The sequence below is a fragment of the Camellia sinensis genome, chromosome 3 (assembly GCF_055761805.1).
Source record: "Camellia sinensis isolate YWXY chromosome 3, ASM5576180v1, whole genome shotgun sequence".
In the NCBI taxonomy this organism is placed as follows: domain Eukaryota; kingdom Viridiplantae; phylum Streptophyta; class Magnoliopsida; order Ericales; family Theaceae; genus Camellia; species Camellia sinensis.
Window position 1 is genome coordinate 107,311,013 of NC_138963.1, and position 72,089 is coordinate 107,383,101.

Sequence of the window (72,089 nt, forward strand, 5' to 3'; positions counted from 1 at the left end):
TGTCCTGCTATAACAAAGAGAAAACAGAGTAGAGATAGGGTATTCTTAAGAGTTTGTTTACATAATTTATCCCTCATTATCATTTGAACAGCTCAAATGAGTAGTAAATTTGATTCGCAAACGACCAATGGATGCAATTTCATTGCATGATGGCTTATGAATCAAGTGTGCAAGTTTGATGAATGCAACAAAACAAGACTCTCAAAACCACCTCCCTATTATGAAAGATTAAGGGAAATAGTTGACAATAAATCGTGAACCGTTTTCATCACTAATGAGTATGAAATGACTCATGACTCAAGGGTTCAATTAACGTTTGGTTGAACCCAAACAAAATTATTATCTTGCTCTTTTTTATTCACCAATTTTATTACTCCATTTTAATTACCTCTCAATTCTTTAATCAATTAAGTCCGCAAGTGAATTTAAGTCCTCTAATGGAAAGAGAGCTCAAACCAAGTGTTGCTTTGGGCATGAAAGAGACATCATACCATTGGTAATGAACCCCCAAATGGATTAAACCATTAAGCATGACACCTCAATCTCATGTTTAAAAATAATTTGAAACCACTTTCAAAGCAAAGAAAAAGCCAAGAAATGAGGGATGTTGCAGAGGTGATTAAAGGTGATAACAAGTAAGAAAAATACTAAATAAATGCAATCAACCCAAATAAGGTTGTGTCTAAGGCCTAAAACACCAAACTTATGAGGACAATTACACTATAAGCATGCAATATAAGGCTCAAATGCAATGAATAATTAAAAACAGTTCTAAAATAGTGCTAAATAAGTCCTAAAACATGCTGAAATTAAGATAAAAATAGCTAGGACAATAAGCTAAAACATAGATCATACTAGACTAGTAAGCAAAACACAAGAAGGGGAGGTTAACCCCTCTAATTTTGGATTTCAAACCAAGATTTTAGCTACTAAAAATCAGTGTTTAAAGCTCAAGAAAAGCTAGTGTAAAGGTGGGAAACACAAGAGTAAAGGCCTTGAGAGTAAGGTGTAAAGGGTGAACCACCCCTCAACCTTTATTGGCCATAAAACCCAAATTTTAGCCCAAAAATACAGAGTTTGTACAACCCAAAAACAAATGAAAAATAGTAAGAAAAAGAGTAAATAAAGCAAGTAGAGAAGCAAAGCTTTTATACCTCTTAAAGAGGAGAACCAATTCTAGGCAACAAATCAAGACAAACAAACCCTCAAGAGCTCAAATAAGGCTCAAAGGTACCTCAGCTTAAAGATGAAGAGGTTTGGTTTAGTGTATAGAGGCAAAAGCTTGTAAAAAGCTAAGAAATTTCAAGAAAGAGAGAAAATTATAGAGAGAGAGAGACTAAAAAAATCCAACCTTAAAAATAAAAGGGAATGCCTCCTATATATAGAAAACCAAGCAACTCCTTCAGAAATATCTATACATACATATGTAGGAAGGTGCATGCATCTGTACCAACAGCTGGCACAGCTGGTAGAAAAATATCTGCAAAACACATTGGTGGCTGGCAAGCCACATCAGTGGCCGGCAACCAAAAGCAATGGCCGGCAGCCCATAGTAGTGACCAGTAAGCCACAAGAGGTTGCAGGCTTGAAAATCCAAGGTTTTGATCCAAAAACAAGGCAATAGGAATGTAGGGTTTGAAAGGCTCAAATCTGTGGCATTCTGCTGAGGACTTCGAGCACTTGACAAGCATATACACTCATTATTGAGTGTGCAAGCGATGACATCCAAGTCATAAAGGCGGTCAAAAATAGGGTATCTACACATCTATTCACCCATAACACCAAATTAAAGCAACAGTAATAATAGTGAAGTTGAAATAAAATATATATATAAAAAAAAACATAACAACACAACTAGTCCATAAAAACCATACTAAGCAAAATAGTTGGCATCCCATTTTCCCCTAACACAACAAATCCAAGGAGTCATAGTCCTTTTGAAGCATTCAATGCTGCAAGCCACCTGATCACATTCTCATCATCAAGCATGCACATCAGTATCTCCCGGTAATACACCTTCTCTAACGTAATGCAAGCAAAATGAAATACAAGGGTACTAATAAAGTCGGGTATAGCCACAATCCTCTGCACACATGACTCAATGCCATACTTTTGAGATGCACCAGTTAGTGCCTCACCGTGAGATGCTTTTGTGACCAAACACCTCAGACAGATGGTTGAAAATGTCCACAAGCACTAATGCTCCACTCGAGATTTTTTTTGACTTTCCACTTATATTATCCCCTTTCTTCCTCTTTGCCCCCCGGTCTGCTTCATCAATGTGGACGATGGGGAGTTTAGAGGTGAGTCAAACATCAGTCTGTAAGGCTTAGTAAATGGCCGCAACTTAGGAGAGTCAACTAAATCGGATTCACTATTGCCAACATCTGCAACCTTCTCATTGGGGGTCCAATGATGTTTCCTAGTCGCAATTGCACCTGTGAAGACTTCACACATCAAATCTTTATGCGCCAATGGTTTGGTCTTGAATTTGTAGGCTATCTTGTTTGTCTGCAAACGAAAAATGAAAAAAAAAAAAAAAAAAAACCAACAAAAAAAAAAAATAATGACATTAATAACAATAAAGAATCAATTAACAATTTAATAACAATTAAATGTTTTAGTGAAAGTAAATTAATTTATTATGTATAATTAAGGCCAAGTTTGGCAACTCTCAAAAAAGCTAAAAAGTCAAAAAATTTACTCAAAAAGTTAAAAAGTTATCACTATTCACTAAAAGTCAAACATTACAGCTGCACAACTCCTAATCCTAATTTTCCTCTACACACTAATTTATACAATTTTTTAATACACATTTTTTCATAAAAAGTCAAAAAGTTAACCCAAACATCCATATTTTTTTCCTCAATTTTTTAGTCCAAAAAGACAAAAAGTACACTTATTTAGGACACCCCAAACAACCCCTAAATTTAACTTGTTACATACTGATTTCAGCTTTTTCCACCACTCTTCTGACATTGTGAACAACCCGGTTGCCGTGTCAAACCTAATACCGGTGACACCCCTTACTACTATCCATCAATTTGTTCCAAGCCTGTCATTCATTTTTTAAACTAAGGTACTTGTTCTTGATCTGTTTCATTTCATGACGCCTACCAATGCACTTAGCGAATTTCAGTGCAATTTCCCTATACCCTACTACGGTGATGGTTGTACCTACTCTACGTCCCGCTAAAGTTTTGTCCCTTACACACTTTAAGAAGATTTCTGTGGATGCCCTGTCCCATGTTGCTTTATGTGCATGTTTCAAATCATCAACAAATCCTTTTATGCCTGATTGTCCAACCTCTTTATTTTTAGACGGTATACCAGGGGACGAACGTATTGCTGTCATTCGACTACTGTGAGAGCAGGTATTTTATACATTAGTAGGCATTAGACGAATAAATTTTGACAATCAACTCCAAATGAATACGTTATGCAAAAGAAAATTGAAACAACATGTAACAACACTACTATGATAATTAGTAACAACAGGTAGTGTTTACATGACGCGATGACAATCTATGTACTTTTTAAACAAACATCTTTCATACAAGGTTCATAAGTACGCACTTTAGTAACAAAGTTTACATATGCAATAATAATATGATAACCATGATGAACAACACACAAATAACTTTTTTCATTACACGCAAAGTACTAACAATTTGCACGAAATCAACCGTAACTGCAAGACTTCGCTTCTGGATGAGTCATGGCCAGGGCTCTGTCTCCCTAATTCGTTACACCAACCAATCTTATTAACACATTGCTGATGAGTAAGAAACGTAACACTGATTAATTATGGAATTACAATTTTCAAACATATGGAGTGAGAAATAATCATTTGTTAATACTCATCATGGACCGGAGGCAAACATAATATGTACGACCAGGATTTTTTTGAGATCCAGATACCTTCACAAAATAATGGCTATAGCCACAAGCACAAATTTGCCATGGCCATGTTGATGTGATAGTGGACATAGAGAAAGCCATCCGCTATTTCGGAACATGGTACAACGCTGGAGAGAAAAAGGGCAACAATGATATGAAAACTTGTATACAAATTCACCATGTTGTTCGTAGAAATACTCGTGGAAACGATGCATGTTTTACTCTTATAAATAATTTCAATTATATAATGGCAATAGCCAAGAGCCTATTAAGCCTAAGAAGATTAGAACTTAATCCATTAGTTGCGACTTCTAAGAATTGTGTTACAACTTATAAGATGACACAGTGCATAAACTTTCTGGTTACAATTTGCATACTTCTCCAAACCGTGGCTCCACATACTTAGAAGAAGTCATCCATTTCACATCTTCATAACAATGCAGTAGTCCAAAAATAACAATACATTTATCACGAAAACATTTCAGTGAAATGCACATGTTTACCATTACATACATCAGACAATTCAGTGGGTATTAAGGATTTCAGGGTTACATAAATGAAATCAACATTAGCCATCAAGTGTAATGAATTAGTTATTAAATTGTAAGTATTTATTTTTTAAAAATGAACACTTACTTACTAATGTATACAGATTTATTAATGACGGAACATGGGACGGTTTAGGGTCCCTTTGAACTTGTTCCCAGCAAGGTGTTGGCGTTGCTTAGTACAATTCAAATCATACAAGTAACAATTGTAGAAAAGCAAATATGTAAAAGGAAAAAAAATTGAGTTATACAGATATGTACCTCGTAATAGAATTCATTGATATGATACCATTTTATGCAATTTAGCTGGAAACTCAAAAGGTGTTCATTCAAGGTTATGCAAAAAATTCTAGTACAGTCGTTACATAAACAAAATCACAACAGCAAATAATCACAGGTGACATGCAATCTTGGCATTCATAACCAACTATGAAGCCAACGTAGCAGTCAGTAAACAAAAGAAATTTAGACTCTCACAATTAACAGACTCTCCCCATATTGACTTAGGGAGTAAGCTTGAATAACTTAAATCCTCATTTTATATATAAATAGTAGTTTTGTAAACATTTTCTTAATAATTTCTATATTTATTAATGACTGTGTTTAATAATTTCTATAAATATTAACAAATTTATTACTGTATCTTAATATAATTAAGATACATGTGAAAATATTTTCTTAATATTTGTTAATTACAAACAGATTGTCAAAAAAAAAAAAAAAAAGTGGGAAAAAACTTCAACAACAAATTAATTTAACCAAAAATGTATATTAATTTTAATATTTTTTTAAAACTATTCATTTATTGTGTACTGATAAGAAAATTATTAAATAACAAGAAGCAAAATCTGTTTGAAGAACAGATTTTCAAAAAAAAAAAAAAAAAGTATAAATACTCAACAGATTATGAAAAAAAAAAAACCATGGCAGAAGCATCCATGTTTGAGGGATAACAACAGATTCTCTGGGTTTTGCCGAAAAAGTGGAAAAAAACTTGAACAACAAATTAATTTCATAAAAAATGTATATTGATTTTAATATTTTTTCAAACTATTAATTTATATTTTGTACTCATAAGAAAATTATTAAATTGTAAAAGGCAAATCTGTTTGAAGAACAAATTTTTTTTTAAAAAAATTAGTGTTTGGTTTGAGTTTTTTTTATTAAGTTTTTTGAAAACTGAGTTTTTTGATTTTCATGTTTTTTTGTTTTTAGTGAATATTTTTAAAATTTTAAACATTTTTTTTTTACTTTTTTAGATGCACCTTACTTAAATGTATCTAGAAAGTAAAAAATTTGTGAAAAAGTATTTAAAAAAATTAATAAATACATAAAAATACAAAAATGTACTAAATTCTCGTATTGTTTTGTATTTTTGGTATTTAGTGAATTTTTAAAAGGTTTTTTTCACAAATTTTTTACTTTTTAAGTATATTTATGTTAGGTATGTCTAAAAAGTAAAAAAAAAAAAAATTTACTTAAAATATTTTAAAAAATTCAGTAAAAACAAAAAAATATAAAAAATAAGAAAGTAAAATTTTCTAAAAAGTAATTTTAGAAAAATGGAACCGAGCAAAGTGATATAACTGCACAACAGATTTTGAAAACACCTAAAAAAAAAGAGAGGGTAAAAGCATCCAAGTTTGAGGGATAACTGCAGATTTCTGGGTTGTCTTGCGCAAAAAGTCGGAAACAAGTTGAACAACTAATTAATTTAACAAAAATTGTATATTAAATTTAATATTTTTGAAAACTGTTAATTTATATTTTGTACTCAAAAGAAAATTATTAAATTGTAAGAAGCATCCATGTTTGAGGGATGACAACAGATTGGCTGGGTTGTTTTGCCCAAAAAGTAGTAAAAAAGTTGAACAACTAATTTTAGCTCGACTTTTCGTGCTCTTTTCGGAAGATAAGAAGCCTTACAGTTCGGACTCTACCTGTGGTTCTGAATCTGATTTCACAAATGCAATGACTGCTTTACTAGATTTCAGAGTCGCCACGTAAAATTTTTTGAGAAATTTAGAAAATTCAAGACTCATGCCAAAGGCCATTAGTCCGGAATCGCCCAAGTTGTCTCGGCTCGGGAACTTAGGTACGAGAGGGGAAGATCGTGAATTGAACACCCCACTCGCCGGATCAAAGATCGGCATCTACTAATCATGATGTGAATCTTATTTGTATTATACGTTCTTGTTCCGATTGTTAGTCTAATTTTACTACATGATGCGCACATAAGTATAGATTAATTTGTAAAAATTAAAACATTTGATTCATATTTGCTTTGAAAATTATTTCAGATATGTACTACTTGAAAAAATGATCTCATAAAAAACAATACTCAATTTATTCCAATTCAAGCAATTTAGCCTTCATCCACAAGCATTTCAAACAGTTTATCACTTAAGCATTTAGCCTTATGGTGAACATGCTAGACATGACAACAATCACACTCATGCAGTTATGCTAAAGCGAATAAAAGATCACCTAGTACTCCAAGCCCCCAAAAAAATGACAAGTTAGAATAATACATGATCCTAATTATGCAATATGACTAATGTAACACATACAATATGCAATTACTAGGCTCGGCAACTAACATGGCATATAAATTAATTTGATAGCATGCGGTCTAAGCATGTATTCAAAGAATGATTAACTAACAATGCAAGTTAAAATGATGCGCTGAGCCTCGGTGCATGCAAGACAATGGACGCAAGGTATGAGAGATGCTAAACGAAACGTGATGTTTCTAAACTAACCATCATAAGCAGGTAAATAAAAAGAGAGAGACGTGGGGTTGGAAGACATATACGTTATTACAACATTTGCGCCCTCACGCAGGAGGATCCGAATAAACGAACTAGCTAAGCTAATTATTATGAATTACAAACCGAATGAAATAATCAACTAAACTAGCTAATTAATTATTACAACAAATTAACTAACTAATTGAACTAACTAATTAATTAGTTACAAATCAAAACGAACTAATTAATTACATGAATACAACATGAAAGAAGTGCTAAGCTAGCTATTCTAATTACTCCGCCTTGGGAAACGAGGAATGCTCATGCATGCATGGATTTCCACCCAAAAAAGGCTACTGTCCTGCTACTAGATGCCTCTGTTGCACAGTAGAACATTTTCAATGTTTTTTTATCTCAGAATTAGCTCTGTTTTGCTAGAAAAGTACACTGCTTGGTTTTGCAAAGGTGGACGGCAAGCCAAAAGTGGTGGCCGGCCAGCCACAAAGGTAACCTGCTATCTACAAAAAGATGGCCTGCCGGCCAGAAAAAGTAGCCAGCCGGCCACTGGAGTCTCGTCCTTCCTGCGGCAACATAGGACAAACAGAGCAAAAATAGGGTATTTTCAAGGGATGTTTGTACGTTTTACCCCTCCTTATCATCAGACAGCTCAAAGGAGTAGTAAACTTGATTCGCAAGCCATCAATCCAAGCAATTTCATTGCATGACAGCCTATGAACCAAAGGGTACACTTTTAATAAATGCTTAAATAAGGACTCTCAAACCTTCTCCCTGTCATAAATGATCAAGGGAAATGGTTGATAATGACTCTTGAACCGTTTTCATCACTAATGAGTGTGAAACGACTCAAGACTCAAGGGTTTAATTAACGTTTGATTGATCCCAAACCAAGTTATTATCTTGCACCATTTTAGTCCAAGTTTTATTATTCCATTTTGATTACCTTTCCATTCTTTAATTCATTAAGTCCAAAAGTGAAGATTAAGTCCTCTAAAGGAGGGAAGTGTCATACCAGGGCTAGTTTAAGGCATGAGAGAGACGTCATGCCATTGATAATGAGCCCCTGAAAGGGATTAAACCATTACGCACGATAACCTCTATCTCAAGCTTGCAAGAACAATCGGTTTGAAACAACTCTCAAAGAAAATAAAAAAGCAATGAAATGAGGAATGTTGCAGAGATGATTAGAGGTGATCACAAGTAAGAAAAGTAAGAAATAAATGCTATTAACTTAAATAGGTTGGTGGCTAAGGCCTAAAACACCAAACCTATGAGGACAACTAAACTACAAGCATGCAAAACAAAGCATAAATGTAATGAACACCTAAAACAGTCTTAAAACATGCAAAAGAAGTGCTGAAATTAAAACAAAAAAAGCTAAAATAGTAAGCTACAACATGGAGCTATGTAAGTTAGTGAACAAGACACAAGGAGGGGACACTAACCCCTCCAATTTTGGACTTCAAAACATATTTTTAGCCACTGAAATAACTCTGAAATTCAGTATTTAAAATCTCAAAAAAAGATATTGTAAAAGTGGGAAACACAAGGGTAAAGGCTAGAGAAGCAATGTGAAAAGAAAGATGAACCGCCCCTCCACCCTTTAAGGCCTTACACCACAAGTTTTAGCCCAAAAATATAAAGTTTATACAGCCCAAAAACAATAGGAAAATAGTATGAAAAGAAGCAACTAAAACATTGAAACAAGCTAAGCCTTATACCTGTTGAAGAGAAGAATAATTTTAAGCAACAATTCAACACATACACACCCTCAAGAGCTCAAAGTAGACTCAAAGTACCTTAGCTCAAAGATGGCAAGGTTTGGTTAAGAGTGTATAAGTAAAAGCTCAAGAAATTTCAAGAAAGAGAGAAAATTAATTTTGCTCTAATTTTTTTAAACCTCAAAAATAGAAGGGGAGGTCTTCTATTTATAGAAAAACATATCACTCCCTCAGAAACATCCATCTATACACATATAGGTAGATGCAAACATCTGTGCAAACAGTTGGCACAACTGACAGAAAATATCTACAAAACACACTTGTGGCCGACAAGACACAAGGGTGGTCGGCAGCCCACAAAAATGGGACTGCAGGTCCCAGGCTTTTCAGGTTTGAAAGGTTGGGGTTTTGGTGCAAAAACAAAGCACAAGGTTTGCAGGGTTTTGAGGCTCAGAGCTATGGTATTCCACTGAGGACTTTCAAGCACTTGACAAACATATATATTCATCATTGGGTGTGCAAATGATGGTGCCCAAGTCGTAAGGGTGGTCAAAAATGGGATATCTATAGTTGCCCCTCTTTGGCAGAACTCGAAGTCATGAAATAACGTGAGTGAATGTCAAAGCCCAAATACGATCCATTTTGACGAGGTCGTAAGACTTGGGCAAAACAAACAAGACATAAAGTAAATGGTTGCGCTCGTAAGCTGTCTACGTATCCCTTTGCAAGGAATCAAACTAGTATAGCTCAGGGGCAAGAAGTAAATCACATGCAGGAAAAAATCTTATAATCATGCAATGAAACAAAACAATGCAACATAAATTAAAGCAAAACGAATCAAGCCATGTCCCATACGGAAAGACGCGAATAAATCAACACGTCTCATGCAATCGAGACAACAAAAGTGCAAACCAAACTACGTCACACATAGAAGGGATATAAGAAAATATAAGCCAAGCAATGTCTCATATAGGGAGAACAAAAAAGGTTCTAAACCCAAATTGCGCCTTGCGTAGAGAGGGTGAAAAGATGGTACTCCAGGCGCACCGAATGAAAACAATCCCAACGCGTCTCACGCGAGAGGAGGAAAAGGTAGTGTGAACACCAGGAACACCTGATGTTTTTAACAAAGGAAAACAATCCTAATGCGTCACAAGCGAGAGGAGAAAGAGTGGTGTGAACACCAGGGAACACCCGATGTTTTTAACCAAGGAAAATAGTCCTAACGCGTCACACGTGAGAGGAGGAGGAGTGGTGTGAACAAATAGGCGCACCTGTTGTTTTTAATCAATTCAAACAATCACAACGCGTTCCACGCGAGAGGAGGGAAGGTGGCGTGAACAAACAGGCGCACCTGCTATTTTTAACCGATTTGAACAATCCTAAAACGTTGCACACGAGATGAGGAAATTTGGTGTGAACAAACAGGGGCACCTGCTATTTTTAATCGATTTGAACAGTCCTAACACGTCGCACGCGAGAGGAGGAAAAGTGGTGTGAACAAACAGGTGCACCTGCTATTTTTAACTAATTTGAACAATCCTAATGCGTCGCACATGAGAGGAGGAGGGGTGGTGTGAGCAAACAGGCACACCTGCTGTTTTTAACCGATTTGAACAATCCTAACGCATTGCACGCGAGATAAGGAGAGGTGGTGTGAACAAACAGGTGCACCTATTGTTTTTAACCGATTTGAACAATCCTAACATGTCGCACACGAGAGAAGGAGGGGTGGTGTGAACAAACAGGCGCATCTGCTGTTTTTAACTAATTTGAACAATCCTAACGCGTTGCACACAAGAGAAGGAAAGGTGGTGTGAAAAAACAGGCGCACCTGCTATTTTTAACCGATTTAAACAAGTCAACAAAGGAACAATCAAGCAGTCAGAACTTAAACAAGATTATTTCTCCCCTGGGAAGGTTTCGGCGTCGGAAAACGGAACCCACGGAGATAATAAAACAAGGTATGAAGTGAACAAATGCGATAGATACACAAAGTGAGCATGATGACAACTCAACATAATGATAATGCATGTTCCATGCAAGATAAACAATAGATGTACGATGTTGAAAGCATACTCAATACGCATACTCAATGCATGAATCACGAACGATGTAGGGCATGCGTGCAACACAAGTGTATGTGAAAACGCATATTCGATGCAACAGAAGAGAACAAATACATAATTTGACAGAACGAGCAAAAATAATATTCAGTGACAACCTCTGACTTACCTCTCGAAGATGTTGCAACATGCTCAAAAAAGGATACACCGCATTCATCTTGGTAAGTGGGACATATTCACACACCAGAACACAGCCATCTGAATCCAAAACAAGAACCTTCCATACACTACGCGGGAAAACAGGAGCACAAAACAGTACTAGGCCACAAATGAAGACCACTGGCCACCTGGGAAGGCTACCGGCCACTTATTAGTCACCAATAAAGCTTGCCAGCCACCCGTGCTTTCCTCGAGGCAGTTTCGACCTTTCATGCATGGGTCTTTAAATATACACTTCCATACTTCGTTTCCTCACACCCTTGTCCGAAAATCCTCCCTCTCTCTCTCTAGGTGCTTCCTCTCTAGATTTGCGCTTTATATGCATTTTCTAACACCTCACGCAAACTTTTTTCGTAAAACCCTCTTGATTCTCTACGTTTTGAACCGAACATAATTTGATTTTGTCACTTTTTCCTGCATTTTCACCACTTTAGGCTTGTTCCCCTTGAGTTTCTCTCGGGTTTTGTGAACTTTCTTGGGTTTTAACTTTTTCTCCCATCGTCTCTCTCTCCTAGGGTTGACTTTTTCAAGTTTTTCCTCTTTTCTCTATTTTTCTTCATTTTTCACCCACTTTTCACCTACTTTTCTAGATGGCAAACGATATTCCACACGATGGCGCTCCACTCGAGGTTCCACCTCCACCATCACCTATTGTTGAGGTTGAGGAGCTAACAGCGAAAGGTATTGCAGCTGACCTGGAAGTAGAGTTCGCTCTGAGACTCGAGCTCGAGCCATTACCACTGGGGATTCAGCCCTTCGATCCAGAGACATATCATCCCCACACACATATGTTACTGCCCTGAGGCATCAGGCATTTCAGCAACTTTGCACGTAGCATGCCAGAGGACCTTCTGCTGAGGGAGCTAGACTCCCATCTTTCTTACGGCACCACAGAGGTAAAAACTCTATTTTCATGTATTTCTACCTTCTCTTGAATTACATTTCTTGCATTGCCTTTATTCTGAATGTTCATTTATCACTGTCCTTCATCTGATTCATTCTTCTTTGTCACAGGGAGACTCTCGTGCCTATAGAGGGTATGGAGCGGCGACGGCCAGGGACTAATACTATGAGCTCCTCGCAGGGGTCCGTGATATTGTCGACGAGGCTGGCTTTGGCCTTTTCTACTCCAGACTTTCATGCCTTATAACGAGCCGGCCCCTTCTCGGAGCGTTGGTGGAGAGGTAGTAGGACACCACCGATTCTTTCCACTTCTCTTCCGCTGGAGAGATGACGATGACTCCCTACGACTTCTCCACGCTGACAAGCTTAGGAGTAGGAGGTGATCCAATCCCCTTCGACACGGACATGGATGAGTGTGAGGCATCTTGGATCTTCCTACTTGGAGCGCGCCCACCTGTATCCAGACCAGCGGTGGTGCGGTATAGCTAGTTTTCTGAGCATTTTCGCAGAAGCAAGCCCGTGACCCTGGAGGAGATAGAACAGTACGCACGGGGCTTCCTGATGTTCCTCCTCGGTACCACCTTGTTTACGAACAGGTAGAACACCGTAGGATTGTATTTACTGAGCGCCTTAGTGACCTTGCCCCGGTTCCGATTCTATGACTGGGGTGGAGCTGGCCTTGCCACACTTTATAGTTACATGAGTTCCATTTCCCGCATGAGGGGAGAGCGAGTCGGAGGCTACTGGCGAGCCTAGGAGGTACATACTCCACTTTCTACTTTGCACTTATGCCTTCTACTTAACATTTTCTGCTTTATATCTGCTCGACACTTGTGCTTTCTACTTCGCACTTTCTATATCAGTTGACACTATACGCTCTCTGTATCTGTTGCACTTTCTATATCTCTTGGCACTGTACACTCTTTGTATCTGTTGCACTTTCTATATCTATTGACTCTGTTGCTAACACTACTACCTTTTTTTTGCAGTTATGGGTTTGTGTATATTTTCTGGCCCTTGCACCAGAGCCATTAGATGAGATCCCCCTGTTGCCCCTTACTCGCGATGGTACGACGGTCGGTGCCAGTGCCGGAGCTGGAGCCATGATGATACGACCTTCATATTTTTCTGCCAATACTTTGACACAGTGGCTGCCACCGAGGTAACCTAAAATTCATAGTCATTTTTGCTTCACTACTGTTCTGATGCATACTTTGGCAACTGTCAGCAACTAACAATCTGTACATTCTCTGCTTACAGATCACATGGCAGCCCTGGGGGATTATGCCGGCTGGTATGAGGGACTAGTATGCGGGGGCCTGGGCCACCTCTCGTTTCTAGATTTTGCTGGAGGGCCTAGTCTGTCGGGCCTGGTTTTTAAGCAAGCGGTTTGTACGCTAGATTGTAGGCTCACTTGATCCGGTCATTTACATGCCACCCCAAGAGTCTATATGGACAGCTGATAGCCTCTTAGTTGAGGCTATTATTCAGTTCATGGCGGGCTTGGATGCGAACTTTTTTAGAGTAAGGGGTGTGTAGACACCCCATTTTTGACCGACCTTAAGACTCAAACGTCACCGATTGAGCGCTTGGTGATGTTGCATAATGTGCTCGTTCAGAAGTTTCAGAGTCGCGGCCGTAAGCCCTGCCTCCGGACTTCCGAACCCTTTTCTGTGCCTTGTCTCGGTTTGCGAACCAGACTCGGTTTTCTCTGTTTCTTTTCCTGAAGGGAGGGAGAGGTCTCGTAGACCATCTCTCAATGTCCGTAGGCTACGTTTGGTGGCCGTAGGCCATTTTGCCCATTTCGGAGTCCGGTTCCCGGTTTTCGGAGCCGTCAGGCCGTGTGCCTCGGTTCGGGACCGCTTAACCATCTCCTATTGCTCTGATTTTTGGCATACATCTTATTTCATCCATTTTGAGGGACACTGGGGGCTGAGAAACCCACTTCGAGGTCGAATACCATTTTCGGTGCTTAACAGCCCATTTCCGGGACCCCGAACTGCGTGTTTTGGCTCCGGAACATTCGTTTTGCAACGGTTTTCGTTCATTTTTGGCAGGTACCTCTGTTTTATCACAGGGAAGGTCACTGAAGGGTGGGAGGCCAGCAATTGTTGTAGCAACCAATTATTTCTCTTCCGGAGCCTCCCGGCGCCCGTTTTTCGCACTTCCGGGCTAATGTTGAATACCTTAGAGCTAGTGTTGCCAACTTTGAACCACATATCTGTGATCTACACATCTGGGAGGCCACTAAAAGTTGGTGGCCGGCCATTAAGGTCACCTGACCCTTTTGACCCCTTTCTTCCGGGCTAATGTTGAACCCCTTGGACCTTTTTTCTTGAACTTTGAACCACATATCTGTGATGTACACACCTGGGAGGCCACTAAAAGTTCATGGCCGGCCAGTAAGTCAACTTGACCCTTTTGACCCCCTCTTTCCGAGCCATTGTTGAACCCCTTGGGCCCACTTTCTTGGAATTTCAATTACATGGTTGTGTTGTACACACATAGGGCTACCTCCCCAATACCTGGCCGGCCAGAAAAGCTTGTTGACCCTTTTGACCCCTAGCCGGCCGGCTAGGGGGTGTGGCCGGCCGGCCACCTCCAGCCAAAGTGAGAGGCCGGCCGTGTTCTTCTCACTGTACCCTTTCCAGCTGTGGGGCAATATCCCCCAGATATTTTCTGTATCCGGGGGATATTTTGGGAGAGAGTTATGCTCTCCATTTCACCCCCCTTTTACACTCCTTTCTTGACCTTATAACCAGCTGAGGGTCTTCTTCTTGAGGGTTGGAAAAATTCCTCTCCAAGCACAAACCCTAAACTCCATTGTCTTCTTCTTCAAATCTTCAAAAAACCCTAAGTCCATAACCTTCATTCCTTCTACACCACCAAGCTCTACCACCACCATCTCATTTCCAGCAGCAAGGGAGGATTCTTGAAGGCTAAAAAAGCTGCAAATCAACCCAAGAAGCAACAAAGGCTTGGATCTTCAAGGGTAAGTTACACTTTGATCCTTTTGACCCTTTTCCTTGATCTATTTCTAAGCCTCATTTCTTTTTGGTTTCAAGCTTCGGCCCTAACTGAAAAGGGCCATATTTTGAGCTCATCTTCACTTCTCATTAAGGGCTCAACCCTGTTTGAGCCCTCCATAATACACTTGCTTCATTGATCATCTTGTATGTCATAGTTTTGCATGCTATTTTTGACCCATGAGAAATTTATTTTCGAGCATGTTGTAAACTGATATGAGGCATATTTTGAGCCCCTCTTCAACATTGGAGAAGGGCTCAACATTGTTTGGTGTTTCCATATGTCACTTGTAGTTATATCCCCTATTTGGTCCCATTTTTGCATAAATTAGTAGCCCTCTTTGCTTCTGTTTTTGGACCTTGGTCCGAACTGAAAGTGGTCTTATTTTGGCCTATACTTCATGTTTCATTCACATTTTTTTTCTGTTTGGTGATTATTTTGTATACTTCATGTTTTAGCACCTTTTGAGCTTCATTTTACATCACATTTTTAGCATATTTGTATACTGATTTTGAGACTGTCATACACTGTAAATGTTCATATTTTTGGTCCATCTTCAGTGTTGTAGAAGGAATTTTTTCAGTTTGGGTTTTGCTTATACCACTTGCTTCATTACCTCTCTTTTGGCCCCTATTCTTGCATGCTATGTTTCCCTTATCTATGCTTGCTGTTTGGCCATGTTTATAACTGTGAAAGTGCATATTTTGGGACTGTCTAGCTTCTGTCTTTGCATTGCATGTCCATATTGTGCATGTTTGGCATGGCTATAGGCCATTTCGGGTGCCTAATGTTGCATTTCGGGACAATTTCATGCATTTGGTATCATTTCGCTACATTTCGGGACTGTTTTTCCCCATATTTTGTTGCTGAAATTCTGTTAGTATGCTTCCACATCATTTTTTCCATATTGCATTGCATTTTAGCATCGCCTCGGTTTGCGTGCCCGTGTGCACGCATTTCGAGGCACTCCATTTTTATCCGACGGCATCCGATGTGAGTGTGGCTGAGGCTCACTCATGTTGGTATAAGCCCATTTGTCATTTCCATGTCATTTTAGCATCGCCTCGGTTTGCGTGCCCGTGTGCACGCATTTCGAGGCACTCCATTTTTATCCGACGGCATCCGATGTGAGTGTGGCTGAGGCTCACTCATGTTGGTATAAGCCCATTTGTCAATTCCATGTCATTTTAGCATCGCCTCGGTTTGCGTGCCCGTGTGCACGCATTTCGAGGCACTCCATTTTTATCCGACGGCATCCGATGTGAGTGTGGCTGAGGCTCACTCATGTTGGTATAAGCCCATTTGTCATTTCTATGTCATTTTAGCATCACCTCGGTTTGCGTGCCCGTGTGCACGCATTTCGAGGCACTCCATTTTTATCCGACGGCATCCGATGTGAGTGTGGCTGAGGCTCACTCATGTTGGTATAAGCCCATTTGTCATTTCCATGTCATTTTAGCACCGCCTCGGTTTGCGTGCCCGTGTGCACGCATCTCGAGGCACTCCATTTTTATCCAACGGCATCCGATGTGAGTGTGGCTGAGGCTCACTCATGTTGGTATAAGCCCATTTGCCATTTCATATCATTTATCATCGCCTCGGTTCGCGTGCCCGTGTGCACGCACTTCGAGGCATCTCATTTTCATTGTATCTGTCACTGCCTCGGTTTGCATGCCCGTGTGCACGCACTTCGAGGCATCTCATTTTCACCGCATTTATCACTGCCTCGGTTTGCGTGCCCGTGTGCACGCACTTCGAGGCATCTCATTTTCATATCATTTATCATCGCCTCGGTTTGCGTGCCTGTGTGCACGCACTTCGAGGCATCTCATTTTCATTGCATTTATCATCGCCTCGGTTCGCGTGCCTGTGTGCACGCACTTCGAGGCATTTCATTTTCATTGTATCTGTCACCGCCTCGGTTTGCGTGCCCGTGTGCACGCACTTCGAGGTATCTCATTTTCACCGCATTTATCACTGCCTCGGTTTGCGTGCCCGTGTGCACGCACTTCGAGGCATCTCATTTTCATATCATTTATCATCGCCTCGGTTTGTGTGCCTGTGTGCACGCACTTCGAGACATCTCATTTTCATTGCATTTATCATCGCCTCGGTTCGCGTGCCCGTGTGCACGCACTTCGAAGCATCTCATTTTCACCGTATTTATCACCGCCTCGGTTTGCGTGCCCGTGTGCACGCACTTCGAGGCATCTCATTTTCATATCATTTATCATCGCCTCGGTTTGCGTGCCTGTGTGCACGCACTTCGAGGCATCTCATTTTCATTGCATTTATCATCGCCTCGGTTTGCGTGCCCGTGTGCACGCACTTCGAAGCATCTCATTTTCACCGCATTTATCATTGCCTCGGTTCGCGTGCCCGTGTGCACGCACTTCGAGGCATCTCATTTTCAGCATTCCGTCATTTTCTCAGTTTGCGTGCCCGTGTGCACGCACTTCGAGGCATCTCATTTCCATAGCATTCTGTATGTTAGGACTATATCTTAGTTGCATTTCATGCATATCATGCATATTGCATCAGGTTCGGAATAGGAGTTAGCCTGGGCACGGGAAACGAGGTACATTTCGTACTCCGAGTGACGGAGTGTGTCTCAATTCCCCAGTCACCGACACTCCGGATTATCCATGATGGAGTTAGGTTTTAGCTGTAGTTTCATGTGCATTCATCCTATATTGAGTTGTGCATTTCGATTCCTCGGCCATCATGCCTCGGTATGCGCGATTGGTGGCACGAGGATCGAGACATGCATATATCTGTGCAAATACATTGCTATGCCCCTTTCCTGCTCTCTGTTGCAGCAAAATCAAGAATCAGCAATTTTTTGGGGCTCGGCACGCATTTCAAGAACAGATGTAAACAGAGGCTAATTGGGGCATTCCGGTGGATTTTCGCGCAAGACAACCCGGACATGCATCATCCACCAGAAGCAAGACAGTCCCTGACTTGCACGCCAGTTTATTTGCTTTCTAGTTAATTCATTAATTAATTAGAATTCTGTAATATTTTGGACTGTAATATTCTTTTATTTTGGGGACTGTAATATTTGGACTGTATATTTATTCGGACCCTCCGAGTGAGGGCACAACTGTAATAAGTGTGCGTGAGTGTGATGTATGTCTTCCAACCCCACGTCTTTCTTCCCTTTTATTTATCCGCTTATGATGGTTAGATTAGGGCATATTTAAATTAGCATACAGTATGACAGCACGCTTGCATCATTCATCTGTATTACATGCACCGGGCTCGGCGCATCATACTAACTGCATTGTACTTTCAATTTCAAAGTTGAATACATGTTAGTTGTAGCATTTCATATGCCATCTCAGAATAGCCGAGCCTACTATAATTGCATTTTGCATGTGTTGCATTAAGCATTTTTGTATACTTAGGATCATGCATGATTTCTAATGTAGTTTCTGTTTTTGGCTTGGAGTACTCGGTAAGCTTTATGCTTTAGCATCCTTGCATGCGTGTGAGTGAATGCCATGATAGCATGCTTACCATGAGGCTATGTGCTTATCTGATATATCTGCCTGAATGCCTGTGGGTGAAGGTTGGGTTATCTGAATTGGAATGAATCATCAAAATGTTTCAAGCCTACCTGCGGGTAGCAAACCATCTTCAAAAACAAGCATGAAATGTTTTGTTCCAATTCGGGTGACCCGGTCTATACTTATATGCTGTGCGCATCACATAGTAACCTAGGCTAATAACCGGTATAAGAACTCACAATGTTTTCAAAAATTGATATCATGGTTAGTAGAGGCCGGTCTATGACCGGGCGAGCGGGGGTGCTCACGAAGTGACCTTCCCCAATCGTAGCCAAGTTCCCGAGCCGAGGTAACTTTGGTGATGACGGACACGTGGCCTTTTGGCACCGAGTCAGGGTTTCCTAAATTTCCCAAAATAAAATATTTAGGTGGCGACTCTGTATCTGGCAAAGCAGTCCATGTTTGGCACTTCTTTCAAAAAATCAGTTTTCCTAAAACGATTTGCCAGATTTGGACTCTTTGGTTCAGATTAGGAACCGTGACATTTAAGAGTCCGAGCTGTAGTGACCCCAAATGAACAGAACGGGAGCTAAACCCTCCCGGGGCGTTCGGGGGACGTCTACAGGGCGATTATGCAACATTCATCCAGACTCATCTCATGCCTCCTCTGAGGGGTGTTCACGTAAGCGAGGCAGCAGGAGCTCCTGTGGTAGGTGAGGCGACTTGGGTGACCAGGGTCCATACTAGAGAGGCCCCTCCTGTTGGGCAAATAACCAGTTGGTCGGAGATTCCTACTGTGCTCACATATTGGTGGCCAACTGGGATTGCCTACCAGATTCTGATCGAGCCGCCAGAGGCGGGACACGAGTATGTTAGAGCTCAAGGCGCGCCTCAGGTATGGACCACACTTTACAATTTGCACCTCATATTTTCCATTTCAAATATGTTTCTTCCAAATATTGATTAGTCAAATGCACTTGCAGGCATCTATTATGGAGTATGTAGAGAGCCTCCTTGAGCTAGTTGCCTCCCTAATCGGCATGGTGTGGAGGAGAGAGACGCTGCTCGGTCTCTACGGTATTCAGGTATTTTTGCCCATTTCAGCATGCATTTCATTGATACATTGGCATTTTCACTGTAGTCTTTCCCAAAGTATACTGATACATTGCATTGGCACATTGTACTTACACACTGTACTCATACTATATTTGATTTCTATATGACACTCATTCTGCATGCTATGTCTGTACCTGATACACACACTGCAGCTAATATGTTGACAACTGTTTTTCTAGATCCCATGTGTACCGAGGGCACCAGTGGCAGCAGCAGCATCATCAATACCTCCTTCAGCAGTAGAGAGGCGAGAGGGAGGGGCCTCAGTACACAGCTAAGACGAGCAACGCGGTCGAGGCAATGACAGGGGTGCCCGAGGCCGGAGCAGTCCTTCGGAGCTCGTTTTGAGTGGCGATGATGATGACGAGGCCATCACCTCTGAGGAGATAATGAGTCGACATTTTGAGTCTGAGAACGGGAACGATGATGCCAACTCAGGATCGGGGAGCAGAGATGACGCCGAGGTCAGCTCCAAGGCAAGGAGTGGAGGCTCAGAGTTTGGTTCTGGCAATTGTGCCGACGGAGACAGTGCCTCTGAGTCCCCTCCGAGGAAGAGAATGAAGAGGGCCTTTCGAGCTTGAGATGATTGGCGCTGTTTTTTGGACTTTTTTGCTTAATTTCTTTTAGTTTGGTAATTTAGCACATGTATAGCTTCAGATAGGTTTTACTTTTGCTTTTGAAACTTGTACTTCTTTTGTAAGAAAACATGATTGGAATAAAACCCTCGCAATTTTTATGTAAAGAGTTTTGGTTTTACAACATGAGCACTGCACCACGAGTAACATACTTGCATAAAAAAGAATATGAAGTTGAATTTGAAACTGAACATGCTTGCATTAGAATAATGTTCTTAATCGGATAATGAGCCGACCAACGACAAAAATACAATATACAACTTGATAAATAAAGCAAAAACAACTCAAACACAGACCAAAAACATACACACTTGCAAAAACCAAAAGACTCAAAACAAGACCAAACAACACAAAGACTAGGACAAAACCAGGCTGCCAAAATTGTCCAACAAACAGGTGAGCTGCTGGCCAGATTGGTGGACGGCCACCTAGAAGAGGTGGACGGCCAGCCACAATTAGTGGCCTACTGGCCACAAATGTGAGGGCCACCAGAATGCTGACAGTTGGCCCCCACTCACAGCCTTATTTTCTACAAAAGGTCTTCCTTTGTGATTTTTTCTCTAGAACTTCATTTTAGCTATTGTTTCTTCCACAAATTGAGCCATTTCTTGCTAAAAACTCACGGATGGGATAGCCACTTTAGACAGCACGGAAAAGTAAATTTCTAGGGTTTCAGTATAAACGTGCTTTTTTTGTTAAGTCGCACTCCACTTTGTTTTCCGTTCTTCCGTGCCGTGGTCTGATGTTTAGACCCGATTACACATGTTTTTCGCTTCGGAGCACAAGAAATATGCCTGACTCTTGAAGAATTTCAGGCACAAATGGAATCCCGGTGCGATGAGGAAATCATACTTCAGTCCGTTTTGGCCATGCCTTAGCCTTGGGATGGATGTGTTGGCTTACTTTGCACGAAGCTCGATCCTTGGCCCACGATAGAGAGCTAGATATACCCAACTTGATTCATCGATTTTCTAACATCAATGACCGAGGCGACCTCCTCTGGTGAGGCTTTTAGCAACACGCCCTCTACTTGTATATGCTTGCACACTACCTTCTTGCCCCTGGTTTCGGAGGAGCCAATATTAAGTTGATTGAGGTAGCCTAACGCCTGAAAAAAGGTAAGAGTTGCATCGGTTTGGCCTTGGCCGAGACCCTGATGGGTTTGGACGCTTTTCATCAATGAGAGACTACTAGGTTTGCGAGGAGTCCACTGCTGCTCTAGATATTGTTTCCCACCCTATCTTATATATATTTCTTACATCGCTTGGTATTCACACTTTATTTTCTCTCAAAACCCTTTCCTTACTTTTCTCTCAACATACATCTCTCTATTCTTTAATCTCTTTTATTTTTCATCCCTTCCCAGGTTTGGATGATAGACAAGCTGAAGGTGGTGAACCCTTGCCCAGTTTACTCAGTTGGAGTGTACTTTTTTCGCCAACGCCTAGTGGACTTCCCTAATGAGGGATGTTGGTGCAATTGGATGTGCCACAGGTCTGTAGCTGACATAGCTTGGCAATGTCCCTGGCTTGACTAAGCTGAGATGAGCTACAGTATGACCTGACAACCGAGTGTTCAGTTGATTGGCCTCACGCACTGTTTGTTCTATTTTCGTTTCCGGTTCAGATGCCAATTTGGGCATGATCAGACACGTCTAGATGAGGGGGTGGAATACCCGGCACCATTCCAATTACATGATTCGAACTTGACTCGGTACCTCACTACCTGGAGGACGAGAAAGCTCTTGGTCCCTGCTCATAGTTTCAATTATGCCCTTTCTGGAAAATGCTTGGCTCCACTCAAGGACGAGGCACAAGCTGGACTAACTTTAGCTGCAGGGACTTCTGCCAGTATGAGCAGAGGGCATAGGAACACCTGACTCATGTGCCCCTAGTTTTATTGCTTTGATCTTTCTTTTCAAGTTTTATGATATAAAAACAACTTCAATTTGTAGCAAAGGGTTGGAGAATGTACTTGATGTTGAAATCAATGGAATTAAAGTTGTCAGCACTAAAAATTTTCCTTTTGGTCCCAAAATGGTCTAAATTATAAAAAGTGAAATTTTAAGAAAATTCAACTTTCATTAAAACTTTTCAAAATTATTTTCGAAAATGATCACCACCTGACACGCGCATAATCGATCCTCAAGATGTATAACCCCGAATTGGAAGATCATAACTGGCCCTGCTTGCATACCACCACTGCTATACATTGTACAATGAGTCTTCTTTCCAAAACGAAGATCACAACCAAGCTACAAAGATCACAACCAAGCTTATAAATAACGAACAAAGATGACCTAATCAAATAAATGGACAGGACAGTTGAGTTGGAGATGATTACGGCCGAACTTTAGGATGAAGTTGCCTACGTATCCCAAAGATGGGAATCAGGCCTTACGTAGTTCGGTTCAGGTTTACTCAAGTTTTAACTCTCTCCTTTTACGCTCTAACTTTTGCCAAAGTCGCCCTTTAGGGTTTTCAACCTTGCGAGCTCAGTTTTTATTTATTTCTATTTTTTCATACTCTAACTTTTGCCTAGGTCGCCTTTTCAGGTTTTTGTCCTAGTGAGCCTCTCAGGGGTAATATTTCTTCAATTTGTCCATGTTGATCGGCTATGAAAACTCCAGGCCATCTAGGTCTATAAGAATAATTGCCTCTCCTGACCAGATTGACTTGATGATGTAAGGACCAGTCCAATTAGGTCTGAACTTCCCCTTAGGGTCATGGATGGGAGTTCGATTATCTTTGAGCACCATGTCTCCTTTCTTGAGATTTCTGGACTTCACTTTCTTATTAAAAGCCTTGGAAATTCTGCTCTAGTAGCCTAGGACATGATACAATGCCCTTAGTCTTCTCTCATCAAACAACATTAACTCCTCAAACCTACTTTGCTGCCAATCTGCCTTTGCTATTTGACACTCGGCCATAACCCACAGCAACGACAGTTCAATTTTAATTGGCAAAATAGCCTCCATTCCATAAACGAGAAAATAGGGGGTTACCCCTGCAGATGTTCAGATTGAGGTTCTGTAGCCCAGAGCGCAAATGACAGTTTATCCAACCAGTCCCTGTAAGTCTCTACCATCTTCTGTAAAATTCTTTTGATGTTTTTGTTCATAGCCTCGACAGCTCCATTGGTTTGTGGCCTGTAGGTCGATGACTTATGGAAAGCCACGTTTTATTTCTCAAGCAAGTCTATCACCTCTTTCTTAAAGTGCGACCCATTATCGGAGATAATCTTATTGGGCACCCCATACCTACAAAAGATATTGTTCTTGATAAACTTAGCTATATGTGATGCTTTTAGCATAGAGTAGGATTGGGCCTCTACCCATTTCATGAAGTAGTCAATTGCTACCAAGATGAACTCATGCCTATTTGACCCCTTTGGCATGACTGCACCGATAATGTCGATTCCCCAAACTGAGAAAGGCCATGGTGAAGTCATATTGTAGAGTTTAGACGGTGGTATGTTCATGCGATTGACATGAATCTAGCACTTGTGGCATCACCGAACAAAACCAATACAATTCTCTTCCATGGTTGACTAGTAGTAGCCTTGTCTAAGGATTTTTCAGGCGAGCATCACACCATTCATGTGGGCTCCGTACTCTCCTCCGTGAATGGCCTCCATAAGGCGCTTTGATTCTTCTTGCTCCACACATAGTTTATGCATTCCCAGATGGCCTCTTTTCTACAGCATGCCTCCGCAGATGATAAATTGAACAGCCAGACGCTGTATTTCCCTTTTGTCCTTGGCATTTGCTCCTAGTGGATACGCCTCCTTTTCCAGAAAATTCCAAATATCATAGTACCAGGGGTTCTTGTCTGAAGTCTCATCTATTATGGCAATGGTTTCATAGGCTGGCATGTACTTCTATTTAATAATAATTGGACGCATCCTGACTCCCAAGGGAATGCCTACCATAGAAGATAAAGTTGCTAATGTATCAGCGAATCGGTTGTTCTCTCTTAGCAAATGGGTAAACGTTAGCTTTTCAAACCTCGGAATTAGCATGTCCAAGACCTAATGGTAAACCTTCATTTTCTCCTTTTTAACCCGCCAATCTCCGTTGGCTTGAGACATAACCAAGTTCGAATCCCTGATGACATCCAACCTTTTTGCCCCTAGTTCCAGGTCGACTCCTAAACCAACAATACATGCCTCATATTCTATTTCGTTGTTGGATACTTTGAACCAGAGTTTAAAGGCTAAGGGTATATGAGAGTTATCAAGCGCTATCAGCAACACACCGATCCCATAACCGTATTGATTGGCTACTCCGTCAAAGTATATCATCCACATTTTTTCCTCTATTTGCAGAATATTTTCATCTGGGAAAAAGTACTTCGCCACTTCATCCTCCTCTACTGGGTGATCTGCTAGGAATTCCGCTATAGCTCTCTATTTAACCGACTTGTGTGTAACATATTTAAAATCAAATTCGAAGAGAAGAAGCAACCAACGAGCTAGCCTACCCATAAGCGCTGATTTCTCAAAGAGATATTTGATGGGATTTAATCTCGAAACCAGGATTATAGAGTGAGCTAATAGGTAGTGCCTTAACTTTCGGGTAGCCCATACCAAGGCTAGATAAGATTTCTCAAGGAGAGTGTAACGAGTCTCGTAATCTAGCATTTTCTTGCTTAAGTAGTAAATAGCTTTCTCCACCTTGGCCTCTGAATCTTGAGTTAACATACACCCCATGGTTGAGTTTGTCATTGACAGGTACAAAATCAGCGATTTTCCAGATTCTAGCGGTGATAGCACAGGCAAATTCTGCAGGTACTACTTGACCTGTTCAAAAGCAAACAAACAGTGATCGTCCCACTGGAACTTCTTTCCTTTCTTCAGGAGACTAAATAGTGGTTCACAAGTCAAGGTTAGTTTTGAAATAAACCGTCTTATGAATTGCACTTTACCCAGAAAGCCGCGCACCTCCTTTTCAGTCATTGGTGGTAGCATTTCTAAGATGGCCTTGATTTTAGAAGGATCTACCTCAATTCCTCTCTGTGTGATTAGGAATCCCAACATTTTTTCCATTCTTACGTCGAAGGTGCATTTTTGTGGGTTCAACCTCAATCTATACTCTCTGATCTGCTGAAAGAATTTCTCCAAGGCGGTGTAGTGGCCCTCTCGATCTTTGGACTTGACAATCATATCGTCCACATACACCTCAACCTCTTTGTGAATCATATCGTGCAGAATGGTTGTTGCAGCCCTTTGATAAGTGGCCCCAGCATTCTTCAACCTAAACGGCATGACTCGGTAGCAATAAGTGCCCCATGGAGTAGTGAAAGCGGTCTTCTATCCTCAGGTGCCATTAGAATCTAGTTATACTCGGAAAACCCATCCATGAATGAGAACAATGCATGGTCCGCAGTGAAGTCTAAAAACTTATCAATATGAGGCAGTGAAAAATCATCCTTAGGGCTAGCCTTATTCATATCCCTAAAGTCGACATAGACTCTAATTCTGTCATCCTTCTTTGGAACTAGAACAATATTGGCCAACCACATCAGGTACTCAAATACAAGCAAGAACCCTCTATCAATCTGTTTGGTAACTTCTTTCTTGATCTTCAAAGCCCAATCTAGGTGAACTCTACGCAACTTTTACTTAACTGGCTAGGCCTTAGGGTCAAGAGGGATTCGATATTGTACAATCTCAAGATCGATTCCAGGCATGTCTTCGTAAGACCACGTGAAAACATCTTTGAAATTTTTTAATAAAGCGATTAAATGATCGCGTTCCTCCGAAAACAATGTAGACTTGATCTGGACTAAGCGTGGATCCTTCTCAGTATCCACATTAATAGCAATGATTTCATCTGGGTAAGGCTTAACACACCGCTCTTTCGCAAAATCAACCAAGTTTTTCAAAACCCGAGGAATTTCTTTCTCTTCGTTTAACTCAAAATTTTGAAAATCAAGATTAGTACAATAAACCAAAGGCACAAAGTAATAAGCAAAGTCCACCTCATTCCCATTCAAAAAATCTAGCTCTTCAGTTACAGTGTACTCAAAAGAAAAAGAAAAAGATGACCGGGACAGGACTTTGGTATTCGGGTTACCAGTCCCGGAGATGCCAGACTCTAAAGAACTCGAATCTGATTTCGACTCCACAAACTCAGTAGAATCAGACTCGGACTCACTATCCGATTTAGAACTGCCGACAATGCCCTTCTCAAGCTTCCAGATCAGGCGCATGGCCTCAGATGTATCCACGATAAGACTAGTAAAATCCTCTGCTGGTTTATCCCCGATCATTGAGATAGTAAAACTATCCCTCAAGTTGGTAGACTCAACTCCAGTAGTAGAACTCACCAATAAGTCAGCCAGTGCCTTTCCTAGCAACTCCTCCTCTTCAATAACCAGGCTCGTAGCCATTCCTTGATTCGTACCAATGCTTAGGTATGCCTACTCATCCTCCTTTTTCGGTAACCGGTGCCCCAAGAAGATTTCGAACCCAAAATACCTAGTCTTCATCTTCCAGTCATACCAAAGCTCCAGGAATCCACAGAAAGGAAAAATCTTCTCCTTGATGGACAAAGCGTCTGTTCAGGGCTCCCCGTATCAGTTTGTAGAGTAACTCATATTGCTTCCCAGTCCTCTTTGCTTTGATTTTTCCTTTCAACTCCTCTCCCTTTCTTTTCCAGTCTGCAACGGTAGGTTTGTATCCCAGCCTAAAAGCGTGGGGATTATGACTCATCTCCTTGGCAATAGTACCTACCTGCCTGTCGCTTCTACCTAATCCTGATCCCTAAAGATGCCCCTGTTTATTCATCATGTAGATTGACTGGGCACTCACATAATTCCCTTCGTCTTCTGCCATGATGTTCTGGACTACCCGAGCTTCTGCCAGAGAGAAGCTAGAGAGAAATACATCCTCTTCTCCATGTATGATTCCCAGCACTGGTATGGTAGTTCCTTGGGGAGGGTGAATTGCAGAATTGCCATACACAGTAGCAATCCCATCTTGAAAAGGATACTTCACCAATTAACATAGCTTTCATCTGGTGGAGCCAGGGCCTTTCCAGTAGCAAGTTAAAGGTTGTCGGTACATCCATGACATGGAATTCCACCTCATGTTCGGTCGGCCGATTAGGATATGGCTTTTAAATGTTCCCATAACATCCCGATTTGTATTGTCATAAGCCCGGACAGCTTGGGTCGTGGGTGTAAAGTCAATCGCCCTCAAACCGATGACATAGGTAGTTCTCACTGGACATATATTGATCGCCGATCCGATATCTACTAACACTACCAGAATCCATTTTTTTTTTTGACTTTTCAAGGTTACATATAAAGGACGGTTGTGATTGGTGCCCTTAAGAGGCAATTCTTTATCTGTAAAGGATATTACTGGCATAACGTCCCCAGATATGACCAATGACACCAATTGGTCAACAGTGGTGTCAATGGGTAGTTTTGTACGGTTCATTGCTTCGAGTAGGGCTTGTCTATGCTCCTGGGATGCCAGTATCAATCCCCAGATGGATATATTGGCCTGGATCTTCTTTAGTTGTTTCAAGACTAGGTTTTCTTCAACATTATTCTCTTTTGCTTTCTCAGCCTCTCTGTTGGAAGATTCAGGCTGATCTAAAGTTAGGGGTTTAAAGTACCGACCACTACGGGTCAGATGATCAATCTTATTAGTATACCACGTATCATCAGGGGTATCATCCTTCCACCCTTCATCCGTGTATGCATGGCTTAGATCGCTATTTATCCACCACTCCCCCGCGGTCATGGCTGGGCTGCGATCAGGTTCTATTATGAGCATGTTAACATCACGTGACCCGTCATCATACCATTCTTCCTCCACTACAGCTCAGGTTTCAGCATCCCGGTACTTTCTGAGTTTCCTTAACATTCTCTTCCGATCACTGGGTTCCCACTTGATTTTCTTAGCATTTTGAACACTGTTGGTTGTGGATTCAGCGTCTTCTTTCTCTTTTCTCTTTTTCTGTTCCAAAGCTATTTTCGCCTGGATCTCCTCTATCATTTTCCTTTGAAATTGTTCCAGTACCTGTTCTTTCTCAGTTAGAGGTTCAACTTCAGCTTTGCCATTAGCAGTGATTTCCTCTTCTGTCTCAGTCTCTCCTATCTATTCCTCCACATTAGACTATTCCTCACTCAACCATCCATTGCTTATTTTTGGCTGGCTTAGGTCCCACCATCTTATCTGCATACAGCTTGTATCTTCTTCCTTGAAAAAGTAAAGATCCTCCAGATCCTCTTCCAATTCTGCCAAATCCTTTATTAGGTTTGCTAAGTCATTTAGGCCTTGCTTGGGTCACTCATTCTGATTCCGCGCCATTTGGTCTTCCCTAATAACATTAATATTAAGAAAGTCCGGCAGTATGGCTACCAGCTTCGACTGATCGAAATGGCCACAATGTATAAACTGGGATCGTACTCCTCCACGAGTGAGACCTCGTTCTCTATGACACGGGTATTAGACGACCTTGTCTTCAATGAATTCTTCTCTCTCTTCATTTCTACTGCCACGGGCCTGGATTGGGTTTGTGGCGTTAGATCCATCATGCACACATTTGTGCCTTTTGGAATAATTACCTTCGATTTTGGTAGGTGGGATGAGGAAATGTATGTGCTAGGGTTGAAGGTAGGCAGTAGTGTATGGAGGTGGTTAATTTTTCTAGGCGGAGGGACTTGGTTGTGTGCAGGAAGTGAGTTGGTTGTTACGTTGGGTTTGGAAGGTGAGGTGATGACTTTGTTGTCAATGAGATCCTAGATCTCATGACGTAGACGGTAACACATGTCCGTGAGATGGCCATGTTGTTGGTGGAAAATACAATACTGGGTAGGGTCATGTTTGGGTGGCAATGGGTCTGGAAGTGGACGAGGATCGAAAGGCTTAAGATGCCCCTTTTGCATTAATAGCTTAAGGGCGTGGGTTGGGCTCATATGGAGGGGAGTAAAAACTCTTCGATTTCGGGGTGGACCAGTACTTTGTGAAGGTTGTGAGGTTGTGGCAGTAACAAAGGAATCAACCATCTTGGCCGTTGAAACAACAGTACTGGCATCCGCAGGCCGTGTAATAGTGTTACTGCTAGCATTGGTACTCTGGGAAAATGGCCTTCTTGCAGGTTCGCTTGTTCTATGGATAATACCCTTTTTGAATGCACTCTCAATCTGGACTCCCAGCTCATGTAAGGAAGCAAATGTGGACAATGCTGCCACTATCATTCTTTGCAACATATTTGGCTCAAGGTTCTGGACCACTAGCTAGACTTGTTCTCTTTCGACAGGTTTACTTGTCATTCGGGCTGCCTTGGCTCCCCACCGGGTGACAAAATCAATGAATGATTCTTTGGGGTTCTGGGTAGTAGCCTCCATCTCGCTAATGGTTACTTCTATCTAGGTGTTATATGAATACTGATTGACAAACACCTCAGATAGCTCATCTCAATTCCGCTTTGTTGAGTCTTCCAATTTAGTGTACCAAATGGCCGCCACATCAGACAAGATTCTCCCAAACAAGGAAAGCTTCTATGCCCTAGTAAAATCCATGGGCATCAATACATCTGAAAACAATCGGACATGCACAATCGAATCCTCACTACCATCGAATCTGTCGATGTGGGGCATCTTAAATTTCTTTGGTAATCTGACTGAAGCCTTAGTGTACCCACTTTTGATATCTGGAATGGAGTTGAAGCCCTGGGATTTCTTCAATGCTTTCTCTAATCTAGCAATTTTGACTTAGGCCGAATCAATTTCATTGATATCAAAGTGAAAAATTCCTACGAGGGGTTGAACTGGAGGCCTATATGTTAGAGCTGGGGAGAAACATTTCCTGAAGATCTGGGACTGGCAGATTTTTTACTGGTAGGGGTAGATCCAGGTTTGGCTGAGCAGCCGGGATCGGATGTACGGTTGATGTTGATGCCCTAGATGTACGTCATAGATCGACAATAATTTCATCTTGTACAACCATCCTCTGGTTTACAATGTCCATGGTTCTTTGGAAAGCTGCCATCATGGCATCAAATTCCTCCGCATTCTGTGCTGTATTATGTGCCATTGCTGGTCTAGGTGAACTAGATGTTGGTGAACTGATTGAGTGAGAAAGGATAGGTGTTTGCAATGTGCTTTGTACTGATGTTACTAACTGCCTGCTCTTTCTTCGTCGGGTGACTGGCAGAAACGAGACTAACACTGGCTGGCCACCAACAAGATCTTGAGCTTTGCAAAGCCTGCCAAAATGAGTCCACACAAATTGGAGAATATTAGGTCTTTCTGAAGCTATGATGGTAAACTACCTAGCAAAAAGAAAGAAAGAAAAACATGATCAAAACTCGAACAACACTTCGACTCTAACTCACAATGATCATAACACATAGCTGAACTGTAATCCCCACTGAACTCCATTTTCAAACTCATATTGATATGAACCATCTTGTACAATTTCACTTATGAGGCACATATCAAGAAAAAAGAGCAAAACACCCCTATGAGGGGTAGGGTTGCCCTATCCTAGATTTTTGGCATGATCTAAGCTGCATTATTTCAAACAATGAGTTTCATAATATCCTACAAATAGGTGGCATCCTGTCCTAAGTTGGAATAGAGCTTCACTATATGTAACTAGGTCAACTGGTCGAAAGGGTACCTCAGCAAGATTACCTAATATACCTCTTACACCTAATACCAAGAAGTGAAAGGTGAATCAAGTGGTACAATGGTGATCCAGATCCAAGGGTTGTGTTCCTAACATGACAGAGCCCACGACCGGTCAGCCTTTTAGCAAGCTTTTTGGGCAAGCATCCGGCAAACCGTCCAAGAATAGCAGTCAGCAAACACAGTGACTTAAACACACCAATGCAAATGCAAATGCAAATGTAAAGAACATATAAGTGTAGATAAAAGTTTATATCATGAAGTTCAAGTCAAGTTCTCTAAATCCCCAGCAGAATCGCAAGAAACTTTGGGCTTGTTTGGTTTGTATTTGAGAAATATGTTTTGAGATAAAAAGTACAAAAATTTGTTTGGTTTGGTTTTTTTTCAAAAGATGTTTTGAAAAATTATTTTGAGAGAGAGTTTTGGAAAAAGTGATTGATTTGATGTGTATGAGAGAGAGAGATTTGTTTGGAAAACTTGTAAACCAAACAAGTTTTAGAAAAATTTGTTTGGTTTGATTACTTTTGAAAACTTATTTGTAGAGAATTTTTCCCAAAATTTTTTGAGAAACACAAACCAAACAAGGCCTTTAGCTCGACTTTTCGCGCTCCTTTTGGAAGACGAGAAGTCTTATAGTTCGGACTCTACTTGTGGTTCTGAATTTGATTTCATAAGTGTAATGTGAAACAGTGAAAACACAAAAAGAGTCCAAATCCGGTATTTCTTTTTGGAAAATCAATGTTTTGAATAAAATGCCAAAAAATGGATTACTTTGCCAGATTTCAGAGTTACCACCTAAATATTTTTGAGAAATTTAGGAAACCTAAGACTCATGCCAAATGCCATTAGTCCATCATCATCAAAGTTGTCTCGGCTCGGGAACTTAAGTACTGTAACAACAGGTCCGCGAGGGGGACGCCGCTACAGTTCGGACTCTCGATTTTGTGTCACGGTTCTTAATCTTGAACCAAAGAGTCCAAATCTGGCAAATCGTTTTGTGAAAGAGATTTTTTTTGAAAAGAAGTGCCAAACGTGGACTGCTTTGCCAGATACAGAGTCGCCACCTAAATATTTTAAAATGGGGGAATTTAGGAAACCCTGACTCGGTGTCGAAGGCCACATGTCCGTCATCACCGGAGTTGTCTTAGCTCGGGAGCTTGGGTACGATCGGGGAAGGTCAGCTATGAGCACCCCCTTTCGCCCGGTCTGAAGACCTGCCTCTACTAACCGTGATATCCGTTTTTGAAAACTTTATGTGTTCTAAAACCAATTGTTAGCCTAGAATTACTATGTTATGCGCGCAGCAAACAAGTATAGACTAGATTGCCTAATTTGGAAAGAAACATTGCATATCCGTTTGTTTTGGAAATGTTTTGAAATTTGCTACTCGCAAGTAGGCTAAAACACGGATTTCAATGAGTTTTTCCAACTCAAACAATCCAACCTCCACCCACAGGCATTCAAACAGTTATATCATATAAGCAGCTAGCCTCATGGTAATCATGCTATCATGGCAACATTCACACGCATGTGATATGCTAAAGCATAAAAGCTTACCTAGTACTCCGTGCCAAAACAGTAAACTAGTTAGCAAAATGTGTGTGTCCTAGTTCATGTTAATTTGCCTAATGCAACACATACAAGATGCAATTTAAATAGGCTCGGTTAACCTAATCATGGCATATGTAATGCGATCAATTATCACGTATTCAATTTGTAAATTAAAGTACGAATGCAGTTAGCGTGATGTACCGAGCCTAATGTATGTAATACAAATGCATGGATGCACGCATGCATAGCATAAGGTATGCTAAATTAAACGTGCCCTAATCTACCATCATAAGTAGGTAAATAAAAGGGAAGAAAGACGTGAGGTTGGAAGACATACACACACTCACGCACACTTATTACAGATTTGCCCTCGCTCGGAGGGACCGAATAAATATTACAAATTAATTAACTACACAAGCTAATTAATATTACAAATTAATTTAATTAACGAATTAAATAAATTAATTAAAACAGAAAAACGCCTCGGGAAACGCGCCGCCATGCATAGGCTGCCTCTGTTTTCCTTCCTTCACCCCTCTGGAGGCTGTCAAAACCTCAGGATTGCATCCCTGGACACTGGGGAGTACCACCGGCTGAGTGGAATTATCACCGGCAGTGGTGTGTGGCCATCGGCACAAAATTGAAGCTGTCGGCAGTGAAATTGTTGCCGGTCGGCACCTTACACTGCCGGTCGGCAGAATATTCCTGCAGAATCTGCAAATGACGGCAACAGAGGGCAAGGCAAAGCATGGCAGCACAATTCAAGGCATGTATGCACCAACCATGTCCCTTATCCTTGCAATGACTCAAAGGGGCATGTGCCTCGATTCTTGGACCACCAATCACGCATTTCTATGCATGATGGCCCGAAGAACCGAGTATGCAACTTTGATTTCAAATGCATGCAAACCAAATCAAACCAAAGAAGGCCCAATTCCTATCATCAAGTCAAGGAACAAGGCATGCATGCAAGATGCACTGCAACCTAAGCATACAAACTAAGGATGCAACATGGCATGGTGACAAGCTTATGCAAGCATACAAGCGTACATGAGGCAATGCTAATGGGTGAAAAGATGGACTTAAACATGAATTAGGCAACTCTAAAATAGGCCTAAAACAGTAGCCATAATGCCCAAAAGTGGAGACCAAAACACATGCACACATACATATGTTGGAAGACCAACACTTAGGCATAAATTGAACAACCCTCAAGCACACTTGAAAGGGACAAACATGAGCAATTAGCATGCAACATAAGCATTGAAATCATGTCATAAGATGATGCCAAATCATGTTAAACAAGACAAGCAAATGCACGCAAACATGGTCCAAGTGCTTTGAGGCAAGTCATGAAGCTTTGAAGCACGTTTATCACAACAAACATGGCATGCATTAAACCACTAAAAACAGATTTTTAGCATGTCAAAACAAGGCTAAAGGACTACTTAGATGGCATCTAAGTGGCTCGAATTTAGAGGCATGCACAAGTGCCAAGGTAGGGAACATTGCTACACAAGCTTATGAGGCATCAAAGGGGCATGCAAGGCAATCAAACAAGCATGGAAATGGGACTGAAATGGCATGTAGGATGATCCCAAATCATCAAAACAATGCAAAGATGCCATACTATACATGCACATACTCAAGGCCAACAAGCCCAAATACAAAGGAGCTATATCAAGCATGCCAAAATCAACCCAAACAACCTAGGACAGACCTAGAACACGGCAAAACATGCACAAAATCTTCATAAGACCAAGCCTAAAACATGCTCTAACAAAGGCTAACAACCTAAGGCATGTTAAGGCATAACAAGGCATTACAAGGCAACTATGCTAAGCATGCATGGAGTACCAAAACCAATTCAAAATCATGTTATATTATGGATATATAAGCATGAAAAACAGCCTAAACATGCTCAACACACACTCAAGCATAATGCTCTCTCAAGAGGCCAAAACATGCCCTTTTCAAGGACAACAAGGAGAGGGGGTGGCCCTCTCCTTCTTGGGACTTCAAAGCATCATCTTTACCACTGAAATCCCTCAAGATTTCAGTGGTGAAGAGACCTCAACACCAAAATCCCGGAGCTAGCACAAAATGGCTCAAAATGAGGCCTTTCAAGGCCTAAGAGGGGTCAACAACCCTCAAACAACAAAACACTCTTAATAAACAACAAAGAGGGTCTAAAAACAGAACTTTTTTATGTTATACAATAAGCACAAAAACAGCTCTAAGATAGGTATAAAATCAATGCAAAAATGGGGGAAAATGGGACTAGATTCTCACCCTTGATGACCCCTTTACAAATGGTGCTCCAATGGCCTCCTTTAGCTTGAATCCAACACCAAAATCTCAAAAAAAACCCTTTAGAACCTCAGCTCCAAGAAAAAGGTGAAACACTAGGTGTTTGTGTGCAATAGTAAGACACAAAGCACCTAGTGAACAAAAGAGAGGGAAAGAGAGATAGAAAATGTATCTAACTCAAACCCTAGAACAAGAGCTCAACAATGGCTGTTCTTGCTCTCAAAATATCCTAAAATATCTAACCTAGTCTCTCCTTTTTCTTTTCAAGAGAGAGCCTCTCTCTATATGTCTTGTAAAGCTTACAAGACAAGCTTTACAAGAGGGAGATCCCTCCATACACGTGTATGGAGGGATGCAAAAGCAAGACAGCTGTCTAAAAATATCTGCAAAAGCAGATGAACAGCAATCGGCCGGCCAAAAATGCCATCTTGGCCAAAAAGAGTGCCGGCCGGCACAAAATAGTGCTGACCGGCAACAAACAGTGCCGGCCGGCAATGTACATTGCCGGTGGCAGCAAACACTAGCCGGTGGCATCTAGCCACTGCCGGTGGTGGGTGGGGATGGTTTACAAGCCCTACCCTGCCCCTCCAAGGCAAGACACAAGTGTTTGGTGTGAAACCAGACACTAAACGGTCGAGTTCGGGGATCCTGAGGCAAGGCGCGCGAGCCGAGACCTCCGGGAACTCCGAACAAACACAAACATGGATAATCACCGAGTGTTCAAATGGTGACGTCCAAGTCTTGAGAACGGTCAAAAATGGGGTGTCTACAAGTACGAGAAGGGAAGGTCATGAATTGAGCACCCCACTCGCCCGATTGAAGATTAACCTCTACTAATCATGATGTGAATCTTATTTACATTATATGTTCTTGTTCCGATTGTTAGACTAATTTTACTATGTGATGCACACATAAGTATAGATTAATTTGCAAAAATTGAAACATTTGATTCATGTTTGTTTTGAAAATTATTTCGAATATGTATCACTTGAAAAAGTGATCTCATAAAAAACATTACTCAATTTATTCCAATTCAAGCAATTTAGCCTTCATCCACATGCATTTTAAACAGTTTATCACTTAAGCATTTAGCCTCATGGTGAACATGCTAGACATAACAACAATCACACTCATGTGATTGTGCTAAAGCAAATAAAAGATCACCTGGTACTCCACGCCCAAAAAAGATGACAAAGTTAGAATAATACATGATCCTAATTATGCAATATGACTAATGTAACACATACGATATGCAATTACTAGGCTCGGCTACTAATATGGCATATGAATTAATTTCATAACATGCGGTCTAAGCACGTATTCAAAAAATTATTAACTAATAATGCAAGTTAGAATGATGCGCCGAGTCTCGGTGCATGTAAGATAATGGATGCAAGGCATGAGAGATGCGAAACAAAACGTGATGCTTCTAAACTAACCATCATAAGCAGGTAAATGAAAGGGAGAAAGACGTAGGGTTAGAAAACATACACGTTATTACAACATTTGCGCCCTCATGCAGGAGGATTCGAATAAACTAACTAGCTAAGCTAATTATTACAAATTACAAACCGAATGAAATAAAAACTAGCTAATTAATTATTACAACAAATTAACTAACTAATTAATTAATTACAAATCAAAACAAACTAATTAATTACATGAATACAACATGAAAGAAATTCTAACCTAGCTATTCTAATTACTCCGCCTCAGGAAACGAGGAATGCTTATGCATACACAGATTTCCACCCAAAAAAGGCCACTGTCCTGCTACCAGATACCTCTGTTGCATAGCAGAACATTTTCAATGTTTTTCATCTCAGAATCAGTTCTGTTTTGCTAGAAAAGTACACTGCTTGGTTTTATAAAGGTGGCCGACAGGCCAAAAGTAGTGGCCTGTCGTGCACAAAAAGATGGCCTGTAGGCCAGAAAAAGTGGTCGGCCGACCACTGGAGTCTGTCCCTTCCTACTGCAATAGAGGACAAACAGAGCAAAATTAAGGTATTCTCAAGGGATATTTGTACGCTTTACCCCTCCTTATCATCAGAGAACTCAAAGGAGTAGTAAACTTGATTCACAAGCCATCAGTCCAAGCAATTTTATTGCATGATGGCCTATGAACCAAAGGGTACACTTTCAATAAATGCTCAAATAAAGACTCTCAAACCTCCTCCCTATCATGAATGATCAAGGAAAATGGTTGGCAATGAATCTTGAACCGTTTCATTACTAATGAGTATGAAATGACTCAAGACTCAATGGTTCAATTAACGTCCGATTGAACCCAAACCAAGTTTTTATCTTACATCATTTTAGTCCAAGTTTTATTATTCCATTTTGATTACCTTTCCATTCTTTAATTCATTAAGTCCAAAGGTGAAAATTAAGTCCTTTAAAGGAAGGAAGTGCCAAACCAAGGGCTAGTTTAAGACATGAGAGAGATGTCATGCCGTTGATAATGAACCCCTAAAAGGGATTAAACCATTAAGCACGACAACCTCTATCTCAAGCTTACAAGAACAATCAGTTTGAAACAACTCTCAAAGAAAATAAAAAAGCCATGAAATGAGAGAGGTTGTAAAGATGATTAGAGGTGATCACAAGTAAGAAAAGCAAGAAATAATTGCTATCTACTCAAATAGGTTGGTAGCTAAAGCCTAAAACACCAAACCTATGAGGACAACTAAATTATAATCATGCAAAATAAAGCATAAATGCAATGAACACCGAAAATAGTCCTAAAATAGTCTTAAAACATGCAAAAGAAGTGTTAGAATTAAGACAAAAAAAACTAAAATAGTAAGTTACAACATGGAGCTGTGTAAGCTAGTGAACAAGACACAAGGAGGGGAGGCTAACCCCTTCAATTTTGGACTTTAAAATATGTTTTTAGCCACTAAAAGAACTCTAAAATTCAGTATTTAAAAGCTCAAAAAAAGATATTGTAAAGGTGGGAAACACAAGGGTAAAGGCTAGAAATGCAAGATGGAAAGAAAGGTGAACCACCCCTCTATCCTTTAAGGCCTTACACCACAAGTTTCAACCCAAAAATACAGAGTTTATACAGCCCAAAAATAGTTAAAAAACAATAAGAAAAGAAGCAACCAAAACAATGAAACAAGCTAAGCCTTATACCTCTTGAAGAGAAGAACACTTTTAAGCAATAATTTAACACATACACACCCTCAAGAGCTCAAAGTAGGCTCAAAAGTACCTCAGCTCAAAGATGATAAGGTTTGGTTAAGAGTGTATAGGCAAAAGCTCAAGAAATTTCAAGAGAGCGAGAGAATTGTAGAGAGAGAAAATTAATTTTGCTCTAATTTTTCTAACTCTCAAAAATGGAAGGGGAGGTCCTCTATTTATAGAAAAACATCGCACTCCCTCAGAAACATCCATCCATACATGTGTAGGTAGATATAAACATCTGTGTAAACAACTGGCATAACTGGCAGAAAATATCTACAAAACACACTTGTGGCCGACAGACCACTAGCCACACACTAGGCCAGCAAGGCACAAGGGTGGCCGGTAGCCAAAAGGGATGGCCAGCAGCCTACAAAAATGGGCCTGCAGGTCCTAGATTTTTCAAGTTTGAAAGACTGGTGTTTTGGTGCAAAAATAAAGCACAGGGTTTGCAGGGTTTTGAGGCTCAGAACTATGGCATTCCGCTGAGGACTTTCAAGCACTTGACAAGCATATACATTCATCATTGGGTGTGCAAGTGATGGTGCCTAAGTCGTAAGGGCGGTCAAAAATGGGGTGTCTACACTAATTAATTTAACAAAAGTTCTATATTAAATTGAATAATCTTGCCAAATTGTTAGTTTATATTTTGTACTTATAAGAAAATTATTACATTGTAAGAAATCTCCATGTTTAAAGAATAGATTTTGGAAAAAAAAAAAATTATAAATGCACATCAGATTTTGAAAAAAAATTAAAATATTAGAAGCATCCATGTTTGAGTGATAACAAATTCTCTAGGTTTTTTTTTGCCCAAAAAGTGGAAAAATACTTGAACAGCAAAATAACTTAACAAAAAATGTGTATTAATTTTAATATTTTGTGAAACTGTTAATTTATATTTTCTAAAAGAACAAAATTATTAACTTGTAAGAAGCATCCATGTTTAAAGAATAGATTTTGAAGAAAATTAAATAAAAACTTATAAATGCATAACAGATTTTGAACCAAAAAAAAAAATATATATATATAAAATCATAGCAAAAGCAGAATCTGTTTGTTCAACAACAACAGATTCTCTGGGTTGTTTTGCCCACATTTTGAGTCCTATGACAGCTGAAACAGCAAATTTCAAACCACAAAATTATAAAATAATAATAATAATAATAATAAGGAAAAAAATATATATATATGTCCAGATTGACAATTCTATAACAAAATACCATCAATAGGGCCCAAAATATAGTACAATCTGAAATAGTAGAATGAAAAACCACCAACAACGAATCGGAAAAGCAAGAAGAAGAACAGTAATCGAGTCAGTTCATTTACCTGTCGCAAGTCTTCGACAATCGGCGACAAAGAGAGTAGGCTGTGTGGTCTGCCTAAGATAGATTCACCATAAAGAGACATGCCGAAGAGAGATCTGTTGAACTTCTTCAACCCCTTCTTCAGTGGGCGCTAGAGAGATAAGAGAGATGATGGCCTTGTTTGGCTTGTGTTTCTCAAAAAATTTTGGGAAAAATTCTCTACACATAAGTTTTCAAAAGTACTCAAACCAAACAAATTTTTTCAAATTTTTTTTCCAAAACTTGTTTGGTTTACAAATTTTCCAAACAAATCTCTCTCTCATACACATCAAATCAATCACTTTTTCCAAAACTCTCTCTCAAAATAATTTTTCAAAACATCTTTTGAAAAAAAGTCAAACCAAACAAATTTTCGTACTTTTTATCTCAAAACATGTTTCTCAAATACAAACCAAACAAGGCTGATAAAGTTGTAATGCAAACCTTTTTCTGGAGAGTTATGAGTTGGTTGTTTAGTCAAAGGGTAAAATGGTATTTTCATCCTCTATTGCTTACCAGCTGTACAGCACAACTGTAGCCTCAGCAACGGTGAGACTTATTGGATTTTTTCCTCCAATAGGCTAAAATAGCCTAACCCAGCGGTTCCCAAACACCACCTAAGTGTGAGTGTGATAGTGAAATAAAGTAAGTGATTAACTGGTTTGATAAATATTGGTACAACGATAAATTTATCGCTGTTAAATACATTTAATTCTTTTCTATTTCTCTTGTTACCGCCAAATCTGAGGAGGTATGAGCGAGTAACGTGGTGGAGATGGATGTTGATTTTTCTTTAAAAAATGGTAGAAAATTGTCAAAAATTACTACTAAAAAAATATTACTGGTGGTTGAAGACAATGGTTGGAGATGGTTGCAGGCGACTGGAGATGATGGCCTGAGGTAATCTCCGGCGGGATAAGGTGCAAACAAGGCAGTGTAAATAATGGGGATGAAAAAGGTGAGGAAATGGCATTTTAGAGATATTGATAGGTGAAAACAGAATAGGACTTATAAGTAAATAAGTCTGGTCAATAGGAGTGACTCGTGAGTGCTCCATAATTCTAAATGTACTAACAATCTTACTAAAAATACAAGAGGCCAAATGTGATTGATTGTTAAAAAAAAAACAAAAATTTAAACATCCAATGGTGTTTGCACATATATGCTTTTAGTAAGATTGCTAGTAAAAATTTAAACAAATGTAGTATTACTCCTTTTTTAGTAACCCATTTACAACTAATTTACAAAATTTGACATTTTGTTAGCTAGAATTGCTTAAATTTATTTGATGCATGGACTCACATAACACTTGTTTAATCTGCATCCCAGAATCCAATCAAGATAATTTTAGATTATTTTTCTAGATAAATAGACTTCCTCATAGGATCCAAACCCATTTATTTTGAGCGGATTTGGAGGATTCACGGGTTTAGGCACAACTTTGATTTCCCATTATATATATTCTTCTCTATTTGCTTTAGGCATTCGGTCTACAAATTCAATTTTAGATTTTTTTGTCCAAAAATCCACACTCTAATATACTTTGTCTATAAGAATAAACTCCTACAAAATAACTAAATTACCCATGCATCCATGCATATCATCATATAATATATAAGTGATAAGTAAAACACTATACATCTATTAGAAAGCTTCCACATTTCCTTCCTAATTATCTGCAACATGTCCTTTTAATTTTTTCTTTATAATGTTTTTTCTCTTCTTGTTGAATTTCTTTTTTCTGCTCTCTTCCTCTTTCATCTTATTTCTGTTGGAAAAATGGTTTATACAGGCATATTTTGGGCCAACTTTGAGTCCAAAATTGAGTAGGCCCCGAACGTATTTTGGGGCTGGTCCAAAGAGGTGAAATGTTCCTTGCCGCGTGGCAAGTCACACGGTGAAGACGGAACGTCAAAACCATTTATGAGTGAATGAGAAGTTGACGTCGTTTTCGGGTCTAACATTAATTTTATTTTAGACAAAATTCATTTGAATTTTTTCAATAAAAAAAATTATTGTGGGAATTTAATTTAAATCTAAATTCAAATTTTTTGGGTTCCTGAGTAGTTTCCTAAAGTTTATCAAATAGATTAATATTTATATTCCAAACAGTTTTAATAAATCTTTTCAATTTAATTGGCTTTATTTGATTAAACTATTCTAATAGTTTAATAAGAAATATTCCAAACAGTTTTAAATTCTGTTCACCAATGGCTATGTTTTCAAAATTGTTTGGAAGGGAAAAAGAAAACCCGTTCCATGTGATACGGGCAGAAACTGTTTGAAACAGTTTTGCACCTGTTCACTACATGTTTTGTACCTGTTCGGGCATTTGTTTGCCTATAAATACAATTCATTCCAGCAGTGTTTGAACACTCGAAATTTAGTCTGCAATTCTTGCTTTTGCTGTCCAGATTTTGCTCTAGTGCATTTATTCTTCATATATTAGTTTTAGATTAAATAATCAGAGAGTTAGAACACAGGTTTGGTTCACCGAACAATCTGTTTTGGAGTGCTACTACAAATTAGTTAAGATCATTGTATCTTGGGAGATAGACGCCACTCAACCGTAAGCACCGTAGCGGGGCGAATCTGTCTTAAGGACAGAGTGTCACACACTCGACTTGGTCTTTTAATTTTTATTTGGTTCAACAAAATAAATTCTGTAAGTTTAGTTTATTTTGTTTGGCTTTGTTTCAATTTATTTTATTTACACAGAAGATTGTTCCAACAATTTCTTTATGACTTTTCTTATTCCATTCATAGATACATATTGTTACCCAAAAAGCAATCTAAGAGGAGGGTGAATTAGGTTTCTACGAACTAAAATTAATAATACCCCAATAAAAATTATAACTAGTACAACAAATAAATATAGCTAATGAAATGAAGATGACTTGATCAAGCACAAAGATAAAATATCAGTGAAGTAGCTAAACAAAAGTGCAGTGAATGATTTTGACTTAACAGATTTTGATATAGCTAAATAAGCAATTATCACTCAATGAAAGGTGATAACAAATAGCTATATGAGGTAAGTTAAGTGATTTGATATTTTGCACAATATTAGTAACTATTTCTAACAACTATATCAGTGAAAGAATTTTACCACAGAGTTTATCAAATCAAGTGAAGTAGATAGCACAAAAATCATATAGCTATATTAGTTTAATAGATTACATGTTTATCACAATAATAACAAATAGTATATCAAATATAACGATAGTAGCATATTAAAGAAATAAAGCAAAACGAGACAAACAGATTTATAGTGGTTCGGCTTCAACCAAGCCTACATCCACTCCTCAAGCTCCACTTGAGATTTTCCACTATCTTTTAGCTTCAAAGGGGTGCTAGCAACCTCTTCACAAATGAAGCAATCCTCCATGGATTTTACACAGACTTTTCAAGTCCAAAACCTTGCACTCATTAGGTGATTCTCAATCACACTCATAGAGTCAAGAAACCTGAGTGTTCTATACTTTTACAAGGTTGAAATGATGGCGTTTTTGCTTTGAAATAAAGCTACAAGAACAATCTCTCAAAAATAGATATACAATATTGAAGTTCAAAGTTTTCTGTAAATCCTTTCACGTGAATATACGCTTAAGGCTAAAGGCTCTATATATTTTTTGAAGAAGAAAGAAATCTTAGTTGAAGAACACTTTAGAGAATATAGAAAGATGAGAGTGATGAAAGATTGAGAATTATGTATAGCACGTTGTATCTCTTTTGTATTAGTTGGCTGTCATAGCTGCTTGTTCAGAGCTCTGTATATAACAGAGTTCAGTGCTCTGTCTGTTCAAATAGTGCCCATTTTCTTCTTCTCGTTGAAGTGATGGGATGGTGATGGCTGAGGATGATAAATAATTGATTGCTCAGATATTCCCTGACATCCATCTGTGTTTTGCCCATTAAATGATGGGTCATCTAATGAAAAACCTTTGTTTTCTCTTCTCAGCATCTGTTACTGATATAACAATTTTTTGCATAGTGGACATCTGCCTGAATGTCCCAAGTGAAGTTTTTTGTCTGTGGGTCATCCGCCCGGATGTCCGCCTGGATGTCCCATGAAGTCCCGATCATCAAGGTTATCGTCTGCGATCGTTGAGCATATTGTCGTCTGACGTCTAGAGCGAAACAGAGCTGAACTAGAACGAAACTGGGCTGAAATGCCTTGGTTGGTTGTCCTCCCGGCCATCCGTCTGGATGTCCACCTAGTCGTCTAAGCCTACCCAAAGTTGTAGAAGAAAATCGCCAAAAACTGGCCTGATCGGTCGACCGCCCGGTCGATCCCCCTTCAGTGGGCTGGTCTCTTTTTGCTCTACTACTCTGTTGTTTTGGGCTTGATTCAACATCTGTTTAAGCTTTATTTTGAACTCAAGAAAGGCATGATTAGGATATAAACATGGATAAAAATATCATGGAATGAGTTATAAGAATTCAATCTATTTTGCTCTTCCAAATAAATCAAAATAGAATTAAAACAAAATAAAAAACACTCATCAAAATACAATATGTCTAACACATACTTTTTATTTACATTTTTGAATTATTGTATAATATATTTCTCTTAGTTAATTATAATGTAGAAGAAAACTATGATTTTAGAACACTTTTACAAAACTATAATTAAACAATTATCATGATCATTCAAAAAAAAAAAATTAAAAAAAAAGGAAAAAAATTCATAATAATAATTAGGGGTGTACGTGGTGCAGGTCGGTGCTATTTAGGAGTAAAACAGAAATCGTACGGCAGGTGGCAGATTGATGAAAATGTCATTAAAAATTGTCATTTTTCTTATCAAAAACCAACAGTTTGGTTGGCAAATAATGACGGTTTCAACTTGGCGGTTCGGGAGGATTGACGATTTATTAAAAAAAATAATTTGAATTACAAAACTTGAATCAAAGAGTAAAAAAAATTAATTTATAAATTAACTAAAATAATCATAATTAAAATAGATGCTCATTCAAATATCCTAACATTAAGCATTGACAAACTAGTGAACTAAAAATCCAACAATCCAAACAAATTATACAATAACAATTTAATAAGGTAATAAATACTATTAAAAAAAAATTAACATCATCCAAAATTATGCACTCAAAAAAAAAAAAAAAATCCAAAACTCAAATATATGGAAATGTCTGAACCATATCTTTTACCCATATCTAAAATTCAATGATGAAGAACAAGAATCAACAACAATACAATATCTTTTACCACCAAAATTACCCATAACTATCTGTTATAGTCCATATTATGTTTTATTGTTCAATTTGACTAACATAAACTCTAGGGTTGTATTTATAATTTTTGGTTTTCCTAGAATGATAATAAAAAATGGGCTAACTATGAAACCCTTTTGTGGAGCATTAAGGAATGGAGAGAGAGCGAAGAGAAAGAGCAATTTGTGGAGCATTAAGGAATGAAGAGAGAGAGAGAGAGAGAGAGAGAGAGCTATGTACCACCAGCGAAGAACAGCGCTGGCGATAAGCGAAGAGCGGCGGTGGTGGCGCACAACAAAACTAGTGGCGCCAATTAGGGAGACAAAGAGCAGTAGACGATGAATAAAATGAGATGGATTGGGGGTGTAATTAGGTTTAATGAGAATTAATTGTGTGTGTGTAAATGTGTTTACATTTAGTTTGATAGATTCAATCCAATGGTTGAAAAGTAATTTGGTATATATATATTAAATAGAAGGGAAAATTGAGCTTGACAGTAGGTCAAGTCAGTTTATATGAAAGTTGGCTTTTATAAATTTCCACCCTCTTCGACCCGCCCTTCTTGGACCCTCCACCTGCCCAACCCATCTGTCAAAAGCGAAAAAAAGTGATTCAATAAGGTTTGGTATGCTTTTGACAATATAATGCACAACCCTAATAATAATAAGAATAAAAAACATGGGAAAACATTTGGTGGGGAAAAAAAATATTAACTTTAGAAGTGAATTGAATAATTAAACTATTTACCAAGTTTTGTAGGCTTTATCAACAAGATTATTATTTTTTAAAAACTTTTATTTGAAATAAGTTATTATTATTTGACACTTATTTTTATTTTATTTTTACTTGAAATTACATTATACTTCACCAAATAACTTTTATAATTTATTATTTAATAGTAACATAGTATTTTAAAACTTACCAAAATATATTATATTTAATTAATAGTATAATATAATGGACATTTAGTCTATAAATTCAAATTTAAATTTTCTTTTGCCAAAGGTTCATGCGTTGAAATACTTTATCAAAAATGACAAACTTAAATAAAATGACTAAAATACCCTCTAATATATCATATACACGGTGCTATGAACACAGTCCTCAGTCATACACTCTCTTTCTTGTAGTCGCCAGAGTCACCGAACCCCAATCTTAGTCGATATTCTCTACTTCCTGACAAAGGTGATGTCGTGGATCTAAGGGGCTCCAGATCTGCTGGATCTAGGGACTTTTTCTCCGCCAAACAACGGCAATGATTGAGATTGAACTCGTCTTCTGAAGTGCGTCGGCATAATCGTGGCCGGAAATAGAGTACTAATTTATACACACACTTTAGATCGAAGTCGATCTAGAGTCGCACTACTTCCATATCTAATAATTTAAAATTGTAATGTAGTGTTTGGTTGAGGAATTTGAGGAGGGATTTAGAAAGGGAAAGGGAAAAAGTGTGTGAAATTAGGTGAAATGTATGTATATTTTATTCATATTTCACCTACCTTTTTTCATTTTCATTTCCAAATCCTTTCTCAAATCCCCCAATCAAATGCAACATAAATCGTTCAAATTTGGTGGTTTGTAGATGTTTCCGATGCCGAGAGGGTTCTTCCAGTGCATTTCGTTGTGTTTTTCGGAGTTTTTTCCTTTCTATTTTCTTAGCCCGGGCTTCATCAACCCGAAACTCATGTACCGGTGGTGGTAGAGGCGGTGTTGGCAGTAGTCAATGACTGAAGTCCCCCACCTCTCTCTCTCAGTGGTGAACATAACAGTTCGTTTCAAACTATCGCGCTTTCTACAAATGCCATGAATTTGTGATTGACAAACTCCTAGACTTTTTTTTTCGTTCTTTCTTTTTTCTCGGATTAAGGTCCTGAGCAACTTTTCCTATCACAATTTTGTTTTGGTAGCTAAGCAAATAATTCATAGTTAAAAGAATAAAAGGTACATAACCAAAGCATTGACTGAACACATTCTTGCAAGTGTTGATTTGAAATATTAATTAATTAATTAATTTTTTTTATGTTTCTCTTGGTAGTCAATCCTTCAGGGGTACATTTCTCATTAGATTATATACAATTGTGACTATTTTATGTTTTTTTAAAGTGCAGAAGAGAAGTATCAATTGGAGAAAAAGTTATTCATGGTTTGCTCTAGCACTAAACTATTTTATATTTTTTAAAGTGCAGAAGAGAAGTATCAATTGGAGCAAATGTTATTTATGGTTTGCTCTAGCATTAAAAATATTAGTTGTCTTTGTGTGTATCATGTGTGGATGTCTACAACATAATTTCATTAAAGTTGTTTATTGGGAAGAATGTTTTCGGTAATGGCCATCTTTGAATCTTCTTAATTTGGAGCTAAATTTGGTTTCTATGAGGTTCTAAGGAGACCCTTCATGGATCTAGAAACTATGGTTTATCAGAATTGTGTTAAGGTGAGATGGGTAGGCTTTGATTTGTGTTTTGCAACAAACCTATTTGTGTTTTCAAAGATGGGTATGCTTTAATTTGTGTTTTGGAACAAACCCATTTGTGTTTTCTAATCATTTTTTTTTTTTTGGCAAAAAAAATCTTAGAGAACAGTCTTGACTTTGGCTTATCAAAGTTTGGGTGTTGTTTGTGGAGATTTCAGCCCATCTCCACTTTATGTGTGCAAAAGTACTTTTGTTGAAGACACTACATACTCAGAGACCAATGAAATGAGAGCTAAATTGGGTTGGGTTTGGTTGGGTTGGTGATTCTTGAAGAATGGAGTGGTTTGGTTGGGTTGGGTTGGTGATGGTTGAATACTATGGAAATCAAATGGGAGTATTGGCACAAATGTAGCTGTGTCTTTAATTTTGACAGATAGATTGAAGCTCAATGATAATTCAACTTTCCTTTTTTCTTAAATCACCATTGTTGTATTGAACTAATAAAAAATAAAAATAAAATTTCAGTTTGTTTTTGTTTAAATTTGAATCTTCTTGTTGATGATGAAACAAATATGGAATAGCATCAAATTCACAGATTTGTAACACCTTCCTCTCTTTCTCTCTCTCTCTCTCTGTATGTATGAAAATTTGAATAGATAAAGATAAAAAAATTGAACAGATAAAAATTAAAAAATTAAGACAAAAATTTGAACAGATAAGGAAAAAAATTGAATAGATAATAAAATTTGGACAGACAAGTGAAAACAATTGAATACATAGATATGAATTTGAACAGATAGAAAATAATTTGAACAAATAGTAAAAAAAAAGCCAACAAATAAATTAAGGGATAAAATTAATAAACGACTTATCACCAAACTATTTCATAAATGGTGGACTTTTACCAACAAAAAATATCTAGTGGACCTAATGCCTTATACTTTCTTTAGATTAGATTTTTCAATAATGTTCTCATTATTTAATATTAATTGGGTCAAAAGTTTAAATTCTAGGTTGCGTGAGTTTTGTCATTATATTTTGCTTACCCATTATTGTTCGATAATTTGCTTATCTAAGAACTTTTTTTTTTTTTTTCAAATTTTTTTTTTTCCGAATAACTGATAACTCTTATCGAAATATACTATTGTATAAGTTTTATTCGTTGATACTTTTGAGAATAAATTTTTTTCACTATTTTTTAACTTATAAGTGCTGTTATAATTTGTGTAACTATTAATATTGTAATCAACTATTCGTATGAATTTACATAAAACTAAAATTAAAACACAATGTGACAAGTTTAAAAGTATTGCTAATGACTATTCATTAGGTATTCGCTATACATTAAACATATTTTCATACGTTTTTAATGTATTATTATACAATCACATATTTTAGTACAATTTGTATATATATATATACCACTATTAATATTTTTTTTTTAAAATTAAAATTCAAAATAGAACCCTTGCATAGCACTGGCCAAAAACTAGGATATATATTATTTCTCAAAATAAACCTAATGAAACCGTCTCTCCCTCTCTCTCTCTCTCTCCCCTCTTTGTCTTCATCTTTGTTGCTAACACCACCATCTTTGTCCGTCGATTTGGACTCCTTTTCTCTCCTTCCGCACTACCCATATGACAACCCCGATCCATAATTAGCTTATAATCCATGATTAAGAATGCTAATTAAGTTTTTAAAATGAGCTTATGTGTTAATTGTTTCATATGGTATTTGTGTTCTTTATGTCTGTTGTAGAAATATCTGTCTGAATTTCTACTTTGGGATGAAAATTGAAGGCCTTATCGGCGTCCGAACGTGAAATTGACTAAGTCAATGTGCTATTTGGGATTTTTAGATTATTATGGTAATTTTAATTAGAATTCGATTCGAAATCAAATAATTAGAATAAATGGATTAAGTTTGAGGTAGATTACTTAACCTTAATTACACTTAAGGAGATAACACTAATCAAGCCTATAAAATGCATGTATGAGCTTATGACAACACATTTCTATGATCTTTTGAGTGCAAAACGTGAGAGAGAGAGAGAGAGAGAGAGAGAGAGAGAGAGAGAGAGAGAGATCAAAGAAGAGAGAATTGAGGAAGACTTGGTGAGATTAGAAGGAATTTGGAAGAATTAGCTTGGAGACTCAAAGAATCAACCATCTAGAATTCAATCGAGGAGTTTAGGTGAGAATGTAACTCATTCCCTTTATATTTTAGACATCAAATGTGAGAGTTCAAGTGAATTAAGAGACAAGCATGAGAATCAAGTTAAGAATGTAGACAGTGAGCATGATTCATGCATGCATACATAATTCATAAAGATTGAGCTTGAATTTCATCTTATACCTCACATGCATGGAGTTATTTTTACTACATTTGAGGAATTCAACATGATTCTCCTTTCATTATGTCATTTGTACATACTCTATAACCAAAGAATATCAATTCAATACATGCATGTTATACATATAGAGTTTCAAGTGTAATTTTGAAATAGTTGACATGCTTTTGGGTTTTGGTTTTGCGAAATGATCTTCAAATCATGATGTTATACAAGTTTTCAAGTGTTTTCTCAAGTTTTGGCCCAAAAGAATGAGATTTGGTACTTTGAAAGTGGATTTTGAACTTGAAATTGAATTCTGGAAATTCCAAAATTTGGTTGCATCACTCGAGCGACCAAATCATCGCTCGAGCGTAAATTTCGAGCTCTCAGATGTTTTGCAGAGTTTGATGGTTGGCTCAAGCGACCACCCTTTATTTTTAGTCTTGGTTTGAGCTACCACGAAATTGGCTCGAGCGTAAAATAAGAGGTCCCAGCACTTTTATAGACTTTGTAGACCGCTCGAGCGAACAAATGTGTTCTCGAGCAAATTGCCCTGTTTTTTGAAAATTTGCAAAGTGTTTCAAAGTATATAATTGCATCCTCATTCCATCTTAGGCATTTTTAAGCCATGATTTAGGCTATAATAATGAGGATAAAGGTTAGAAACACATCTAGAAAAAAATGAAATAGGACAAGTAATTAAAGAGCGTGTGTTTCAATGTATATCTGTCATGTGTTTGTATAGTCACTTGCTACCGTCTATCTGATTGGTCTGTCCTATTCTAGAGCTATCTGTGAGTAACAACATTGTAAAGATATGTTCAATCATAAGTATTTTCTAACGAATATGATAAGCTCTATTTTCTGAAATGATATTTTTTGTTATAGATAAATAATTGTCTATTTTCTAAAATGTATCGTGGCATCCTTAGCATCATGTGAATCTGTTATCTGTCATCTATTACTTGGTACCAGGGATCTTTATGGGTTCCATTCATGGAACCATCAATGAAACCTATATGGTTATCTGTTATGATTGTGCATAATCATCTGTCTAACATGAATATGATCTGCTTCGTATATGGATCTTTATAACCAATCTAATCTGTTAGAGCTAATGGATGTACCACGTATAACTGTGTTTACAAATTTGAAAATATATATGAATTTGTTTCTTATTTGAATTTTGATTTCTGAATCTATTCTGGACATCATTCGTAAAAAAACCCTTTACTCTGTTATTATTCACTAGGCTTCAGTTCATTATTTATATTATGTATGTAAGTGACCAGGGGCATGACCAGCCTTGGGACTTCCAGTCTGGATTATGTTCTGTCAGCCAACCTGTGCACCTCCCGAGAAGGTTTCGGAAATCTTTTGTGATCAAGTCCCGTGGTTAATGTTTTGTGTTCTAAGTTTCAAGTTCTATTCTCTTTTATTTTGGTTGGACAACTTTTGTTTACTTCATATATAGGGCTAAATCCCTTGTTGTTTATCTGTACATGTGGTGACGTCATAATATATGTAAATATACGTTTAAATTTTCTATCCTATATAAGGCTGTACAACTCTATGGACCTTGTATTTTGATAGTTGCTTCCGCTAGCCCCTTATTTTACTAATTTATTTTAGAGGCCTTCGATAATCTTAGGATTACTGGCCGATTATGATACTAAATCCATAGAGGCGGATTTGGGTCGTGACAACCACCTTCCTTCCTCTTTTCATGATCTCGATCACGCCGCCACTACTCCGGTGTCGGTGCTTCTTTGCCGCCCTTTCCGCTGTTGTCCTGATTGTGCAGCGATTTCTCCTCCTCTTTTCTCAATTCTGAGAGAATTAGATTTTTTTTCTTCCTTCATCAGTGGTGTCATCATCGCTATCACCATCACCAAGGTCTACACCATCGCCACCACTACTTTGATCTGAACCATAAACTATCAACGATAGAGACAGAGGGAAGAGCATCCTTATAGCGATCTTGATTTAGACCCGACCCATTTGATGCTTTGGATCTGGGTTTCATTATTATCTATAGATGTCCATGTCTTGTTTCCCCTCATATCTCTTTGAATTTGGCTTTTGGGTTGTGTTGGTAGCTCGTTTTTCAGACTTTTGTTGTCCAGATTTTTGTTCTTTCACTCGAGCGCAAAAAGTGGAACTCCTATACTTTTGCAGGTCTGCAAAAATACTGGGAGTTTGTTTCTTCACTCAAGCGAAGCTTTTTGCGCTCGAGCGACGACCTCTGTCTGTAAAACTACTGAGAGTATGTATTTTGCGCTCAAGCGACAACTACTGCACTCAAGCAACAACTCTTGCACTCGAGCGAATTGTGCAAATATTAGTTCTTAAACAGGCCATTTTAAGTCACTTTTTCATTTCTCTCTCCCTCTCTCTCCAAACATTCAAAAAACGCTAGATCTAGACACACTCTCTATAAAACTTACCTTTTCTCTACAAAAACATGAAGACCTAGTGATTTCTTTACCCTACTCCCTTTTCTAAAAACATAGAACGCTCTGTGGGCTCTCTTTTCATCTGAACAAAAGTGGATTTCGGCTTCTTTGAGGTTTCTCCACTCTCTCCTTGGTCTTCTAGCTTCGAGGTAGGGATTCTCTACACTCCTTTATGATTTTTAACTTAGCTATTTGTTTTTATAAAACAATCTCATAATTTTGAAGGATTTTGGACAAACTTAGGGTTTTGGTTAAAAATCAAAAGATGGGTTTTTAAATAGATGTATTGAAAATGGTTGTGGGAGTGGAAATGAGGTTGAGTTGTCATAAAATTATTGATTTAGATACACAGACTATGTTTTAGAAGAAAAATGGATTTTGCCTTAAATGTCTCAAATGCTTATTTTGTGTAAATAAATAGAATTGATGTTAGAAATGTAAAATTAGATTGGTATTAATGAGGATGGTAGAGTTGGATATGTATTATCACTCACCTCTTGAAATTTGGAAAGTGTATCTTTATGGAATATTATTATCTATTTAAAAATATCTATTTTGAGCTATCGGTAAAGGATAATTATAATTGTTGTAGAAATTGCATGTGAATTAGGAGAATCGGAACTATTTTCTCATTTATTGTGTTGAGCATTATTTCACACCTATACATTGGAAATGTCACTGTTTTGGGAAAATTGGTGAATCTGGGAAATAAATTGTTGTTATATCAAATAAGTTGGCCTGTGTGTCCAGCTTGAAAGTCCCGAAAACCGCACATATACATGGGTGTCGATCTCGCGGACCAAATTTTCGTAAAATGGCAATAGTAGTGCTTGTATAGTCTACGTTTACATGGGTCTGGATTTACGGTTTCCTCCAGACGAAATTTTCGGGAAATGTTGTTTTGAAATTCCCATAGTGTGATTCATTGCCCTATTTTTTATTGTAATGGAAATGATTTATGAATCAAGATATTAATTTGGCATTGCATAGTTTTGGAAAAAGGGTATAAAAATGTTTTGGCACGAGCATTGCATATGCATGCACCTTTTAACTTTGTTAAAATTCATACACTATGTTGGATTATTTCTACTGAGCTTTGGCTTACCCTATGTGGGAAAAACATTTCAAGTGCTGATGATATGCTTTCGCTAAGACAATAGCTTGAGAGGACTCAGAGTGAGAGCTTCTTTTGTGCATTTACTATTTTCTTTTATTTTGTATAAGCTAAAGGTTTTAACTGTATTGGACTTAAGTCCACTTTTGTTATAACCAAGTATCGTCTTGGAAATATATAAGCCGTTAGGGCATTCTGATCTGTTTATCTTCCATTATTCTTTTTAACTTGCAGCATAAGCTATAGATTCAAGACTAGGCATTATGAATGTATACTGCATACATTTCTTTTGTAAATCACATCGGACTTAATGGAAGATACTTCTCTTATTATTTTTGTCATGAATGAATATTGTGGATGACTTATTGTAATTATTTCGGGGGCGTTACAATACTAAAGACCGTCGTAGCCTTCATCTTCTTCAATTTTGGCATCTCAGCCGCTACGATGGATGAGATCTAGATCTAGATCTTTCCTCGGAGCTAAGCGATTCGATTTCTTCCTCTTCTTCTTCTTTTTTTTTTTTTTTTTTTTTTTTTTTGCAATAGTAGTAGTTGTTGTTGTTGATGACAATGAAACAAATTGCAACATATTTAAAAAAAAAAAAAAAATAGTAATGTCACATTTACAAAATTTGGTCTCACTTGAATTGCTTGAATTTGTGTATGTCGGTCGTCTGGCAGGTTATTTGGGCGGATACCCGTTGACACACTAGTTGACATGGGTGATGCAAGTCATTTGAGAGGCCGTTTGACCATATCATTCGGGCGGAGTCAAGCTCCCTCTATTTCGATAGACCAAGCATTTTTTTAAAAAAAATTGACAGATATCTATTCAAAATAACAGATAAAAAATGGACTTTTCAATGCCCTTGCACAGATAGAGTTTAAATAGATAATAATAATAATAATAATTATAATAATAATAAATAAACAGATACAAAAAAATAAGCTTGTAAAATTCAACCGATCATGAAATGAAATTGAGATAATGGACAAGAAAAAGGCAGGTGTTTGATCCACCATCAAATTAATAAAACACTTTTGCCTTGGAGACATCATTTTCTCTCGCAATGAAATCTCAAGGTAGAAGGATAAAAATGTATTATAAAGATTGTGTCATATTGGAAAATGATGATATGATCCACTGGAAATTCGTAACCAATATCTTCTATGGTTCCACTTGGCATTTGTCACAAATCTCTTTTTTGAGAGTTATTAAAAAAAGAAAAAATTTATTGGCTAAAAAGTGCATACAAAATAGAGAAATCCTAAAAACTTTTAGACGTACAAATCTACCTATAACAATATGGTAAGAGAGTTGGACACTATATCATTAAATGTATAACAAATCAAAAGTTGACACATATGATATCATATCATTATAAGTACAATCATCGGAATTTTTTGTGAGTCTAAAACATTTTCCTAGAGAAAATCTGTCTCTTTTAAGAAGTGGCTCATAAACTAGCTTTTTGACTTGTTTGAATCACATTCTTCTATATTTTTTACACGTCTTTTCGTAATAAATAAAAAGTTAATTTAAGGGTTATTTAGGGTGTCCTAAATAAGTGCACTTTTTATATTTTTAGACTAAAAAGTTGAAGAAAACAATATAGATGTTTGGATTAATTTTTTGATTTTTTATGAAAAAATGTATATTAAAAAATTATATAAATTAGTGTGTAGGGAAAAATTAGGATTGAGAATTGTGCAGCCGTAATTTTTGACTTTTGGTAAATAGTGATAATTTTTTAACTTTTTGAGTAACTTTTTTGACTTTTTAATTTTTTTTACACTTTCCAAACTTGGCCTTATTTAACATTTCCCAAAACAAAAGTCAGCTTGGCACATAGCTTTTGATTTATTTATTTTTAATGGTTTATTAGAGTGGTTAATGTGGGCTTTATGGCAAGAAATGAGTTTGCCAAACAAGTTGAAACTGTCTTAACCAAATGAAATCAGTGAAATTATTTGATTTATGTCATATTGTTTTAACCTGAGATCATAAAGTTAGGCTTTCTTATTCAACTAAAAAAAACATACATAAAGTAAATGTTTAAAAAAAATAATTTTTTTGACATGTTCTTTGTTTTTCTTTTTTATTTTTATAGTATTTTTGGACGCGACTAAAATGATTTTTTTTTTTTTTTTTTTTGACAAAAAATGAGTTTACCAAATATAAAAGTCACAATCAAACAAAAAATTGGAGGTGAGAGCATCTCCAATAGTTAAGTCAAAATGACTTTGCTAAAACTATTTTTTTACTTCCTACAGTATAAAAAAAAAAAAAAAAAAAATCATTTTTTGACTATATCACTCCAAATGGTAATTTGTTATTTTTGCACAACCAAATGCCTTATCCAATTGTTACTTCTTTGAGAACAATCTATTTTAGTAATTTTTAAAATTTTTAGCTAAAATATGAGGTAAAAAAAATTATTATGTTTGGAATGTTTTTTTGATTTTTTACGAAAAGATATGCAAAAAATAGAGAGAAAATGAAATCTTTGATTTTTTTTTTTTTTGTATAAATTGTTGGTTTTTTTTTTTTTTTTTTAATGACTTTTTAACTTTTAAACTAAAATATTAAACGACTATTTTTTTAACTTACAACAATAAAATATTATAATTCTGTATTGTTTATTGTTCGATTCTTTGATTGATTTCCAACAATGGTTTTATTGTTTATCTGATTATTATTTATTAATATCCTCTCAACATGCTTTGATTCTTTCATTTACAGTCAACAAAACTGTTTATTGTTGATTGCTAATATTGAGGTATTTTTATAATTTTTATTATTGTTAAGGTTTTGTGATTTTTAATTTTTTTGTAAAATATATAGGAAATTGGTAAAGAAAAACAGTTGAATTTTGGTAGAAAATTTAATGTGGCAAGTTGGCAACAGATAACTTTAACAAACTTTAAGCCAAATTTAATTCAAGGTGTGACTTTGCCATTTTTGAGCATTCAATTTGGCTCACCATCAAAAGAGTAATTTTATGAACTCAAAACCATTTTTTTTTGGGAGAGCCATTGAAGTTGCTTTGAAGGTTCAAGGCCAAACATAGAGGACAAACCTTTATCTAATTTAAAAAAATATTAGTTTAAATGAGTGGTTGGACAAATGCAAGACAGTTAGAATGGAATAATAAAAAACAAATCATTCTATACAGTTGCAGAGATATGAATATGAGTTGTTGGACAGCAATTGTTGATTTTTTTAATTCTTTTATTTGGTTTTTGGATCATCAAAATAAATTGTGGGAAACACTCGGAATATTCCCAGCAAAATAGCATCTTTGAATCCATATCTTCTTCTCATAAAATGAAATTTAAAGAAAGAATGGAAGCAACCATGTGGATTATTATTATTATTATTTTTTTTTTGGGCACTCAATAATGTAAGATGCTAATGAATTAATAAGTTAAATTAGCATAATGGAATGTTGGGTACTTTTTCATAAGTTCCAACGCCAAATATTGTTTTAATGCATTAAAAGTACAACTTTAATTAGACTCAACTTTAAAAGCACATATTTATTTATTATTTTTTAAATAGAAAAGCACAAGATTTAATATATTGTATATTTGACAATAAATTTTTCAATAAAATATATCAGAATACAAAATAGATCTCAAAAAAGATAAAGAGAACCTTCATATAAGAAGGATACGAGTTTTCACATAGGGAGAAAAAACAAATCTCTACATAGGGAGGAGAAAACCTCCATAAAAGGAGCAAATCTATACGTAGAGAGATATTATTGCAATACTAAAAGATAAAAAATAAAACAAAAAATAAAAAATAAAAAATAAAACAAAAACGATCACCACCAAACAAATAATACCAATCACCTTTACGATCTGTTCATCATCGCAATCGGTAGCTTTGGTACCTTATCCCCACCTCTACATTAGGGGTGTTTAGCAAAGGCTTTTTTTGGTTTTTTAGGCTAAAATCCACAAAATGACAAAATATATTAAAATAGTCAATAAGACAAAATGTCATATTAAACCCATTATTATTGCACTTTTTCTCTTACAAATATCACATCTAATTACAAAAAAATATAACTATCTTTCCAAACACAAATTTTATCTTACTAAAATAGTCAAAAACTAAAATAGCCTACTAAAATAATAACTTTCTAAACACCCACATTATAAAATAAAATATTATAGATTTGAGGTGATTGCTTAACGTGTATAACAACGAATTTAACAATATCGAATCTTGGTTATGAATCAAACGTGAGACTAGATCTAAAAGCTTTCCTGATAGCAAGCAATGATGGAGACAAGAAGAGCAGTAGTAGCTAGAACGGTAATACAAATAGCAAGAGAAGAAACAGAAAGGAGAGAAAGGTTAAAAATATCACTCTCTCCCCCCTAAAGAGCAAAGAAAGATAAAGCAGCTAGGGTTTCTTAGAGTAAAAAAAAAAGAAGAGGATTTTAGAGAGAGAGAGAGAGAGAGAGAGAGAGAGAGAGAGAGAGAGAGAGAGAGAGAGAGAGAGAGAGAGAGAGAGAGAGAGAGAGAGAGAGAGAGAGAGAGAGAGAGGCATTTTTATTTTTTATATATATGGTTTAGTATTAAGTATGACTTCTCTCTAATATAATTTTATTATATTGTGTTTGAATTGTATATTTAAATATGGTTTAAAAAAAATAAATTTTTCTCTTTTGAAATTCTTATTGCACTGAGTTCAAATGGTGTAAGATTCCCCTCAACAGGTCATGACCAAAATTTTTCAATAAATATTCGTCTTATTCTCCTTGGTTTATTTTTGTTATAGTGAATTTTTAAGTACAATTATATCAATTATTTTAATTTTTTAGGTTAATTTAAACTAGATAACTATAAAAATTAAAAATAAAATAAACAATTCATGTAAAAAAAACCAAATTATAAAAAATTATAAAAGCTTGCTTTTTTATTATTTTCAAATGTTCTTCATTTAAATTTTGTTTTTTTAAAAATCGTCCGGTCTAAACAAATTTAAAAACTACAATATTTGGACTAAAGTTGAATTTATTTATTTTTTCACTAAAGACAAAATAATTTACAAAATAGTCCAACTTATAAAATGTAGCAAAAAGAAGTAACAATAAAAAATCAAAAATCATATAATAATAACTAATATGATTAAAAAGAAAGGAGAATGTCATTTACTAAAAAATGACAAAATTAATTACAAATCAATGATGTGCAAGTGAAGACTTGTCCCAACACAAGTGAGAGTTATGTCCCAAGTGAAGAGTTCTCATTTGCACTTTACTAATTAGCAAAAAAATTTGTTATTTTTAATTGATATGTTTCATTAAATATTAAATTTTATAGAGAAAATACTAGAGAAATAAAAGAATCATAAAAGTAATTGCCAATCAATAGATACAAGCAGAGAACTGTGCCATTTGCCCATAGCTTTCACTTGCACGAGTCACATCGCATGTATCACTTACACTATCAATTTGCAATATATTTCCGTTTTATTATTATTATTATTATTATTTTTCATTTTGTCTGATATGCTACCCACTTTTATATTATAATAAAACACAAGAACAAATTTAGTCTTAAATATCGATCAATCAGAAAAGATACAGGCCCATAAAAAATGTCCATAAAATTACCCACATTGTGAGTGTATGGTGAAGATTGAACTTGATGTGTTGTGAGTCCCTATCAACAATGAATTTGATGCACACAATTCAAATAGCAATAAGAATGGACACCCAAAGTCCAACCCCTTTATAACAGATGCCATGTCTAGACCATCAAGTTTCAATCAATCTTTCAGTTGCCAAGTTTTACTTTTCTGGAAACAAAACAAAGAAACCCTGTTTGAATTTTCATCCATGTATGCGAATTGACGAAACAATTGCCAAAAAATTACTCTGATCCTCCCAAGAAATGTAGAGGCTTTCAAGGTTGTAAATGTTCAATCCCATAACATGGCATCATTATACGCAAAGAGCCACCAATAATAAAAGAAAGAACTGTTATTATTATTAAAGTTCAAGAAACTTACAGGTACATGGAGTCACTTTACCATACAAATGCCTATGCCAGTAAGAAACAATGGACCCCTGCTACAAGCCCAAAATCAACAACATTTCCACATCATTCAAGATCATTAGAACCCGAATCCCCACCCGTCTTCCGAGGATAATTACACAATCCAGACATAAGAAATGAAAATGAAGATTCTGACTCTTCGAATGGAGGTCGGGGGAACTCATGGAGTCCACTAAGATTACATGGGTCAAAGCTCAATGGTGAGAAAAAACTAGCAGGGTCATCAACACTACCTTTAATATCCAAAACATTCTGACCTCCAAATCCGTTAAGAACGTTTGAACCAAAGTTGAGTCCTGTAAATTCAACTTTATTTGTTGCTTCATTATCTTCCCCTAGATCAGATGGCCCAGATGCTGATGCTTTAGTTTCGTCAAGGGAAATGGCAGGAGTGTGGCCCTGGAAAAGAGCGATATGTCCAAAAAGCTTGTCTTTTCTTGAGAAAGTTGTTCCACATGAACAAAGCCACTTATCCCTACCACAATGCTTCTCGTGTGTTTTAAGATCTGCAATTACTGAGAATTTCTTGGTATTGCATCTACTGCAAGTATAACTTTTGTCACAATGGGTCCTCTTGTAATGGTTTTTCACACACAAAATAGTCTTCAGAGGCTGAAACTTTTTATGATCTTTGTTTCGCTTGCAACCAGCATATGGGCAGGAATACCTCTTGATAAGCATTGGCTCGGAGCTAGATTCCTTATGGGGTTTTGCAAGTGCTGCCGGAGTTTTGTACTCATCCCCGTGCCCTCTCATGTGCATCCTTAAATTAGCATCTCTCTTGAATCCCTTCCCACATATCATACAGAAATGGGTATGAGGTGCGAGAATTTCTTCTTTCTCTAGTTGCAAGATTTCATAGGAACCAGGGGGAAGGTTTTCCCCTTCATCAGCATCTTCTTCGTCTTTTGACTCGTGATCTTCGATGCAGTTTTGTTCAATCTTGCAACTACCAGCTAGATCAACATGGTTGGACTGATCAGAAACTTTTCTTCCACCAATATTTTGTTGCACAGCACTGCCATTTAAATTTGGCCCAGAAGGAAATACGACTCCACCAAGCTGCCCAAACTGGGTGATCGAAGGATTTGTGTAGAGGGTTTGCTTCACAGATGGGAGAAGACTACCTGCAGTGGAAATTAGTTGAACAATAATCGAAGTGAGATCGGCAGTGATAAGCTGTTGTTGCTGAGACACAAGTTCATCAGAGCGAGTCACAACTTGGCCTCTCCGGCTAACAACCAGATGCACCAAATCCTGGAGTTGATGGATCTTTTGTTCGAGGAATGAGAGGTTGTTTAGCATCGCTCGTGGATCCCAATCTTGGATTCTACTAGAATCACACATTTCATTCATCTGAACGTCCTGCTGATCTGGGATCTCAGTTTGATTATTGGGATTGCAAGTAACTGAAGATGGGGCTTCAGAATTTTGGTTGAATTCCGGGAATTGAGATTCAATAGTCATATCATAATCCTGATTTGAAGGATCTTCCCACTTCTGCTGATATTGCTGCAGATTGAAATTGGTGAAAGATTGGTGGTCGGGAGGGACTTTCTTCGGTAACTCATGGCAAGAAGAAGAAGATTTCGTCCATGTGTCCACAGATAGCTTCTCCTTCAGATCCATTTCCAATCCTCCTCCTTAAGTATACCTAAATCAAAGCTTAAAAGCTGCAAATATAGGAACAAGATAGAAGACACTTATCAGAAATGCAAGTGGACTAAATGAAAAAGGAATAAATATATATATATAGCTCATGTACAATTGAATTACGAAAGGATTAGAGTACACACCAACAAATTATCTTCAAATAAATCAGCAGTCACCACCACTAAAAAAATTAAAATTAAAAGTAAAAACGAAGATTCATGTCCGAGTTACTAGAAGAGGAAGAGAGGGAAAACCCAAATTATATTATCCATTGATAAATAAAAACTGCAGCCCTCGCTTTATCCCACAAGAAAACATTTCAGCTAACTACCAATGGTCTTTTAACCCAAAAGAGAAGAATGTCCAACATTTAGGTTCAAAGATGGATTTGCAATGAAAAAAATTTGAGATTAAACTTTATAAAAATATAAAATAATTGACTATTATAGATAGAATGATAAATTAGACAAGAAGACAGAGTAGATTAAAAGGAAAATAAAAAAATAAAAAATTTAGTATGATCTTTTACAACTACAACAGTTAGTGTGAAAGATTTCAAATAATTATTTTTCCACAGTTATTTCAAATTCATCATAATCCATGGTGCTAAAACTCTCAAATATTCAATTTCCAAGTCTATATCTAAACTATCAAATATTTAAATTTGAGAAATTCTCCTTAAATGATTAGTACCCAAAACCTTTCATTTCAATACATAAATCCAATCACAACTTTTAAAATTTTAGAACCAAACCTTAATTCCGAAATTACACATAAAAATTTAAAAAAAAAATAAAAAAAAATTTTACAACGAAAGTCAATCTACGGAAAATCTAGCCACAAAGAGGGGGGGAAGTGTTTCGGGTTTGGGATAAGAAAAGTCTCTACTGAGAATCTTACTTCATCCTAAAAAATAATAAATCCCATCTTCCTTCAATATTAATGATATGATGACACAAGATCCCAAAATATCATTTCAAGATTGTCAAAACCACAAAATATATCTGATTGTCAATACACTTCTAGCTTCTTATGAAAACCAAAGATCTATATCTAGCTGAACTACCAAAATTAACCCATTTCATGATTGTTAAAAGTAGAAGCTATTTCAGCAAAAAAATAAAAATAAAAATAAAAAATTTGAAAAATCAGAAGATCATATAGCATGTGCTGAGCACCCACAATCAGAAACTAAGAAAATCAAGGGCTAACAGACAATTAGATTGAAACTGAAGAACTCACCGGATTCAGGATTGCACAGATGCCCTCTATCGTCTTTGAGTTTGCCTTTAGCATTTAGAGAGAGAGAGAGACAGAAGAGAGAGAGAGAGGAATGAAAAGAGAAAAGAAAGCTGAAGTGAATCAATATATCAGCATCTCTGGCGGCATGCCAGCATCATTCGTCAAATCCACATAAAATCATCACCATCCATTTATTGGGACCCATTTGATCACATCTTAAAAACCAATAAATCAGAACTGTTGATTACTGGGGTAAAAAAATTGACTTGATCTACTTCATCTTCGTTTCTGTCTGTAATAAGTAAACACAAGGCCCTGCTCTGCTAATGGACAAAAAGCTTGATGAGTGGAAGGACCCACCAACTGGATGATTCTCTTACCGACCCTTTTCTTTAGCCTGTGTTTGGCAAGGGTTAAACCAGACTTTTTTTGGCTATTTTAGCCACAAAAAATAAAATAGGCTATTTTAGTCATAACAAACAAAACATCACATCCAACCTATAATCATTACATTCTTCTCTCACAAAAAAAGTCAAAAAAGTCAAAAAGCCAAAAAGCCCTTCCCAAACCAAGCTTTTTAGCCCAGGCTAAAATAGCCAAAAAAACCAAAAAGCCAAAAAGCCAACCCACTTCCCAAACGGAGGCTTAATAATATATAGATTTTATTTTATTTTGTGTTTACAATTATTTATATATGTAAATTGTAATTTTTAAATATTTTTTTTAAATGTCTTATTTTTTTTATTTTTTTATATTATATTAAAGTTTAATATTTTGATAATAATCATATATGTTGGACTTTTTAAGGAATTAAATGTCTTTTTTTATTATTATATTATATTAAATTTTAATATTTTGATAATAATCATACGTGTTAAACTTTTCAAGAATTTTTTTTTATGCATGTTCTTAATGCATTAAAATGTTATTATGAGGGATAATAATCATATGTGTTGGGACTTTTCAAGGAATTCATGTGTTGGATTTCAATTTTTTTTTTTATAATTGTTCTTAATGCATTAAAGTGTTATTATGATGGTAGAAGTTAATAAATACTAAGATTTTTTTTGTAAGTGTTATTATGAGGGATAATAATCATATGTGTTGGAACTTTTCAAGGAATTCATATGTATTGGATTTCAAAGAATTTTTTTTTATGCTTGTTCTTAATACATTAAATTATACTTGTTCTTAATATATTAAAGTGTTATTATGATGGTAAGACTTGGGATTTGAGAGAAGTTAATAAATGCTAAGATTTTTTTTTTTAAAATCAAAAAATCATGAAATTTAGATTGGGAGATTGGAGCTTTTACAAGACTTGGGGTTAAAAACCTCATTTTGCTTAATATATAGTATAGATAGATTTTATTTTATTTTATTTATTTATTATGTAATTAGGGTGTGAGATCAACTAATAATTGTGCTTAAAATATAAATTTTAATTTTAAATTTAAAATATATTTTTTATATTGATTAAGTGACGAAAGTGTTTATTAAGTGGTGTTTGGGAAGTGTTTTTTTTTTTTGTTAAAAAAATACTAAAAAACAAAATTAGTTAAAAAATTAAAAAAACAAATCTAGACAAAATGTCATATAAAATTCATAATTATTTTACTTTTTCTTTTACAAACATCACATCCAATTAAAAAAATTAACTATCTTTCTAAATATAAAAATTTTAACCTCCTAAAATAATCAAAAACTAAAAAAATTTACTAAAATAACAACTTTTCAAATACTCACTATGTCAATTAATGATTATAAGTTTAAATTTTGTGTTTCTCTTATAACTATTATTATTTTAATAATAGTATAGATAGTATAAATATATGTATGAATTGAATTGATGATGTGATTGATTGGTACAGTGAAGATGATTATATAAATATATAAATAAATAGGTGAGGAATTAAAAAAATGATATGGGGCAGATGAACTGGGGAGTTTACCAGACGGGTACGCCACCCCCACCGCCAGGCTGCTGCTGACCCAATTGTGACCATTTTGTGCGGCTGCTTCTAGGAAAGTAAGGTCACAGATGACAGCTTGTGGTGTGGTAGTCAAACTCAAACCCTCAAAATGTTAAAAAGGGCAAAGTTTATACACCCGCACGCGCGGTCAAACATCACTCCCTGGGTTCAACCTAGAATTATGTTTTTCTGATAAAAAAAAAAAAAAAAAAAAAAACCTAGAATTATGTTTTAGGGTATGAGGTTCCCTTTGTCAGGTATACATTTTAGTTAAAAAATTATTATAAATTGTTATATTAATTTTTTTATTTTTTTTTCCATATTTTTCATTGAAAAGTCAAAAAATTATCAAAATAGTCTGTTCCCAAACGAGATTTTAGTATTGGGGAAGGGACAGTCTAGAGTTGGAATACCTGGATAGTCTAACTTATTTTGAACTCATTTATGATCCATCTTGATAATCTAAACCGTTCAGTGTGCAGAACTTGTTAAGTACTTTATCCATGTAAAAATTCATGTTGATAGAATATCAATAGCCACTTGATCATATCACATTCCTGTCAATAATTTATTTTTAAAATCATAGTTCTTGTTGACACAAATTTGATCTGATCAAATGACTATTGATATTTGATCAATGTGATTTTTTTTTGTAAGAATGAAGTACTCGATGAGTCCTATATATTGAACAATTCAGATTATCAGTATAGGCTCTATAGTGGGCCCACAGAAAGCCCAACATCACACTCCAGTCCGATTTCGGACTAGAGAGAAGCCACTGCCATTAGCTTAACACCAGTCCTATGCACGGCTTAAAAAAAATAATATTATTTATTTATTTTTAAAATTAAATAGTAATAATTTTAAAATTTAGAGGAAAAAAATTAAAATTATGTAAATTAAGTTGTCTTCATTTAAAAATATTGAAGTGATGTTTCATTAGGGGTGCTCACGAACCTATTTGATCTATCAAAACCGACCAACCCAACCCAATTCACCCACTTTTAAATGATTTTGATAGTATAGGCAAACAGATAAAGATGGAGATTTTTCAAATCTGTCTATATTCGGACGAATAGCAGATGAGAGGCCACTTGGCCCAATCCAATCTGCCAACTCCTTTAAGAAAATGATGTTATATTTTTATACTTTGTATGTTAAAAAAAATTATATTTTAATATTAACTATAGTGATCCCAGTTTCCCCCGTCATGTATTGTATTTCGGACTCGGGTCTAGTGGTTGTTGTTGTTGTCTTATTCCTATTTCCATCTTTTAATTCCTTGTATTTGAGTTTTGGGATGTGTTGGGTAAGATTAGAACAAGTTTGGTGTGTGCTGGAACAAATGGTTGTTGTTCAGAATTTGGCATTTTTGCGCTCGAGCGAAGCCTTGGGTTTGTGCTTCTTCACTCAAGCAAATGTTCTTGCGCTCGAGCGAATGTTCATTCACTCGAGTGAGCTTTCTTTGATGTGTCTCTTGGCTCGAGTGAGAACTCTTGTGCTCGAGCGAGGCTTTTGTTGTTCGAGCGAGCGAGCTCTATGTTTTGTGTTTCTTCGCTTGAGCGAGAACTTTTGCGCTTGAGCGTGCTTCTGCGTTGCAGACCTAAAGCTTTGCATTGTTCGCTCAAGCGACGCTTCCTACGCTCGAGCGAGGTTCTTTTGTGTCTGGTCGCTCGAGCGACCACTTCTTCGCTCGAGCGAGGTTTGAATATATCAGTTGGCAGCAGCGTGTTATACCTCACTTTTTCATTATCTTTTTCATCAAAACCCTAGATCCGACAGCCTCTCTCTCTAAACACACACTCTCTCTACAAATACTCCACGTTCTAGGAGTTTTCTACCCTAATCCCTTTGTAAGAAAGTTAGAGCTTGGCTTGGGCTTCCCTTTGATCAGAAAATTTGTAGATTTGGAGCATCTTGGGTTTCACTCTTCTTCTTCTTTGGGCTCTTAACTTTGAGGTAGAGATAATCTACTTCTTCTTATGAGTTTTGACATAAATGTTGGTTATTTTGTATAAATGGTGGTGTTTGGGAGTTTTGAGTAAAGTTAGGGTTTGATTTGAAATAATAAAAAGATGAGTTTTTCTTATTTGGGCTTCACACGTGTCTATGAGACCTTGATAATGGGTTAATAGTATATTATGGGTGAAATTTGGCCTTGATTGCAAAATTTGAGACAAAGGGGGAAGATTTTCCCTAATTGGAATAAAATAAGTGATTTAGTGAAAATGTGAAATTGGTTTGATAATTATGAAATTGGGAAGGTTAGTGATGTAATGGTGTAGTGGGATTGGTAAATCACTCGCCTATGGAAAAGTTAATAAATTATCTGTTTGATAAATTTATATATTTGTTTAGAAATAACTATTTTGGGCTATCGGTGGAGAATAGTCATGATTGTTGTAGAACTGCATGATGATTAGACAAATTGAAACTAATCAATTGGAATATGTCATTGAATATGACGGTTGGATTAACACATTGAACATGTGCCTTAATTGATCATTGTATATGATAAAGAGTTAAAATACATTGTATATGTATCTTTGTTTGGGAGGAGATAAGGGATGTACTCCACATATATGATTATATGCTTAAATACATTGTATATGTATCTTTGTTTGGGAGGAGATAGGGGATGTATTCCACATATGTGATTATATGCTTAAATACATTGTATATGCATCTTTGTTTGGGAGCAGATATGGGATGTACTCCACATATGTGATTATATGCTTTAATACATTGTATATGTATCTTGCTTGGAAGGAGGTAGGGGATGTACTCCATTGTTTGGAAGGAGATAGCGGATGGACTTCATCGATAATTAAGTTGGTCAGAGTGTCCAGGGTGAAAGTCCTGAAATCTTAGAAATGGAAGCGTATGAATGAAGTTAATGACTGAAGTGTTGATAATGGGGGTTGTAGTCTCACTTTGAAATGTTTAGATATCAATGAGCCACGTCAATGAGTTGTTTTGGATAAATAAGTGGAAATGGATTGAAATACAGAAGTGAATATTGATTTGTTGTGGAAATGATGTAAGTTGTTTTTCAAGTGTTAAACATTTGTCAAATGTCAATGTTTTAGTTAATTCTCATACTTGGTTTAGCATATCTCTTCTGGGCTTTGGCTCACCCTATTTGGGACACCATTTTTCAGGTACAGGTGATATGCTGCCTCCAAGATCTTAGCTTGGGAGGTTTAGGAGTTAAAGACTCTGCTTTGTTATTTGTTTTGTTGATTACATGTAAATGCAAGCCAAGTGCTTTACTTGTGAAAGAGTTAGCCCTCTACTTTTGTAACCCAGTTAATACCTGGAAGGATGTAAGCCCGTAGGGCATTTTATTATGTTGTAAACAGTTTGGAACTTATATGAAATACCTTTTTGTAATATTAACTCTGATGTATGTATGGGAATGTGGTTGTCTTTCATGAATATAGAACTGTTAGATAATGAGATTGTGTATTATTTTAAGGGCGTTACATTAACTACTTATGAAATATGAAAGTTTGAGTTTTATTTTAAGTATAAAAATAAAGAATAAAAAATTTTGGACTTAAATAAGGCCTAAAATAGTAAAAAATTACTCTAAAATAGTTTTTAAAGAGAAAATCATCTCCGTATATTTGTGTAAGAGTTTAAGGACAACCACAATTTGTTTACTAGTTAAAATCCTTAAGATTTGAAATTCTACGAAGATAAGGACAAATTTCAACATAAATATCAAGAATGCCATTTTAACAATTGGTACTATGAAATTCTAGCGCCTTCTCTTTTTAGTTTAGACAAGTTGTATTTTGAAATGTGTTTCAAAATTTCAAAATTTAGGTTGCCTTTTGTTTAATTTTAGAATCATGATTTGAGAATGGAGTTATATTTTGAATTTGTAATTTGTTGAATAATGATTTGAAAAGAAAATGAATTTTGAAAAGAGCTTTGAATTAAATTTTGAATTTTGAGTTTTGAAAATGAGTTTTGAAAAGAGTTTTTAAAACTTAATTAAAAAATTTATAACTGATAACCAAATACACAATTCAAATTCTATTGAAAATTTTATTCAAAACTCATAATCAAACTCTTTTTAAAATTCAATTAAAAAAAAAATAATTTTTTTATTTAAAAAATTCAACAAATTCAGAAATTATTTTTATTTAAAGTATTTTAAAAAATATTCTGTTAATACTTTAAAATTACTTTTGATTGTATATTTGGTTGAATTCTTTTTAATTGTTTTGTTTAAAAATGTTTTTTTATTTTTTAAAAATTACTGTGACAAATAAATATTTATTTATTTATTTATTAATTTTAAATAAATGGCCAAATAATTTTTCATTTTGGTCTTAAAAAAAATAATTTTTATATTTAAAAAATATCAAAAACAAATATAATTTTTTTTCCAAATAAAAAGTGGAAATTGCCAAAAAAAAAAAAAAAAAGTATTGTTCCGATCAACCGGGTGGACGACTGGCCGGACGTCCGAGAGGAGGTCCGGGCAGACAACTGGATAGACCCAAAAATTCAAAAACTCTCTGATTTACCAAATATGCTTTCAAATGTGTTTTGAAATGTTATTTTGAATTATATTTTGAAAACTATAATCAAACATAGGGTTGGAAAATGAATGTGGAATCATGATTTGAGACCCAAACCAAACAGAGCCTTAATAACTTTTGATCTAAAACTTCGTATTTTGTAAAATTTATATTTTTCGAATCGTCTTATTGAAATCTATCAAACAAGATCAATGATGAATATGAAATTTTAAAAAGAAAAAAAAAAATTAAACTTTCACTAAGTTTTCTAACTAAAAGTTAGAAATTTCACTAACTTCTCAATTGTCCAATTTTTGAAATTTCCCTTAAAAAAATAAGCAATTCAAAAATTTCTTTGAGCAATTTTGAAATTTTCTGAGAGAAAATAAGCAATTTAGAAATTTCTCTAAGCAATTCTAAATTTTCGCTGGGTAATTTTGTCAGTGAAACTTAAAGGTAATTATAGTGACATTTAACTTACTTTGGTAAAATTTCTCAAACTTTTAGTCATTGAAAGTCAGATAAATGTGTCTACTTGAAAATAACCACTTAGTGAAAATTTCATTCAGTGTGTTTGTTTCAGTTTTCTAAATTCAGTTTTTGAAAATTGTGTTTTTTATTTTTTGTGTTTTTTTATTTTTAGTGAATATTTTTTAAATTTTAAGCAAATTTTTTATTTTTTATTTTTACTTTTTAGATGTACCTTACTTAGATGTATCTAAATATTAAATTATTTGTGAAAAATATTTTTAAAAAATTAATAAATACACAAAATAAGAAAAATGTACTGAATTTTTGTTGTGTTTTGTTTTGTATTTTTTGTGTTTTTGGTATTTACTGAATTTTTAAAATATTTTTTTCACAAATATTATACTTTCTAAGTGTATTTATATTAGGTGTGTCTAAAAATTTTAAAAATTTACTTAAAATATTAAAAAAATTCAGTGAAAATAAAAAATTCGAAAAATGAAAAAGTATAATTTTCTAAAAAGTGAATTAACAAACAGAGTGTATTTATTTATTTATTTATTTATTTTTTCAAAATTTCTTATTCATCATTGACCTTATTTGATAGGTGTAAATAAGAGAATTCTAAAAATATAAATTTTATGTGAAACAGAGTTCTAGATAAAAAGTTATTGAATTTTAAGTTTTGAAATCTATTACAAAAATGAAAATGAAGTTTGCTGGATGTATTTTCCTGTTTCAAGCAATATGGGTGTTTTTGTCAAAAAACGTGTAGCGTATTATAATAGGACTAATACTTTGAAGTTTTTGTTTCGTGTCCTTTAACTAGTAAAACGTTATGATAAGGGAGCTGCAAATAAAATTCCCTAAAAAAAACATAAAAAAGTAAAATACAAACTGCCAAATCAATCTGCATCTACCGGCCAATCCGCATGGCTCGCTCAATCTGCATCTACTAAAGAAATGAACGGATGTAAATTGATTTTTTTCAATCCGCTTAAGTTTGGACGGATGGCGGCTGAGAGACTAGCCAACCTAATCTGATCCGCAAACACCTCTAATTTTCATTATGTTGTCATTAATGTTTTATTTTAAATATTAACTAACAAATATGTGTGACATCATGTGATTAGCAGACATTAGAGGGGGAAATTTGTGTGAATTACAAAAATTATACTTACAATTATTTTATGTTATCTCAAATGATATAACAAACTAAAACTATCATTTTGTAATTACATATTGAAACTAATCAAAATTTGTTAAAATAAAAAATAAACTGAAGAACAAAATGAAGAAAATTTAAAGGGGGTAGCACTGTCCCTCTTCTCTGAGCCATCTCTAAATTGAGTCCTCCATACCCCATATCTTGCACCATTACAAAATATTTGCACTCTCTCCTGCTAACCATTTCCAATTATCATTTTTAATTCCCTTCCCTAACCACCCTTAAACGTTCTGTAACGCCCCTAAATTTATCATCCATTTTATAATTGAAGCCATTAAATATCTTTCAACTATTACAATGAACACGATTAAAGAACATATTCCTTTACTCAAAATAATCTATTTCTCATTAAACTATTCCAAGAGAAATATACATCATTATTTTATTAACAAACAATTATGAGTAATAACAGTTCAAAGAGTAAGAGAATACAAAAGTATAGTGCCCTAATGGCGTACACATTTTCAAGGATAGTCCTTGATTACAAAAAATGGTGGACGTTTAGTCCCACTCCAGTAAATAGCCCTAGGAGCATCAACATGTAACATCCAGTGTGCACACGTGCGCCATTCTAAACACTTCCAAGGCTAAGTTATTTGGGCGGAATCATACAATCAAGTCCTGAAAGTTTTATTAGATTGAGATGAGCTAATGTCTAGTAGGAGTACTATTAACAGAGTATATATATGATTGAAATGCATATGATCATGCTATACACATATCGGGATAAAACCCATGTTTTTCTCTTTTGAAAGGAATAATGTTCAATGCACAACTTTTGTTCAAAACTCATATTCAACAATGGGGTGGTAAATACGCATTGACGTCCCAAGAAAGAGTCACAAACCATCATACATACATACATATATATATATATATATATATTACATACCGAATTCAGAAATGACAGAGCGATGGGTACCCAAAAGTCTTGTTTGTTTGTTTGTGAAAAATTGTTTGAATTTGCCACATCAAGTGGGCTTAAAGTTGCGGATTTGACACCAAACATAGTGGGCTTAAAACATGATTTGCCACTCAACAAAGTGGGTTTAAAAACGCACATTTGTTGAATCGTTCCAATTCAAACAACAAGCCTTCATCCACAGGCATTAAAGCAGTTTAACATTTAAGTACATAGCTTCATGGCAAGCATGCTAATCATGGCAACATTCACATTCATGCAAGTATGCTAAAGCATAAAAACTCACCTAGTACTCCAAGCTAAGAAGATATGAGTTAGAAAAATATGCATGATTCCTAACTATCCAAGATGCCTAATGCAACACATACAATAATGCAATTAATAGGCTCAGCTACTAGTATGGCATATGAAGCAATTTAAATAATATGTGATTAAACATGTATTCAAAGAATTATTGAGATGGCAATGCAGTTTGAATGATGCACTGAGCCTCAGTGCATGCAATACAATTGAATAGATGCAAGCATGCAATATGCTAAGTTGAAATATGTCCCTAATCTAACCATCAAAAGCGATTAAATAAAAAGGAGAAAGACGTGGGGTTAGAAGATATACACACACACGCACACTTATTAAAACATTACGCCCTCGCGAAGGAGGGTCCGAATGAATAAAAGCTAACTAGCTAACTAGGCTAACTAAGCTAACTAATTATCACAAATCGAATTAATTAACTATTCTAGTTAACTAATTACAAAACGAAATTGAATAATTAGTTAAACTAACTAATTATTTACAACACTTAATTAGCTACAACTAATTAACTACAAATATTTGATCTATTGCTAATTAAATTAATTAGCTAATCTCGGGAAGTGAGGGAGGCCCATGCATACTCGGTTTCCACCCGAAAAGCCACTACCTTACTGCTGAATGCCACTGTTTGCACATTGAACACCAACAATTTTGCCCACT

At 36.4% G+C, this 72,089-nt stretch overlaps 2 protein-coding genes across 4 annotated transcripts; both read right to left on the bottom strand.

Moving 5' to 3' along the window:
• Positions 1–1,804: 1,804 nt before the first annotated feature.
• On the bottom strand, positions 1,805–39,588 carry LOC145822718 (uncharacterized). Of its 3 annotated transcripts, none has more exons than XR_014364394.1 (2): positions 39,444–39,588; positions 1,805–2,511 (listed from the first exon to the last, which is right to left on the bottom strand). XR_014364394.1 is itself a non-coding variant. In XM_082920511.1 (2 exons), the coding sequence occupies exon 2, from the start codon at positions 26,805–26,807 to the stop codon at positions 26,046–26,048; it is 762 nt and encodes a 253-aa protein (XP_082776637.1). In that variant the 5' UTR covers positions 26,808–30,640; positions 39,444–39,588; the 3' UTR covers positions 19,295–26,045. The 3 variants fall into 3 exon arrangements, 1 of the variants encoding a protein (XP_082776637.1); XM_082920511.1 differs by lacking the exon at positions 1,805–2,511 and adding an exon at positions 19,295–30,640; XR_014364393.1 differs by lacking the exon at positions 1,805–2,511 and adding an exon at positions 36,399–36,897.
• A 19,414-nt stretch (positions 39,589–59,002) lies between these two features.
• Positions 59,003–62,362, bottom strand: LOC114266021 (protein SENSITIVE TO PROTON RHIZOTOXICITY 1). Its single transcript, XM_028206905.2, has 2 exons — positions 61,989–62,362; positions 59,003–60,766 (listed from the first exon to the last, which is right to left on the bottom strand). Exon 2 carries the CDS (start codon positions 60,720–60,722, stop codon positions 59,139–59,141), a length of 1,584 nt encoding a protein of 527 aa, XP_028062706.2. The 5' UTR covers positions 60,723–60,766; positions 61,989–62,362; the 3' UTR covers positions 59,003–59,138.
• Positions 62,363–72,089: the final 9,727 nt, after the last annotated feature.

Coding starts and splice junctions, on each gene's coding strand:
- LOC145822718 (XM_082920511.1), bottom strand. CDS start 26,807: ATGGCTACGAGCCTGGTTATTGAAGAGGAGGAGTTGCTAGGAAAGGCA.
- LOC114266021 (XM_028206905.2), bottom strand. CDS start 60,722: ATGGATCTGAAGGAGAAGCTATCTGTGGACACATGGACGAAATCTTCT.